The sequence below is a fragment of the Oenanthe melanoleuca genome, chromosome 2 (genome assembly GCF_029582105.1).
Source record: "Oenanthe melanoleuca isolate GR-GAL-2019-014 chromosome 2, OMel1.0, whole genome shotgun sequence".
Taxonomy (NCBI): Eukaryota; Metazoa; Chordata; class Aves; order Passeriformes; family Muscicapidae; genus Oenanthe; species Oenanthe melanoleuca.
Window position 1 is genome coordinate 106,979,880 of NC_079335.1, and position 60,734 is coordinate 107,040,613.

At 37.1% G+C, this 60,734-nt stretch overlaps 3 protein-coding genes across 3 annotated transcripts; all 3 read right to left on the reverse strand.

Moving 5' to 3' along the window:
• Nucleotides 1–1,290: 1,290 nt before the first annotated feature.
• Nucleotides 1,291–10,053, reverse strand: LOC130248820 (collagen alpha-6(VI) chain-like). Its single transcript, XM_056482841.1, has 6 exons — nt 9,520–10,053; nt 7,554–7,644; nt 4,512–5,183; nt 3,629–3,719; nt 3,148–3,419; nt 1,291–1,481 (listed from the first exon to the last, which is right to left on the reverse strand). Exons 1-6 carry the CDS (start codon nt 10,051–10,053, stop codon nt 1,309–1,311), a joined length of 1,833 nt encoding a protein of 610 aa, XP_056338816.1. The 3' UTR covers nt 1,291–1,308.
• Nucleotides 10,054–10,644: 591 nt separating this feature from the next.
• LOC130248821 (collagen alpha-4(VI) chain-like) lies at nt 10,645–16,514 on the reverse strand. Its single transcript, XM_056482842.1, has 7 exons — nt 16,456–16,514; nt 15,964–16,014; nt 14,415–14,450; nt 14,225–14,287; nt 13,837–13,899; nt 11,613–11,648; nt 10,645–10,719 (listed from the first exon to the last, which is right to left on the reverse strand). The coding sequence occupies exons 2-7, from the start codon at nt 16,009–16,011 to the stop codon at nt 10,645–10,647; spliced, it is 321 nt and encodes a 106-aa protein (XP_056338817.1). The 5' UTR covers nt 16,012–16,014; nt 16,456–16,514.
• A 3,095-nt stretch (nt 16,515–19,609) lies between these two features.
• On the reverse strand, nt 19,610–28,105 carry LOC130248822 (collagen alpha-4(VI) chain-like). Its single transcript, XM_056482843.1, has 8 exons — nt 28,076–28,105; nt 27,113–27,157; nt 26,837–26,890; nt 26,552–26,614; nt 25,349–25,414; nt 24,227–24,280; nt 23,499–23,534; nt 19,610–19,696 (listed from the first exon to the last, which is right to left on the reverse strand). The coding sequence occupies exons 1-8, from the start codon at nt 28,103–28,105 to the stop codon at nt 19,610–19,612; spliced, it is 435 nt and encodes a 144-aa protein (XP_056338818.1).
• Nucleotides 28,106–60,734: the final 32,629 nt, after the last annotated feature.

A 60,734-nucleotide genomic window follows, 5' to 3' on the forward strand; every position in this document is an offset into this window, starting at 1 on the left:
TCTTCTACAAGTGGACAAGAACTTCTTTCCATAGAGTCAGTAGTATAACCAGCCCTTCCATTCTGCTAGGAAGGCCTCAATGTTGTGCATGTGATTCCTCTGAATAAGAGCAAAGCCTATATTTTCAAAGGGAAATTTTGAATTTTATTTAAGGAAACCTGGCACATATTGTTTTATATCCAGTGGCATCCATCTTCACATATGGAATATATGTCATTATTTCACTTTATTTCTTCAGTAAGAAACATTTTCTGCATAATTTTTATAGCTTTTCTTCCAGTTTAATATTTTCCTTTTTTTTTTTTTTTCAAGGGAGCATATAGAAAAATGTTGCTATACCTATTCTTGTATCTTGTAAGTGAATCCAGAGAAGAACAAAAGGCCAGGTAAGTACAACCATCTCTGCAGAATGGCCTATGGTGACAAAGTTAAATGCACTGTGACTGCTACAGCCATAAAATGGGGAACAACAGAACTTGGGTAAGTCATCAAAGTATGAAAGTTCAGCTAAATCCTACCTTTCTGCAGGGCACTGCATTTACTATCTTCAATGAGATGTCCTCAGGATTTTTTCTTTCACTCAAGAGCAATCATGAAAATCTAATGTTCTAAAATAAAAGCACTTGTTTAATATCTGGCAACAAGGAAAGGGGACCAATACTTATTTACCAATGGGAAGCCACACCATAAGAATAAACTTCCACTTGTTTCAAGAACTAACAGCAGAAGTAAAACATTTGGGAATGATTGATTTTATTCATGTGATGGATTATACAAAAAAAAAAAAAAAAAAAAGAAGAAACCAAGAATTCTGCTATGGCAACAAATATTTTAAATCCTTTAAGTGAATTAAGTTCTAGGAATTCTGTTATTTAAGATCTAAATGCTTTATGACATTTTCTATAAGCAGGATAAATGTAAGCAAACACATAAAAAACATTTTTATGTCATTGTCTTGCATCTGATATTATTTTATGTATTTCACTGCTTTGTTTTATGCAGTATATTCAGAAAGTACACATTTTGGTATTTATGGGAGAAAGTCAAGTTTCAATACTTTTATGCCTCTTAAACAATGCACTGTTGGCTAACAAGAGCTTCTCAATACTCAACATGTTAGATCAATGGAGAAATAACCTAAATTTTATTTTCACAATTACATTACCAGATAATAACTTTATAATCAAGTACTTCTTTCAGCTGAAATATGGGAGTCGAGTAGGTATGTAAAGCTTCCTCTTTGAATGCTTTTTCCACAGCAATCTGATAGTCTAACTGAAGAGTTAAAGTCATTTAAGCATCTCTGCACTAGGAGGACTCTATACACAAGAATCCACATTCTTCTTGTGTTTCAAATCTGTTTTTATTGCCTCCACAGCCCCCATACCAGAACTGACCACACATTTTCTGCTCTTTGTCGTAGTACCACTTCAAAATGTAATTCTGACATTCTCCACTATCTTGAACAAGGTCACATACATCTGGAAGAGGGAAATAAGAGACAGATTTAATGAAAGAAAAATCCACCCTTATCAGCATTGTTAATTCAGGGAAAAATAATATTCAGTGCAAGCTGTCAGACAAAAAGAGTAGCCAGTGTTCAAGGTTTTACACAGATTCACTAAGTATTCATCTATAAATACACAGTGCCAGTGTGAAAACCCTCTTTTTATGATTGCTTTACCCAGAAAGAATGTCTGAAACAACTAGATTTTCGTTGCCATAAACAGGACTGCTAAAATTTCTTCAGTTTTCTAGCATGAAATTTTTATTAAAATTATTGGAAAATAACTATACCTGGTCCATAGGGACTAGAAGAAAAAACTTTTTAATAATTGCCCTCTTCTTCATTCCAACTTCTTATACTGGTATCCATCAATAAAATTTCATAAATTAATATACACAGGTTGTTAAACTATCCATGCTAGTCTCTTAGCCAAATCCAAGACCATTACAGATTTAAATTGCAGAAATTAGCAAAGTAGGTGAGAGAAGCATACTTAGTAGCAATCTGGTACTCAGTAAGAACAGATCTAATCATCTTTCACCAATGTAAATTAAGAGTTACTCAAAAGAAGACAGAAAGGCAGCTCCAGACTTTGGTGTCAGTACAATATTAAAGAGGAGGAACTCAGAAATAAAGAAGTATAATGATACAACTTAAAGTTGTAAAATTACATAACCTCCTGCTAATCAACTGAAAAGCAAAAATCTCAAGCAAGAGATAAGCACAAAGCACATCTCTCAAAAGGCAAGTTCTGGAACTGGGCTATGTGTTTTCAGAATTGTTGGGTCACTAATTACAGCACAGGATTGCAGAAGGCAGTTCATACATCTCTCATAAGTGGCGCAGGTAATTTCTCACTTAAGTGCAGTGACCATAACTACTTCCTCAAAGGAAATATTTTATTTTATTTATAAAGTATAAACAGTAATATATCTCCCTGTTACTGGTTCTCTCTCATCCTGAATGAGGCTACCAGACATTTCCAGAACCATTCTTGAGAGGAGAGGGGTGAAAAACAAAGGGATAACAGCTATAGAAATGAGCTACCACACCCAAAACTATGCAGACACCTTTTCATTTATTTTCACATTAATTCTCTCCAATTGCAGTTTATACAATAAAAACACTCAGTAGCATTACAAGAACATTGGTGACAATCTCACAATCAGCTTCCCATATCTATATCTAATGGCAAATTGGCAATGAAAATGTATCATTAGGAAGCACTTAAAAACATGAAGAGTATATCTTTTGATGCCCCTGCTGATGGTTCCTGTTCTTCCTGTTCTTCTACAGGAACAGACTGTAGCAGATATATTTAGTTCTTCCATGTTGAGCTAAATTAGCAGCAGGAGTAACTCACTAATTACAGTTCAACTTGGGGATTTTAAAATGATCAAATATTTTAGTAACTTTATATGATATTATTACCAAAAGTTATAAATCAAAAGTGAAGTTATAATGACACCTGTAGATTAGTCTTCACTATATAGGTTTGGACTGAATACTAACATGGTGACTAAAAGCTTTGGAGAAATGCAATTGGAAATTCTTCATCTGGTAAAAAAAATCAATAGAGCCTTTCACAGTTTAGTCTTTTTTACTGAATTAAAAAAGATTTTCATATTCTAGAATCATACCATAATCATTACAGGCACCTCTAGTTTCTGCTGTTGTCTCTAAGTTTTTCTTGTTCTTCTCCTGAGCTTTTCCACACTCTTGAGGCTTTTTCGTTTTAGCATTTTCCTCTGTGAAATACTCATTCTCCTCATAATAATCTCTCATTTCTGGCATTGTGTATACAGGTTCCCTGGTGTTCTCTTTCATACTCTTCATGACTCTACTTCCATTTTTTTCCATGCCTTCTAAAACTTGACGGGAGCTCCTTTCAGCCATTTCAGGAAAAGGTATCCTTCCAAGAAGAGGGGGGGAAAAATATTTAAGTACCAATATGAGCTTAGAAAATGCATCTGGTTCATCCCTTCTAAAAAACATGAAAAAAAATCTTCTGATCCCAATCCCATTAATGTTATAACTACTTTGAGTGTAGCAACTAACCCAAAGGGATAAAACTTACATTCAGAGATATGCACTCAGAAAGTTAAATAGGCAATTTCCAACCTTTCAGTCATGGATTCTTCCTGTATGTCTCCCCGGTCTAAGTTTTCACACTCTTCTTGAAGTTCAGGTGAAGGATAACTGTTCATTTCTTCTGTGAGAAAGCACAGGTATCAGGGATGAGTTTTAAAGTCCTCAAAACCCCAGTTAATAAAAAACACTACATGGCTGTTTTTGTGAACTGGAGTTTGCATCTTTCAATAAGTAACACACTATGTCCAGAGTGACTGACACTATGCCCAGAAAAATGAAAATTATTATAGAGATTAGATAGATGAGAATGACTCTTGAACCAATCTTTTATACTTTTGTCTTGCTCTTTAATACACTATCAATCCTTCTATAGACACTTTGGCATACCCAAGCATAAGCTTCTGATGAGGATTTTAAATAAGTTGCAGTTTCCTTTTTGATAGTCTCTTGTTTCTGTATCAAAGCATCTATGACCTGCTAGACCTCTCTGCTTTGCAGAGAGGTTAAGATCAAAAGTGAAAAATATTTATCTTGTACCTGCTCCAAAGCCTGAATAGGCATAAATAGCTCAGTAGATCTGGACTTGTCAATGGTCTGAGGAGAAATGTGGGCCTAAATCAGGAATATGAGGGCGTTCTCTTAGCTGAAGAATGGTCTGTTTTTAGTGAAAGTGGAGTACACTAAACCACACATTAAATAAAAACTTAAGGTAAAAAGACTACTTTAGAATACAATGCTGTTCTGTCATTACTGGCACATTTATTGATGTCCAGCATCTGAGCTAAACTAAAGATTAGCAGCAAAGTTATGACCAGGAACTGAATGATAGCACATTTATACTGACTACCTTTTTCTACACAACATTTTGTCTTTCTATCCATAACTGAAGCAAGTGCAGCTGGGTGACACTTACGTTGCAGAAGATTTAGGAATGCTCGGCTAAACCTCTGAGCATACACCATCTCTGGTGCGGAAACCCTGCCCAGAGTCAGCGAGTGCTGGTCTGTGGGGGAGCTGGACAGCTCCATCAGCTCACTGTCACTCACATCACTGCCAAGTGCAAGAGTGAACAAGGTGAATCCTTGGCACTTGGCTCCGAGTGAAATCTCTCTCAGCCTTTCTCTGTCCCACGAGCTTGTTTTGCTTCCGACTATTGTAAATATGACCCTGTGTTTTCTTTGTCTGGGAGCTTTAAAGAACACATTTTCAACTGTCCACTGCAGAGCAGAAGCAATGGCTGATGGCCCTTCCAGCTGGTGAACAGACTCTTGGATGTGTTTCTTCATCAAATCTTTATTGCTGTATGTAACTAGGTCAAACTCCAAGGCCACTGGTGTCTGGTTTCTGTCAGGCAGGAAGCCCCTGGGAGCCTGCTGCACCAGTGCCACTCTGATGCCTCCATATGATTCATTTGGCTGTGAAGAAATGACAAACTGATCCAACATGTTGCTCACAAAGTCTTTGGCTCTCTGAAACTCTTCACTGCTAATGCTGCGAGAGCTCTCCATGATGTAAGTTATATCCATATCCATCTGAACCAGGGGAGAAAAAGGCACCTCACAGTTGGTTCTTGGGTTGCATTTATCTAGAGAGGAAGAGCCAATAGGCAGTGAACTATTTAACAATTCAACAAAAGCAATGATTTATAAAAATTTCACACAGTCCTGTAGATCTCCTTAGGTTTGTATGGCCAGGTTTTGGCAGTGGGGGGCACTACAGGGATGGCTTCTGGAAAAAACTGATGGAAGCTTCCTCTGTGTCCAGCAGAGCCAATACCAGCTAGCTCCAAGAGAGACATGTCACTGGCCAAGCCATTTAGAAACAGTGGACATGCCTCTGTGATAACATATTTAAGAAGAAGAAGAAAAAAAAGTTATCGTGCAGATTTAGCTGTGGTCAGAGAAAAGGAGAGTGAAAATATGTGAGGGAAGCCACTATGCAGACACTAAGTTTAATGGAGAAGGAAGAGAGGAGGTGCTCCAAGTACTGGAGCAGAGATTCCCCTGCAGCCCATGGTGAGGATCATGGAGAGGCAGCTATGCCCCTGCAGCCCTCAGAGATCCATGGTGATCCTTGGTCATCCTTGGATATCCACTTGCAGCTTGTGGATGAGCCCCATGCTAGAGCAGGGGGCTGTGAACCTGTGGGAGGCCCATGCTGGAGTAGGCTCCTGGCAGGGACCTGCAGACCCATGGAGAGAGGAGCCCAGGCTGGAGCAGGTTTTCTGGTAATACTTGTGACCCTGTGCATGAAGAACTGCACCCCAGGGAAGAGCGACCCAGGCTGCAGCAGTTTGGAGAGGACTTCTGCCCATGGGATGAACTTAAATTGCACCAGTTTGCAGAGAACTGTTAGTCATGGGATGGACTCCTGTTGGAGAAGTTCATGAAGAGCTATCTCCCATGGGAGGGACCCCATGCTCTTCCTGAGCAGTGGCAGAAACAATGTGTGATAAAGTGACCATAACCCCCATTCCCCATCTCCGTATGCTGCTGGTAGGGAGACAGTAGAGCTGAGAAGGAAGGAGTGGTGGGGGGAAGGTAGCTTTAAGATCTAATTTTACTTTTTGTTATCCTGCTCTGATTTGGTTACCAATAAATCAAATTAATATTTCTAATTTGAGTTTGTTTTGTCCATGGCAGTATTTGATGAGTGATCTCTCTCTGTCCTTACCTTAACTCATCAACCCTTCATTGTATTTCCTATCCCCTGTCCAGCTGTGGAGGGGAGTGATAGAGAGGCTTTGATGGGTGTCTGGCACCCAGACAGAGTCAACCTACTACAAAATCTTTACCTAAACTTTGATCTAAAAAAACCAACCAACCAACCAGCCAACCAAAAAAAACCAACCAACCAACCAGCCAAAAAAAAAAAACCAAACAAAAAAACCCAAACAAACAAAAAAAACCCCCAAACAAAACAAAACAAAACAAAACAAAACAAAACAAAACAAAAACAAACAAACAAAAAAAAAAAAAAAGAAAAAGAAAAAGAAGAAGAAAAAAACTAATCCATTTGGAAGCTGTGGCAGGATGTCTACCCCCTGCCTCTCTACCACAGATTGTTGGTACTGAAGAAGATTTTAAGATATCCTGGGAAATTATTCATGCATGAGAGCAGAAAAAACATTCATAAGATAAAATTCCATAGACAACAGTCCCCTGGAGAAAATTTCTTCTGTTGAAATCTAAACATTGGAAAGGACACAGAATCAAACTCTATTTTTTCATCTCAGATCACAGTTAAACATTCTGACATATTATCATTTAGTTGCTTCTCCCACTCTTAAAACATAGAACTTACAGCAAATGAGCCTGGTTTCCCAAAATCATATTGCTATTTTCAGTGCTTTTCTGTTAAAAAGGAAATGCTAAACACAATAATTCATTTCACATGGCTGAGACAGAAAATAATTAAACAGCTTTTGTGATTTTGAGATTCTAATTCTTACCATCCACTGAAGAGGAAGTTAAAATTGTAACTTCTCAGCAGTGGTATTCTCTAACCACAAAATGATCTGTCACAGAGGACAAGAAGGCCCAGTAGCAGAAGGGTTGGAATGTCAGAGACAGAAAAAGGAGTAAAGTTTCCACTGTAAAGGAGTGAAGTTTCTGCTGGAGATGATAAGAAAGAGCCATAGCACTGTCTTGTAGCCATCCTGGAATGGGAACACTCAGACATCCCTATGGGCTGCAGAGCTGGCCTGGGTTGCTCCATGCAACCAACCATACAGTTCTTAACACATCTCTGCAAACTCCTTCTACCACCATTTATGGCAGTAGGATTCTGACCAGTGCATTTTTCATTAATATTTTTCTTTTATATTTAAGTACAGATGTGTTTAAGGTGTACCATAAAATTCTCCACCACTACACAGCAAAAAAAGAGCTATAGAATTTGTTATTGAATGGTAGATAGACCAATATACAAAGACACAATTTGTAAAATGTCTTACCAAAGCAAAGTGTACAATCTGTAATGCCCTCCAAATTTTCATCTTGCTGTCTTTCCCAAACAAATAATTGAAATCTTCTTGTGTCATCAATCTGTGTTTTAAAGCAGACACAAAAGCAAAATTAAGAAGACAGGCAAAATATATTAAGACTTTTGCTTGTTTTTTTCTCTTTCTGCCAGGAAAGGATTATCACTTTTTTCTTTTCTTAATAGGGTGATATTTTTCCACAGAGAAACGGGCAGGATATCTCAGCTTTTTCTTGGACAAAGAGTGAAGATAATTTCTTGGAGAGAAAATTCTAACATTAGAAAGTTTTAGCATGAGAGCAACCTATGTGTTTCCTGAGATCATCTGAAGAAAGATAATCTTACACAGTGGAAGACTGACCACAGAAAAGCTTGAGGAACTCTGGAAGATACTCCAACATGCTACAATTTCACTGACCACCACCCAACCCCATCCGATGTGATCCAACGGAAAAGCGTTTCCTTATGGACTAGGATAAATAAAAATGGCTCTAAAATATCACAGTATTACAGGAAACAAACATCTATGAATATGCTATAATGGTAAGCAAAGAAATAATTACTTGTGTGCATTAAACTTTGGCTTTGTGTGTTATACACCACATAATTAATTTTTGATTAACATCTGTAAAGCACATTACAGATAGAACTCTTCAAAGGAATTGGCAATGACTGTGTGTGGTCTCTAAACTGAAGCTCCTAAAGCAAAGTAAAGCCAGTAAATATCTGTTGCTACAGACTTGTAGGATCATAAAGATTACACTGTTTCTCAACTGCAAGGGCAGAAAATCATCTGAAAGGAAAAGAGAAGTTGTTTTTACTTGGAAGTGGTTGGTGAGGTTAGCTGCCTTGCCATTGTTTAAACTTAGAGCAGTGCTGGGCAGTGAATTTTTTGCCTTTCCCCCTGATAAGCAGTTCTTTTAAACTTTTCTACTCTGAAGACTGATTTATGTGAAGTTATTAGATATCATGCATTAAGAGTTGCAATCTGCTTATACTAAGTAAAGAAAATACTGATTCTTGCTCCTGTTGATCCTGTGGAAAAACCCAGGCAATAAACCATAAGTTTCCTTCACATATGTCAGCAGAAATTTTTTATTCTGCTACATTATGATTCAGCCAGAAAAATACATTCATCAACTTATAAATATGAGGCTGCATGAGAATAAACATAGTAAAAATAATAAAGGGCTGACTTAGATGTTGCTAGATCAGAACTCAGACTCCAAGTTTTGCACTTTTTATCATGTATGAGTAAACATTTTTCCTTTTAAAAGGCCAATAATGAGGAAACAGCAAAGAAAATAATTTTATTTTGAAAAACTTAAAACTGAGCACAGATGATATCAAAACAAATTGAAAAGACAGAACATGCAATCTATATAATGAAACCTTAAATAGATATAGAATTGCTTTCCTTTTGTACCTTGTAAAATGGACTGTTTATTTTTGTTTACTATCTTTTTAGATGAAGTCATATTTTAAACCAAAATTTCATAATTATCTCCTGTACAAATGGCAATAAAGATATCAAAAGGGGCTTTGTTAATCTAATTTTCTTAAAAAAAAACTAATGTGCTCAAAGCTTCTACTAATTTTTCTAAAAACTAGGGCCAGAATTTGTTAGTCAAATAGTTATTATATGTCACAACTTCAGAAGTATAATGGCATAGGCAAATGAGTGAAATTACACATTATGGAAATTCTCTGATTTGCCCTAAAAGCACAAATAATTAATAATTCATGTTCAGAAAAAGGTCAGACGGTGATCACTATGGTCAAGTGAACCACTGTTACTTTGTTAAAACAGTAACCTTTAATGTACTAAGGGATTGGACAGTTCCTGTAGAATTTAGGGTTGAAAACAGGCTTCACTCAAATCCTAGCAGACACTCATCAAGTGGGTGACAGGCTCAGTTTTCAGTAGGCTGCCTACTTACAGAGAAGGCACGTCTGACATTTGGCACTTCACTGAAGGCAATGACCACTGGGGTGATATCCAAGGCACTCAACTCAAGCACAGCTGTGCTGATGGCAACATCATCCTGTGACGGACCATTAGCCAAAAACAGAGCAACTTTTCTCGTGAGGATGCCCTGACGAACACGTTTGAAGACATTTCTTGCAACAAATCTCATGGCTGCCCCAATATTTCGTTTTCCACTGGATCTCTCTAGCGGGATGCTCTGGACTGCTTGTAGCAGCAAGTTGTTTTTTTGGAATTCTGAGAATCGGATGAGGTAGTGCATGTTGGTGTTGAAAGAAACAACAGAGACACGAGCGCCTGTTGGGCAATTGCTTTCACTGATCTTAATGGTCTTCAGCAACACCATAACAATGTTCCTCATTCTTTCAAATGCAGCTGGTGTAACATCATCAGACATATCCAAGGCAAAAACAACTTCAGTTGGATAAGCTGGACATGTGTCTGTATATCGAAGCAGAAAAGTTATGTGAGAACCTTTCCACAACATATTGCTAGTTTCTTTTTCAAGTCTATAAAAGAATGGATGTGCAGAGATCAAATGGGCTTACCTGATGAGCATGCTGGAAAGAAGAGAGGGAGAGCAATTGAATTATTTTGGACTCATATGCATTAAAATAGTGACATACTCACTAGCTTTCAGTGAAGAGCCTAGCTCAAAGTTCAGACAACTGGCAGAGCCTGCCAGTGCAAGACCACATTCCTCTTTTACAATCAAATACTCAAAACAGTACAATTTTACTGGATAAGAATTTTAAAAATTGTCCTACTGAGCACATATACCTGACAATGAAAACACCTAATGTGGGGGACAGCTGATAGACAAATACTGTCTTTTCTCAGAGAACTCCCCAAAGGGTGCTAGCACAATGCCAAAGATTAATTTAATCTTTAATGAGTAAGTGATATTTGTTAAAATTTTTGTAATAAATAGATAGGGAAAATGAGCAAAAAATATAATTCTGCTTCATACACCTGCTGAAACCCCCTCACAATTAACAACTGCCAGTCAAACTGAACCCAGATACAAACTACCAGTTATAGGGTTTCCAATGAAGGCTGTTCCATTTAGGAAGGGTTACTAGGCAAAATCAGAGGTAAAAGATGTTCCCCACTTACGGCAGTTTTTTCGGGTAAAATTCACAAGTTCACAAGGCTGTAGGTTCAAATAAAAAAAGGAATTAATGACAAATCCCAGATCACCCCAGACCAAGAATCTTACTATTGGTTTGAGCTGAAGGTTGTATCCCAGCTGCTAAAATAACTTTCATTACAGTAAATCCAGAATCACACAGTCCAGTTCCTTTTTATAACAGATAGTGCAGGGACTCTCTTCCCTTGCTGCAGAAACTAGTCACATTGTTTTAGACATGTTCTGTTGACATTTAATGATGTTCTGAAGCATTAAAACAGTCATTCCATTCTTTATGAATGAGTGCCATCCATTCTTTATTTTGTGTAATAAACTGATCTAAGATGTCACTAGTCAATGGCACTTCCATAAACAATGGGCATTCCAATAGTGACTCACGTAGGAAAAGAGAGGTCCATGAAGGAGGAGAGGATTCCCTCTGGATACAGAACACTCCTGCAATAGGACTGCCCACAGATAGTCATCCATGCAAGGATTAATGAAGCCTTTACTCAGAAGTGTTCATTTTACATGGGATTAGGATTCTGAAGAAATCCTGCACTTCTATTCACAGTGAAAACAACTATAGCTGAAGAAATGCCTCCCTTTACAAGAGGGGAAGAAGTAATCCCAACATGAGTTGGTGTGTAAACTGATATGAGTGAAGAAGCAGATAAATGAATATTAATTGTCCAACAGTTTGTAAAAGTTTGGACATGGTGTTAATCCACATGCATAAATGTTTCTCATTTGTTGCTTGCTTGCAGAATGGAAGAACCCACTGCACACTCTGACACTCACATGGAAAAGATACTATTTTATGACAGCTAATTGTGCTCATTGCTGTCAGTGATTACCAACAGAAACTAAACCAGATAATTCCATGCAGTATAGTTAGCTGTAAGGTGATTACTTACTTCCATTAAAATGGTGCCCATTGGCCCCTTGGCACCCTGAAACAAATTAAACACAGGTACAAACAATCAGACCCTGATAAGGTATTTCTATGTATTACTCTGTAGCCCAAATAAAGTGCAGGCAAACAGGGTTTCCCAGCAATCATTTATGAATTTGTGAGGAGACAGAAGTTCCCAGCATAGATTCCTGTGGACCTGTTGTAATACTTGTCAGATTTATTTCTCAGTCCATTATCCTCAATAGTTTTTAAATGTTCAATATTTGTTGCCCTTGAGGAACAATATAATTCAGAATTGGGCTCCTTTATAAACAGCAGTTTCTGTGCTGTGGTTCTGTTGTTTGCACTTCACATACTTTCCAACATCTGGTGTGTGACAAGCTTTCCCTCTCATCTTGCACAGTACAATCCCCACAGTTCTATCTTGAAAGATCCTGCAGACCATACATGCATCATGACACCTTTGCCTACTCTGCAACTTTCTCCTTGGGAGCTGTGGAAGAATGACAGCACTCCCAGCATCCTTTTTTTCAAAATAAAAGTATTGTTTAATCTTCATAACAGGAATGAAATACAGGGAAAAGAACTAATTTTCAAGGGAGCTTGAGTATTCACCACATGTGCATTTCAGATGTGTAAGAAGACTACTGAAAATCTTTCCTTACTCCCAGGGAGCTGCAGTGAGATAGACCAGGAAAATTTGAACTCCACATCCTACTTCGTTTCCTCACCTTTTCTCTACCATAACACTACAGCTTACCAAAATTATATATGTCCTTTCATCTCCAAAATACAGCCCTGTTATTTTAGTTCTTTCCCCTTTCAATTAATCTTCCATTCCTCCATCTGCCTGAGCTACCTTCCTCACCTCCTCTGCTGTCTTGCTGCTAGCACCATCACTGCCATTCCATGCTTTTTCTTATTATGTTTCCCAGTGGGTCCGTGTTCTTCTTTGGTACTGTTCAGCAAAAGTTAATTGTGAATTGCCTGGGTCCTAAAGAATGCTACTTGCAGCAGTAGTGGTGACTGAGCTGTGCAGACTTGACACATATGGATAATCAAATCACCAAGGATGGCTAAAACAACCCTGTTTTGGCTGGCCCTCTCTACTGCCTGTACCTCTTCCTGCATTCTTATCTGTTCCATTTCTGACAGGGTTCCCACTTTTTTATTTCACTGATGCACTGCTACAGCAATTATCCCACTAAGCTCATACATCCCAAGCTCTACTGTCATTTGAAGAGGAGATCTTGAAATATCTCTGAAGACTTCTTGGACCATGGACTGGCAAGGCCTACAGCTCTGGCTCATCAACTCACAAGATCTATCTGTAAATTTTGTGAATGGCCAAGCAGCAGAGAGGGCAATACGCTCCATCTAGCACTCTTAACCATTCTTGTGTCCAGCATCATAGAATAAATTGGGACAGGTACATTAATTAGCCAACACAGTGTAATGACAAGAGGAAAAAATGTTTTCCAAGTTGCACACATCCTGTGAGCTGTGTTATACAGGTAAAGATAATGTTACCAATGATGTTCCACATTTAAACTGAAAGGGTAAGCTTAAGAAAGTTTAACAAGAAAATAATTAACAGTAGGGATTGTTTCTGGTCACCATGGAGCTGATTTTCAGAATTGCCACAGGATAGACACATACAGGGATTTTCCTAACCACCTGAAGGGTTAGTCCTAAATCCTATTGATATCCACAATCCTTTTACCTGCTGAGCTAGATACAAAACATTTTGTTGTATAAAACACAGAACACAGACACTGGAAAAGTACATTAAAACATCTGCTTGTATTATGGATTAACAGGTTATAGTCAAATTAAGCTCCAAATAAGTTCCTATTACTGCAAGTTTGATTTCAAATGGCTTTTCTTTTTAAATTAAAAAAAAATACATTGACTTTCAGCAGATCTATCCAGTGCTATATTTCAGTACTCTATGTTATTTAAATTACGTATGCACACAGTCTACAGACAATACCAAATACTGAGGAAGAAATTCTGACCACCATTGTATTGTTGCTGTTCCATTTCCAGCAGCAGGTGCTCCTGTGCACACACATCAACAGGCAAGATATGACTCTGTGCCAGACTGATTAAGGATAGTTTACAATGTGAAACACTATTAGATATTCCATTAATCTAATAGTAATTTTAAGAGCAATTTAAGGGTATTTTTTTAAAAAATAAACATTTCATTTAAAAAAAATTACCATGGGTCCTGATGGCCCTTGGTCACCTGGATCTCCCGAGGAACCTGGTATGCCAGAATTACCCTAAAATAGAAATAGAAGTTTTATTCTTTATAATTGCATGCACTGGTACCAAATTTCATTAGGGAAAAAAAAACAAAAAAATTTTTGTAATGATACTTTGAGTTGTATCCTGCATTTTCATAAGGACAGTCTACCACTCCTAAGAGTTATTAGCAACTAACACTTCTGAAGATTTAGACCTGCACTTCCTCAAGACTTCTTGCCCAAATTATGGCTCTAAAAGATCAGAGTTGTAACCAATTTTAAACTTTTGATAAGAAACCCTTTGGGTGTAAAGGTTTTATTTTTAGACCTCTCACAGAGTTAGCATATTTATCATTCTTACTCTTCTACCCCTAATTCCTTTGGGTCCTTCAGCTCCTGGAATGCCCGGATCTCCTTCTTCTCCCTGAAAAGAAATGAAATCCAGAATTTATTGGAAAGGAGAAGACAGACAGAAACACAGGTAACCTCTTCCAAATAGGAATAACGTAAAACAAGACAAAAAGAAAGCAAACATGCCAATTTAGTCATACCTCTGGACCAGGATATCCTATGAATCCAGATTCTCCCTATGAAAAGAAAGGACAAAGACTTTATAAGAATCTAGAACTTTGTGATCTGCTTAGTGTTTGATGCCTTTAAACAAAAAACAATTTCTAAATTATTCTCAGCTTTACAACTCGTCTGATCAATAGTGGCTGCTACTCTGGTCTCAAATTACACCATTTTAAATTAATACCTTGCTCATCTAAAGAAAGAGCATTTTAAAAATTTCCATCAGTTTCTAAATTTTCAAGAACATTCCATATCTCAAGTAAGTGTTTTATCAAAACTTATTCATGCCTCTTAATAACATGGAGAGGAATTCCCATGTAGCATGTAAATTCAGATTCAGAACTCAGTGTTTGAATGTAGCTTAAAATTTTATACCACTCAGACTAAACAATATTTTCTTGGCTTACTAGAAGTCAATTCATCAACTGCTTTCAGTTACTTCAGTTTCTAGTGTGTTCTTTGTTCACCCATGAGAAATATGGAAACTCTCACAAAAAACAATCAGAAGTGAAGTGTATCTTCCCTGAACATTGGAATTCACACTTCTTGTATATGTCCTTGTCCTCTTGCATATAACATATGCATAACCTATGAAACCCTGCCATAAAAAAAAAAATTGTTAGCGCTAAGAAAGTAAGAAAAAAGATTGGAAAATAAGAAGTATCAAGAGCCATTTTACTAAAAAGTAATTTAAGAAAAAGGAGTTCATCTAGTTGGAGAGGCTCCTAGAAAGCCTCCAATATATTTTCTGCAGCTTTCTGCAGCACACCACAGAAAGAGAGAGTAAAACAGATGGGCCTACCAGTAAGATTCACTGGACTCTTTCTGTTTCACAAGCAACAAGAAAGGACTAGTGTTGCAAAATTGCACAAACTCTTTGAAAGGCGAACTGCAGCTGTTTCCAACATCCTGGCCACTTTCATCATGGACTGATCCACTGGTGCCATGATTTTGACCTCATATTTCATATTATTTTAACTGAATTCTTGTACAATTTAAGAGAAGAAGGCATTTCATTGCTTTCTTTTTTTCAGCACTGTGAAGGGAATGATAAGAATTTCTTAGCAATGCAGAGGTTAATCCTCAGATCTTACTGCTGCCTGTAGGAGCACAAGGAAAAATACTTCACATGAAAACAGTGAGGATGTTTGGAGAGTATAACCCCCACCTTGGTAGTTGAGGAATCCCTCCTCTGAAACAAGAAAAATTAAAAGAGCCCATAGTGAGTGGCCCACCAATACTTGCCAATAACAATGTTCAGTCAGGCAAGCTGAAGAGGGAAGAAACCACTGTGTACTGGAAGTACAATCCTTCACATATATATACACACATCAGGGAAAGAGATAGAGTGAGTGGTCCTCAAAAGACTATCCTATGGAAGAATGTCTCACAAACACTATGATAATCCTGAGCCTCTCACTGAACCTTAGAAGTACACTTTGCACGTCTTACATTTGTTTTTAATCAAATATGGATGGTCATGTCTGATAACACAGTAGAATGGAGACTCTGACTTGAAGCACATACCTTTGCTCCTTTGCTTCCTTCAGGACCATAGGCATCTCTGCCATCCATGCCCTGTTAGGTTAAATATACTATGAGTTAGCTTTTATTAGAGGATTAGATTTATACCAAATTTCATTTTGGAATAAAGATGTCGCATTACAATGAGGTGCCCAAGCTGTTAAGACTGATTAAGTTGGACAAGCTATCAAAATACAATCTAAAAACACTAGCAAATGATGACAAAAAAGTGTAGAGGGAAAACAAGGATAGAGGTCATAGTTCCTTTCCACTGTGTGCCCTACCTTTATCACATTTTCTCTCTTCTAGAGAATTTGAGGGGAAAGATATTCTCTCTAGCCCACAAGAAATCTGGTGTCCATAAGGAAACTGAGAACCAAAGGTGAAATAATTTTAATTGTATCAAATAGAGAAAATAGAAGAGAATGAACATTACTGATTCAGATGGATTGGTATTAAAATACAGGGGTTCTGAATTAGGACAGAAAGACTCACTGGGATGCCTCTCTGTCCAGGTGGTCCAGCTAAGCCCTTCTCTCCAGGGTCACCAGGTTCACCCTATTGTAATTGAAGCACAAAAGCCATTAGTTTGCCTCATTGAGGAGAATTCTTCTTTCTGAAATGCAAACCTGTCTGTTAACTGAAATTTGCCTATACATTTTATAGATTATTTGATGCTGGATAAAAGCATTCCATTACAGACCATGTTTCATGGACTGCTCCTGGTGGTAGAACTGGAAAGGACTTGACAAATCAGAATATGCTGAGCATTCATGCAGCTAAACCCCAAAGGTGTTGTTCAATGAAACTCCCACTGAAATAAAGAATTACAAGTGAAAAAAAAAAGGGGGGGGGGGTTGGAAAAAATTATATTAATGGTAGCAGAACATATTCTGGAATTTTACTGGCCTGAGGCACCTGTTGATAGCAAATTATATTTCTCATGCAGGCTGTCTGTGCTCTTAGCCCTCTTGCAGGATTTATTTTCTTCAGTTCTGTTTTTGTTTTCACTTTCTAACTGAACATTCTTCTAACAAAGACCCTAACATTAAACAGCACAAACCCAGACTGACAGAATGGAATGTATGATGAAAATTCCTACATATCTTCCCAATCATTGTTACTGTTTTAATATATGTTTTCACACAGTGATTCTTTTCATGGCAGCCCTTTGACCTTCCAATACCTCTCTGTCACTAAAGGTTACAACCCTTCAAAGAGATGGAAAGGCTTAGATGACTGGTATTATTTGTGATACAACAGTGCCTAAATTGAGTTATTTTTATTAAATAAAATCTCACATATCAACACACATAAATGAAAGGGAAGTAAGGATAACATTTATTATAAGTAAGCGAACTCTAATATGAACAACCTTAGCCTAAGCCTTTCTGTTTGACTTCATGTTTATTCAGTTCTTCTCAACAAGTGCATTCCTCCAAAATAGACATCATAATAGTCAAGGTTCCTTGGATTGGTTTGGAATCTTTAGAAAAACAAGGTTTAAATAAGCAGCTATGCTTCTTTGAACTGAGAAGGTCAGATTGGACATTTGGAAAAAGTTCTTCACGTAAGGGTGAAGTCACTGATCCGGTGTTGGTCACTGGAATAGGCTCCCCAGAAAAGTGGCCATGGCACAGAGCCTGTCAAACTTCAAGCAGGATCTGAGTGATGGTCTTTTTGGTTTAGTTTTAGGTAGTACTGCAAGAAGCAGGGAGTTGGACCTGATGATCCTCATGGATCCCTTTCAAGATGAGATATTCTATGATTAACTGGTATTTTCAATGGATTGGACAGACTCTAAGAATCAAGGGTCAGCACTGCCTTATTTCTGCACCATTTTGTGAGAAGCCAGCTCCCATTCAGAACGATTACCACGAGAGCAGTTACAACAGTGGTCATGACAACACTAAAAACTTCTTAGTGTAGTTCTGATATGTGCAAGATTACCCATAGCACATCACTTGTCTTGCCATGCAAGCAAAAAGTATCTTAAAAACTTATCATTCTGCAAGTGCTTCACAACATGGAACTAGCCCTTTGTTAATCCATGCTTCTTTGGTCAGAGTCTTGAATGACTGAGACACAGTTAAATTGCTGCAATTACATACTTTGAAAATCTTTACCTTTGCTCCTCTTGCACCTAGTTTTCCAACAGAGCCAGGTGAACCAGGTGTTCCCAGACTGCCCTGTAAAAGAAGTATCAGTTAAAAGGTGTACAATGAAAAAAGCAAGGGCTCACTGCACTCAAGGATTCATTGTCACTTAAAATTACTACAGAATCAGTAAAAATATTGGGCTTTTGAGGACAAGTAAGTGTTACTGGTCAAACTATCATTCTACTTATTTCCTGTCATCTGTATAACTCCCATAAAATTCTCAAAATGTAATCAAGTCTCACATAAATATTATTTTCTAGCTACACAGATACCTAGTGAATACATGCACATGTGCACAAAAATATTAATGTATAATTGCTTATGTAAGCATAAGCATCATTACTTGACTGAAATAGATGACCAAGGCTGACAGCATAGAACATTCCAGTCCTGAGTTACAATGGTGTAATTCCAGAGCAAGGATCCCCAAAATCAACAGCATCACTAAAGCGAGAAGTTCAGCAGATAGTGCTCAATAGTTACAGCCTCATCACACACTAGCACTTGCTATTCACACACCTAAATTTATTTTCGAGGTTGTTATTTTATCATATGAGACTGCAAATCAGTTTTCTGAAGTATTATCCCAAAAAGCCCTCAATTTCCACTTTTTAAAGCTTTTTTTTAATAAGAACAACATCAACACTGAGAATGAAAAGCCCTAGTGGGTTCAGCTGGATTTATTATTTAATGCTAACCAGAGGGCCTGGCATGCCTTGTGGTCCTGGAGGTCCTCTGATCCCTTGTGGTCCTCTTGGGCCCTGATTTAAAGAAACCATTGAAACAAAAAGGTCAGCTCAATGTTGACAGCTTTTCAATGACAATCATGTTGCTGCAATGACCAGAATCCCAGTGCTGTTTCACAAGCCTAATTTTACAGGTGAAACTTCTGCTGTTCAGTTATACAGATTTGCCTGTGTGAAGCACCTGAGATGGTCACTGCCTGCCAGCCTGATTCAGACCCCCACTAAGGCATCTAAAATACCAACAGAGCCATAAGCAGCCTACTATAAACTAGGTATGTTACCTTCATCTTAAAATGTAAAGTTAAAATATCTTTAGAGTATCTAAGAGCATCTTTAAACTAGAAGCTACTGTAAGAAGTCTCCAATGATAATTCTCTTCAAAATTACTTCACCCAGCAATTTTTTCTGAACACAAAGCTTTACTCATTAGTTTTGTCAATGCAGTAGATTTTATGTACTTATTGCTAGCAATTTAAGATTAATTCATTTTGAAGATATCAGCTTGATAATATCATGTAGGTTGGAGGTGTGTTGGCTAAATTACTTATTTTTGCTACTCACGTTCCTCTTTTAATTTCACTAGAAGCTGCACCCATGTAACTTTTTATTCCTCAGGGTTACAGAAAAGATTTTCCAAGGGGAAGTCTTACTCATAATATTCATTAGTTGAAGTTAACAAAGCTTTCCAAAATACAAACAAAACATCAAGGCTGACAATCTGTTTTCTCTGTAACTAACATAAAATCAACTCAGAAGATCTATTATTACCTGTGGGCCTGGAAGACCAGTTTCTCCTGAGTAACCTGTTTCTCCTAGATCTCCTTGCTCACCCTGCCAGGACAAACCCCAAGAAAACAACAACAAACACAGACAAATTAGTATCTCTTATTTGTACATCAAAAGATATTAATTTTATATCTCTACAGAGTATCAGCTGATAGAATGCTTTTCAATGCACTCAAACAATTTTCAAACATCTTCAAATTTCTGTTGAAGAAAACTCAAATAAAAAGCAAAAGAATAGCTTTTCTTTGGTTTTCTAGGGGGTGTGATGAATATAAAAGCTGCAGCAGAAAAGGTCAGTTTTATTCTGCTGAATACTTTTTACACCATGTCTCAGCAATATTTGTGCATTGTCCTTGTCCACTGCTAAGACCAAAAGTCAAAGCCAGGCCACAAGGGCAGATCCTCTTTCCCCTCTTCCATGGGTAGTGGTTCTGAGGAGGAATAACGACTTCACAATCACACTAGAATTAGACCCTTTTCTATTCCTCATCTTTCACTCTGGTTATTCAGTAAGGCAAATCAAATCTGCCTTGATGATGGAAAAATCTCCATCTCCATAAAGCTGCTATCTGAGGATGAGTCAGACTAGCTGATGACCATAAGAAATACTCACTGTCTTCTGGATTGAGTAAAATGGTGACAATTAACATCAAGATATTACATGCCTTGCAGACCCCCTTTCACTGGAGAATCATAAACATATGTCTGAAGATTCTTGGGAAACAGATGGTTCTGGAAAGAATCTTCTCAGGAAAAATGAATTTAAAAGGCTGAACTTTCATTCTGCACCATATGAATGAAACAAAAGATAACAACAGGAAAAAAAAAGCCAAAAGCAAAAAAGAATGTTAATTTATAGCCAGAGTAAGAACACTGTAAAATGGAACATCAGTAAGTATATGATATTACCAGATGTAAAAAAATCTAGTAGAAATATATTTCCACAAAAATATTTCTGACTATAATGAAAATGGATACATTTCTTAGGCTCACTCTACTAAAATCCAAAACCAATTTAAAGTTTTCAGCTACTTAAATTTACTTTGCCTCAAAACCCAGAAAAGTGGTTGTCCTTTATTCTCCCCTGCTTTTTCCTCTCTTTCTTGCCTTCCTTTATCTCCTCTCTCTCTTCACTGTTTTGCTTTATTTCCTGCTCACAGATTGCAGTGTTGTTCTTGTCTGTATAAACAGCTCTCTGATACCATACCACACCTTCTATTCCTTCTGCCTTGACTAGCTCTGGCTGTTAAGAATGGCTAGCTGTGCTTCTTATGTTGTTTTAACTATTTGAAAAAATTAGTCTCCCAAGGATGGATGCCACTGTCGTACTGCAGGGTTTAGTGCTCCATATTGCTTCTCCAGGGGATGTAGAAGACAAAAGTGTGCAATTCTCTTTGCAATTCACTTTTTACACCTTTTCAATGAATGATATCTACATTACCTACATTTGATCATTGATTGGTACCTACCCTTCAATGCTTACTGACCCAGACATATGGTTTTTTATATGTTTTTAAAAGTCGATGCTGATCACCCAGTACTTGAAAGAAAACAGTTTGAAAGTTCTCTGTTGCTGTGAGTTTCATTCATTTCTCTTGTTCCCTGCCATTTTAGGAAAGGGTGGCCTCATCACTGGCTATGGGGGCTTCTGTGGAGATCAAGAGGGTTGTCTCAACTAATCTCAACTCATTTCTCAACTCAATTTCAACTAATTGTTCGATTAGTTGAAAAGGTTCAACTAACTCTGTACTCTGTGAATTTACTAAACAAGTTGAACATTCTTATTTTCTAATTTTCTAAGAGTTCTTGTGCTTATTAGTACAACCAAGATATAATACAGATCCATTTCCACTGACTTCAGTTTTGGTCCTGTTACCACCACAGTTTACTTGGATTATTTCTTTTTCTTGGTACCTGAGAGAATAATGCAAACATCCATGAGATCTCAGTTGCAATCCAACAGGAAAAAGAAAAAAAAGCGAAGTTTCCTAATTACCTAAGGAATGGATTTCTGAATGATCAAGCAAGGGTTGGAATAATTAAGAGGCAGAGTTGATGAATATTCTTCAATATTTTTAACCTAAAATGTCTTCATAAACCCTATAAAGAATTTCTGAGATAGAAATAGGTAACAACTGCAAAATGCTCTTATTCTTTCAAGTTATGCTGATCCTCTCAATAGCCAAAGCATGGTGCTTTCTCCCTGCTGGCAGATAGTACCAAAATCATCCAGTATATTCCTATCTGCAATGCCTCAGTGAATATTTTGGATTCTCAAAGTGAAATTCAAACTGGGGCTTTCAGAAACCAGGTGGGGACAGGGGTTTTGGCACACTCCATACAAGTGTATTGCAAAAACCTGGGACTGTCATTTAGGGAACTTGCAGGACTCTCACTTCTGATTGACATTTCCCAGTGAAATTCTAATTTGAATCATTCTAAATGTAAAAAAATCTGTGTTACCTGCCTGCCACACAGAGGAAAAAAGTAATAAAGGTATAGCAAAACCTGTCAACAGAAGAGGGACAGGAAGCCCAGAAATCAGACAAATCAAACACTGAGCTGCTGAAGAAATATTACTGCCATAAAAGACAGTCTTTTTCCTTCACTGAAATTAATGTTCTATATTGCATCACTATGGTTATTCTTGCCATTAGTTATTAACATTTTACACTTGGCCTACTCAAAATGCTGGTTGGCACTTCTATTCAGAAGCTACATCTACCCATTCCCCAGACCCTGATACACAGCAGTACTTCAAGATATATTCCACCCTGTTGGTACTGACAATGTTGTACACAAAATGGTAATGTTTCCTTGGGTTTATATGCACTAAGATAAAGTGGGAAATGCTGTATCATGGCATATACAATCTTACCTGTGTTACCAGCCTGGCAGAGAGATTGGGTCAAATGTGAACCATTTGTGCTAAAACAAGGTTTTCTAGAATGATCATGTAACTTATACTTGAGAATAGAATAGAATTTAATAGAATGGAATTTAATTTTTATCAAAAAACAAGCCCACAAACCCACCTTTGAAAATAGCTGCTTTTAGATTTGCATTGATAACTGTATTTTGTAATTCACATCCTGGGACAAACAAGTTTTCTTTTCTAAGAATATTATCTGAATCATCATTTAAGAGAATTGCAGTGATGTCTTGGCTAAGTATATCTCAGGAAAGTTTTCTTTCATTGTGACTCTATGGGGTATAAGTCTAGGAAAACCAGGGCTACCACCTAACTGAGAGTGAGATTTTGTCATCTCTTAACAACATGAGATTTTTCTACCAGCTGATCTTCCTGGAATGATCAGTCAACACTCAGTGGGTTTGACCTATTCTGTACATCTTATATTCTTCTAGATATTGACTTTGGAAATTATTTCCAAAATCTTGACTATGTTATATGTTTGAGCCAATTGTCAGAACTGCATTTTACACTGTTTATTTTGAGCAAAGCATCATGTAGACCTTGCCCTGATTTTATCTGTGCCACATGTGTGTATCACACATATCTGTATGCATGCAGCAAAGGAGGAATAAACTGTCAGACTTGCAGTCTGACTACTCATTCCTGTCAACTTTAGTGACAGTTTTTTCTCTAGCTACGTTCCCATACTTGCCCTAATAGTAAAAGTATCCTTTCATTTTGATGAAAACTCTCTTCCTATCTAAATCCTTCAAGTCAGGAGGGTCCCTACTACATTCACTAGGCTGTCTTGGCTTTTGATTGTTAAACACTTGTGTCTTGGCTCACAATGAAATTTTTCCCTTAAGAGGAGCAAACACTCAGGCTGGACATGTAGCTGCATATAAATGGGTAGCAGCAGTGTCAGCCACTCACCTTTACACCTGGAGGGCCTCTTCGACCTGCTGCACCCTAGGAAGGAGTGGCATGAGAGATTACATCCAGAATACTGAGCAATATGTGAAACAGCAGTTCATCATAAAACACATTATACATACCATCAAACCAAATACACCTTAAAGGAAGCTGAGATTGCTTTCACAGAAAGATTTAAGGTAAAAAACGAGAAAAAGGTGGATATGGGACAGAAATTCTTACACAAGTAAGCCTTTCCAAAAATAAAAATTATTTTAGATCCTTAATGAGTGCAGAGAGAAGACATTTCAACAACATTCTGGAAAACATCTTCCCAGTCAGCTGCCCTTTGGCTAAAATAAAGAGAACAAAAGACATAGAAAACTTGTAGTCATGGGCAGAAGGAAGGGATAGATTCATCTAAGGTGGAATTGTGAAGCATTTAAGGTTCATCGAAAAAGAAATTGAGTTTAAGGTTTATGATTTCACATGAATCAGACTTGGAATTAACAGGAATGTAAATTCCTGATTGTAAAGAAAAGAAAACACATTGCAATGTATATAAACTACTAAATTTGAAGCCAAATATTTTGTCTTTGAAAAGTTTAGAAGATTTTTCTTCCCTCTCTTTTCAGGAGTTTGAAGAGTGGGATAAAAGGAAGAAGACTTTTTTTTTTTTTTTTTTTTAATGGGCACCCCATTTTATCTTTTAGCAGTTATTTCCACCTCATATTGATTGTCATTCTTACATCCAGGCCAGCATCACCCTGCTGTCCTTGGAGTCCTCGTGGACCTGGGTCTCCCTGCAAAACAAAGTAATGACAAAGCTCTTTAAACACACTTCCCTTTTCCTTGTACATGCACATCCTTCTTTATACATTCCTTCTTATTTTCTTCTTCTCAGTATTTTCATTGCAATCAGTTGTGTCATTGATTCTTGCTTTCTACAAATCATTAATACTCAAAACTTATAAACCAGACAGATCACATCTGCTTTGGATTTCCAATTACTAACATCCAATACTAAGTCAAGGTTTATGTGAAATCATTTTTGTTGACTTCTGCCTTTCAGTTGGACTAATTAAGATGACATTTGCTACCAAAGAGTCATCAAAACCCAATTATTATTCAAAAAGTAACTTTCAGAGTTTTTCTACTGTCTTCAGCACATGCTACATAAACATACATGTATGCATACAATCCTATGTATTCAGAGAGAAAGACTTCTAAATCAGTGGATTTTTCTCACATGTTTGCCATCCTCTTAAGCTTTTATTCACCATCATTTTCATGCTACTGTCCAACTACCTCTCAGCTTTGCATACTCTTTCCAAGCAAATTGTAGTAGTAATGCAAGCCGTGCTTCTTTCCTTGCAGTTTTGCTAAAATGCCTGTTAAAACTCAAACATCACTATATAAGCATAAAGCCCAACTCTTATATTCTATTTACCAATAAAAATAGAGTTCACCCACCACCCTGAGGCAATAGCAGTTCCATAACAAAATGAGTACAGCCTGTTGATACCCTGTGAGTTTTTCCCAGCATGATTTTTAACAGTATCCTTACAACCCACTACTAGAAGCCTCTCAGGTTGCTGATACAAATTTGTGGTAGAATAATGTATTTATACTAAATCCATATTTTTCCTTAGCTCTCTATTAAGAAAATATTCCCATTGTGTTTGTAAACATTTTTTTAACTTTTTTTTTTCTTTTTTTACTGTATCAAGCACTTCCTAAAGCTTTCAGCATTGCAGACAAACACTAAAGGCAAAATGCAAACAAACAAAAACCTTCTTGGTCACTGGACAGCCAATAGGAGTTAGCAATTATGCAAATCTTCTGTCCACAAAATAGAACAATTTGCTTACCTGTGGTGCTAGGTTTCCTTTTTCACCCTTAGGACCAGTGACATTATTGTCAGCCCCAGGATCTCCCTGAAAAAGATCAATGGAAAGCTCAGCATTTTCAGTGACACACTTTACTTTGACTACAGAGGCAGGATACAGAAATAGAATTAATTAGATTTGTAATTGCAGACAGCAAGAAATAAAAAGGCTATTTTAAATGAAGATGCTTGTAAGAACACTATGTAGGAAGTTCTGCAAAGTCCATGAAGTTCTTTTCCACAGAGATTAAAACCAAAATTACTAATGGGCAACAAATTAAACTGAAAATGTGAAGCTGTTCTGGTTGATTTGATACAGTTAATTAAGATCATAACTCATGAGTTTCAGATGAGGGGTTACACTAGAATGGAGTTCCATTTTGCCACTTAATGCTAGATCAGGTGAAATCCTGATCTTTCAAAGAGGCAAATTACCATGACACCTGAGCACTTTTTTTTCAATATAAACTTTAAAGACAGGAATCAGCAAAATATATGACCATTAGGAACAAAGTCTTTCAGATATATGTGAAAAGACAAAGTTGTGTCTTTTCAAGACAAGAATTGTGGTGTCTGCACTGGAATTTTAGCCTCAGGGAGCGCATTCACATAGGTCTCTGGAGCAAGGAAAAAATGTGAACATGAAGAAGTAACTTTCCTTTGCATCATTATAAATTGCTAACCAAGAGTCAGTGCATAGGGTTTCAAGTGATCCAGAATTCCTTTGTAGGGTGGGAACCAACAGGGAAGACTGACCTAATCCACCTGGTCTTTCCACCAGACTATCTGGTCTAGTGTGAGGTGTCCCTGCCCACAGCAGAGAGTGTGGAAATTACTAGCTGATCTTTAAGGTCCCTGTCAGCACAAGGCACTCTATGATTCTATAGATCAGTAGATAAGTAGCTCCAAAATGAGTTATGTTTCCTATGGTGAAAACAAACAATCAAGTAAACAAACAATCATAAACATGCAGGAAATCTGAGGCTTAAACACCCGCTTCCAAGCAACACATCCAAACACATCAGCCCATCTACGTCTAAAGAGTTCAAGACTCCTAGAATATGCCATTCTTCTTGCAGAGTACTGCATTTTCTAGGACTGTGAAAAACTCTTCAAATTACATATACTTCAGACATCTCCATCACAAAATCAGTGAAATATAAATAAAATAAAGGAATGAACTTACATGATCTCCTCTTAGACCAGATTCTCCTCGTTCACCTGGTTCTCCTCTGGGGCCTTTTCTGCCCTAAATCCATAAAAAGAGCACAAACAATTCTGGTACAAGAATAAATAGTATCTGTGGCAGCAGAGGGCCAGATCTGTTGAAGTCAGTGGAGCTACACTGATCTAGGAGTGGGAGCATATTAGAGAACAGGCAGCTACTAGAAACAACTCACAGCATTACAGACAGCATTACACTTTAGAAAGTTTCCATTAAATCTAAACATTACTGTAGGGGGTACTTCACCCATTTTCCTCTGCTGCCTTTCTCTCCAGAAGGTCCAGGAAATCCACGTTCTCCCTAGAGTTAGAAAAGGGAGAGAAAGAAGAAACTTGTTCTTTCTGCTAAATCATGTTTTCAAGTTTTTTTTGGCAGAATCCAGCTTCAATCAGATACACAGTTCTAAACATCCAACAACAGAACTTCTGTTCAGCATTAAAGCCCTTCAAGGCACAAAATCTGTACCTTTCAACCCTGAGGTTGGTGTCTTTAATAGCACTGCACATTTAAAGTAATGTTTACCTGTTCTCCATCAGTGCCATCAAATCCACTCTCACCATGCTCACCCTGTAGCAATAAGGAAAAAAAAAGGCCAATTAGCATTAGTCCACTTGTCTCTTTGAGCAAAGAAAGAAGTGTTTGCCCTGCATTTGGAAACTTGAATAAGATCTGTGGTTTTAATGGTTAGCAAGAATAATTAAGAATAATAACTATAAATTTGGATTACTAAATCATATTTTTAAGTAATTAACAATGTCTAAAATGATTAACTGTTAAGGACACTTAATAAGAAAATCAGCTATTTAAATTATAGATTTCCATCAGGATTTAAATTCTGCTTTTCCTTCTTTTAGCTTTCAAATCTTTTCCCAGCTGCAAGATCTTCAAAATCCAAATATATTCCAAAATAAACTACTAGTATTAGATCTATCATGCTGATAACCTTGTAATTCTGATTTCAACCATCATATCTGTTTGTACTGTGCTTTTTTGCTTTTGTACATATTTTTATAACATGAACAATGGATTGAAAAGCCAGAAAGAATAACCAAGATTAAAAAATAATTACAGAAGACTGATCTTAGACTTTAGGATTTTCAAAGAAACTTCATAAGTCTTCCAGCAAGAGTACATAAATACCAGTGCTACATAAATATCAGTCACCTTTCCTTTCAAATTCACCTTGTTTTTCTCTTCTCTTTTTTCTGCAAAAATGATACAGCACATTGCAAACATTTATGAAAGTCATTTTCCCACAAAATACCCATCTCAAACTTAAGGAGTTTGCAGTGTTAACTTCTGTGAGGCATCTAAATAAGGTTATAACTGTGTCTCACTCTGAGAGAGACCACAGATACAATTGCTAAATTAACTTTACAAAACCACCTAGTTAAAATTCCTGAAGAAGAACTTCTTTCATTTAAAACAGTTCTGAATCTACTACAAGAAAAAACAGCTGGTTGTACATTTTGATTAGATTAATACGTTACGAACAAGAATTCCTTGAATAAGCATTCCAGCAACATTCTCTGCACTAAGTAATCATGACTTTTATTAAAGTATTATTTTTTCCATCAGTCATTTCCTACCTCAGAAAACCTGAGCCAAACTTCATACTATTAAACATTCAGTATTTCCTTTTATTCAAATAGCTACAATGAAATGCCTTGCAGACTCCAATAACTTCAATAAGCTGCTTCAGCCTTACTAAGCTGGCACAATTGAACCACATGTCTAATGTGCTGAAAGTTTTGTATTTTTATTTAAAATAAAATTTGTGGATATAATGACACAACATAATGAAGATATTCACGTATTCACTGGATTTCAGTAGGGTCCATGCAACTGGTAAATCCTACAGCACTACTTAGCTTTGACAAATCAAAGCCACTAGCAGAAAATGGAAAAGGTGAGAGAAACGTGAGAAGATTAAAAACTAAGTACAGAGCACTACTTTAAATAGAGGTGAGGTTTCAGAAACACTCTCTGAACTTCCTCACAGCTGCTCAGTTATGGAAGCAAACATCTGAATCTTTCAGGCTCACAAGACTTTTTTAGAAGTGGTTTTATATCAAAGCATTCAATACAAGTTAATTTCATTTTAATCACTGTAGCTTGGAAACTATTACCATTATAGATCATTGTCCTCCAGGCTTCACATTTTATTATCCAATTAATGACCATATCTCCTTGATGAACAGGTATGTTTGAAAGGTTAAACAAGCAGACTTTGAATATTAGCAGATGAGATGACAAGCACAGCTTGAAGAGAAGTTTGGATATTGAAAACACGTCAATAATGATCTAGTAAAAATGCTGTCCAAACCCCCATTAAATATTAGTCACAACCTTCTTTTCCCTCTGCTCCTTTTTCTCAACAATTAAAATGAGATTCAGCTGGCAGAATTACCACCTTAACAGATTATTAAACTAATCAATAAATAACTCATTTTTCTGTCAGACTAAATCAGTTATGACTGCAATCATACAAAAATACAATTATGACTGCTGATTTTGATTAATGTGAAAGGTGTCTTAAATCCATCGTTACAGAACCATAGGAAAAGTACAATGAATGCTGTGAACTTTTTACACTGTTTTCCTTCCTTGTTGATAATTTCATTTTACAGGGTAACATGAACTTAAAAGGAAGAATAACACTGTTCTCAAAGAAAATGGATCACACACTAAAACACATACCTGACTTCCTCTATAGCCTCTGGCACCCTGAAATTGAAAATAAACATAGATGAAATTTGGTTATGGTAATTTTGTTGAGCTTAAAAATCAGGGCACAATAGTTTGATGTGCAGAGGTATGCCAGGCTCAGTATTGGAAGTCCCTACTGTTAAACCCTCTACTGCCACATATTTACTCCTTTCCTCTGGGAAGACAGTACAGACTTCATTTTCATTCCCATTCCATAAAGCTTTATAGCTTTAACTAATGCCTCTCTGGAGTTGGTGGTGAAAAAGTCACCATGAAGCTGCTTAATCAGCAAAATCCTGAGCTATTCAACCATGCTTGAGTTACACAAAATACCTCTCAAAATGAGACAGTAAACACTGTCTCCAAGCTGGATCTTGTCATTCATCCATGCTCCAGGAAGACAGCACAGGGATTTGTTCCCAGATAACATGTTTGTAGGAAACAAAATTAGGAAATCTTTCAAAGTTACATACTTGCCTTATGGCCTCTGACACCTGGACATCCCCTGTCTCCTTGAGTCCCACTGAAACCAGCTGGGCCTCTCTCCCCCTAAGAGACAAAAGAAAATGTTCAATTTCATCCATGCAATGATGATTACTGTTTAATTCATCACATAAGACTAAAGCAAGAGAAAACTGTATCACCATTCGTTGCACTAAGGACACAAATGCAAGTCACCTGGAAATCTTCATGTGGCCCATAAGAGAACTTCAGTTACTAACTTGAGTTGCAACTGGTTCTTTGCTCTCAATATCATGCCATGTTTATAGTGCATTACCAATCTCCCACTGGAATGTCAGTACTTGAAGGTGGGCTTTTTTTAACTGAATAACTAACCCACTTTTGGTGAGTTGCTTTTTTAACTGAGTAGCTATCTATGGCGAGGTGCAGAGGCACAGGGGAACAGATTTACCTGTTCCTTTAACACATTTTGGGTTAACATTGATAGCTACTCAGTGAATAAGTGCAGACAGGTTCAGGCACCAATTAACATCACAGCAGGAAGATAAATGTTTACTTACAATCCCACCTTCCTCACCAGGATGTCCAGGAGATCCTCTGTAACCTATGCTTCCCTGAAAAATGAGAATTCAAATGTAACATTGTTCTCCAAGCACACTGGGCTCATCTCTATCAGATTATTCTGCACACAGAGATAGAAAACATTCCCTGAAAATTAGATCTGGTTATGCTCAGGAGGGCAGGATCCCTGCATTTACACAGACACTCTGTACAGTCCTATGTATTTGACGTGGCTGGGAGAAAAAAACCCAAACACAAACCCAAGAACAGAGCAATGGTTAATATGAAATTTCAGTTGTTATTTCAGGAAATTCTCTGATGGCTTAACAAAGCTCATTGGGATAGCTGGTCAAATTAAACATCTTTCTAGTGATTTGGAAAAGGAAGCATTACACAGTAATGAAGTTCTAAGGTGAAATGAAAAATATAAGCAGTTGGAAACTTGTTAGAATGAAGTTATTGCAATGCCTTGCAAACACATAGGAACATTTCAACTTTGTATTGGAAGTCATGCAAATATCATATCCTTAGGGCAAAATTTGAGCAGAGAAACTGAACAAAGGAGATTTCTAGTTGAAAAACAACTATGTTTACATTCTGAACACTGTCCAAACACCTTAATCGAGCCTTTTAGTAAAACAGAAAGGTATAAGAAAAGCACCAAGAGTAATGGAAAAAAAAAAGTAAATTGGTTTATGGAAAAGTATTAGAAGACTATTCTTCTGTTAAGAGATAACCAAAACTTCATTTAACTGCAATCACATAACTGAAGAATGTGAACTGCAGATATCATTTATCTCCCACTTTACTGGAATAAGAAGAAATAATTGAATGATTAGTAGTCAAATGGAGACTACATATATTAAAACTTCAATAACTAATACTACTAGTATGCTGTAGAAGTAATGATATCTGTAATATTCAGAAAAGCTTAAAACAAACAATTAAAAATCTTAAAAGAAGCAATCCTTTGCATCTAAACAGACTTAGAGAAGAGGACATTTGGAATAACCAGTGACAAAATGATAAGGCACACACTTAGTGAAAAATTACTGTTTTCTACTCTCTATTTGTCATTTGGAAGTTTCTCAATCAAGAGAAGCCTCTTGATTAATCAGACCTGATTTTTTAAAAATTCATCTCCATTTTCTGATGAATTGGTGTAGTAGTAGTTTTATCTGTACAAATAATTTTTATTACAAAAATACTTTAGCACAGGAGCATGCAACAGAGAAAGGATCACATTTCATGTTTCTCCTTCATCTGTCCTAATATTAAATGTTATGGGGACATGCATACATGCTCTGAAATACTACAAAAAAACAGAAACACTTTGAAAAATGAAGCAGTTCTTATCTAATGTCTGTCTTAGATCTCCTACCTTCCTTCCAGGATTTCCCCGGACACCATGATCACCATTTTCTCCTAGACACTTACAAATAACATTACAACATTTTCTTTCTGCAACGGTATCCTGAAAAATTATAAGAAACATTTCATTTACATATACTAATCATAAGACAAAGACTGATTTCCACCCCCCTTTTGTTTATATCAGAAGGACTTACAAGGTTTCTCTGCAAGATGTTTGCAATATCTGCAAACCCAACACTCAGAGGCTCGTTGTATCCAAATCCTCTGCCAAACTCTATTTCCCAAAATTCAGTCAAGTTCTGTGTATTGTCCAGACCAACCAATAGAAGTGCATCAAGACCTTCAACAAAAGCACAGATATAAATTAGTGAATACCTGAAACATACAATTTAGCCAACAATATAAACTTGAATAACAGCAATTCCCTGAAAGGCTTACATTTCATGGCTTCAACACAGAATGTTAAAAGAAATCACTGCTACTCAGTACCTAAACACAAGTTCAAACCCCCTTTTTCCTAGAGAGGTCAGAGTTGTATCCAACCTCTAGTGCTGCTCTCATCAGAGAGAGGAGTCCATCCTGAATTGCTCCAGAAGCTAGAACCTCTGCACCCCTAGGCATGTCCCTGACATCATCTGCTGTATAATGACAATCCATCACCTACACTGCTTCACATGGAGCAGCAAACACTCTCTCAGGGACTCCTGAGCAAGGCCACATGAGCATGGAGAGGCAGTGTTAAGTGGGAAAGTTGCAATGGGGGAGCTGTACATCAGGCCTGTGGTAGTAGGAAGCTGGAGCATGAATGTGGTACTGTAATACCTTTAAAGCGAAGTGAGTCTGCTGCTTTCTTCAGGTCTTCCAGTGAATCATCCAGTCCATCTGAAAATACTAATAGAACCTGTCAGGAAAGAAAGCAATCACAAGTCAATTGCAAGGGAACTGAAAGTTCAGTCTTTGTATGAGTTACACTTCACATTGAGAAATGGCTATGAGATGGTCAAATTGCACTACACTGTGGTAGATCTGAAACGTGCTGGAAAATGGTAGTGAGGAACAATGACAACAGGACACAAAAGCCTCTCTATCCTAATAGCACTTCCATTTGAGGGATTTTTCTTGCTGAATATACCATGGCTATTATATTGTATTGTATTGTATTGTATTGTATTATATTGTATTGTATTGTATTGTATTGTATTGTATTGTATTGTATTGTATTGTATTGTATTGTATTATATTATATTATATTATATTATATTATATTATATTATATTATATTATATTATATTATATTATATTATATTATATTATATTATATTATATTATATTATATTATATTATATTATATTATATTATATTATATTATATTATATCTGTCATCTTAGCATGTGAGGTGGGAGGTAGGATAAATTCTTTTTTAACTTACCCACTGAATAACTTTCTCTGATGTCTGAAGGGTTCCCTTATATGTGAATGTGGAGAAAAATTTAAAGCAAACAATTTTTCCCATTTCTGCAAGAGCAGCTCCCATTGGCTGTCAACTGAGTCACACCAGGAAGCGCATCCTCTCTGGGTCAAGTCCTCCCCCCATGCAGATATTTATATCTTTTTTCCTTTTCCTGACAGGCAGGTCATCACCCTGCTCTGTTCTCTGCCCTATGTTTCCTTCTTAAGACACTAGGTTTAGCTCACCTCATGATACTAATAATTTGTATTGGCTACATTTCCATCTTTTCAGGCCAAAGAGCAATAGTCAAGTCTCTTCCAGCATGGAGGAAGGCACAATTTCTTACAGTTGCCTCTCAAGCTACCAGTCTCTTCCCATTTTTGTCCTCCAATTCCCTCTTCAAACCAACAGAAGATCATGTTCCACTCACTGAGTGGATTCGTTTGCCCAGAAAGAAGCTGCACAAGTAAATTGTGTCCTATCCCCGATGGTAATGACTTCAAATCCTCCTAAACTCATCACAGATTATTAAAGACAATACTGTAGGCCTGGGTCTGTTTTTTCTATGATCTTTCCATTTTAAAAACATGGGGAACAGGGAATGTGGGGTGTTACTGTGGGCATTGTATGTAAACATATGTAATGATATGTTAGTAAGTTTAAAAAGCATTTGTTTATATAAAGCTCTTTCTGGAACACATCCATTGTTGAAAATGCTGCAATTAGGTCCAACTTTTTTGTTGCTAAGCAAACAAATAACAAAGAAAAGAAGAAATTCAACCAACAGAGAATCATGGTCCCTGTTGAGTTTTATAACTAATAGTCTTTACAGAACAAGCATGTTATTTCTCAGAATCCTAGGAAGATTAAATTGTGATTTCATGTGCATTCTAAAGTCTTGTACTTTCAATTTGTACATAAACAGTGTCAGAGAAGAATATTAATCCACTGGTAAAGTGCTGAAATATACAGCATTATAATAATAATAATAAGCCTAAGCAGAAAGAAGCCTTGTTTGACGCTGGTTTCCAGAACTGCCAGTTAGGAGGTTAAAAGCACTGCTTTTACTTTTATGACAAATAAGTTCTTTCTCTGAGACTCAAAACAACAAAATCTTGGTGGTCATGTTCCCTGTTTAGACATTTAAAGAAATCTTTGGGAAAAACCCCATTAAATATGCACCAAATGACAACTTAAATTGGTAAGTCATAAACACCTATGCAAATCCTGTAAAAAATAGAATGCCAGCTTTCATCTGAAAGCAGAGGAATTCTTAATATGGTTTCCTCACTCCATGTCAGATTAAAATTGGTGTTTCAGAAAATCAAAAATAAAGTTGGAAGAGGAAACCCCCTATGTATTTGGCAAGAACTAAGCAGTCCTTCCTTAGGAGGAAGATCTTCATGCATGGAGGAAGCACTTAGGAAGTGCTAATATTCAAACAGCTACCATAGGACATGCTCAGTGATTGACAAAGTCAGTGCCTTAACAAGGATAAATTGTCTAGGCATTGACCCTGAAACACTCCAATGACATCTGAATTTCTTGAACCCAAGTTGAAAGAATTCCCACTCATTTCAGAAGAGATTAGATGAAGTTTTGTGCTTCTCCTTTCACCTCACTTCAAGATGGATGAATTAACTGCAGCATCTAGGCAGATTTTCCTGATCATCAGTTGTCTGTAAATAGAACCCAGCTTTGTTATTTGAAATTATTTGACAAGATAATGACATGGGTAAACTTTTGTAAACAAATTTCTCAGATGACCTTTTTCTGAGACTTCTGCTTCGAGCTGTCACTATTTTGGACAAAGATACAGAATCAGGAATAAGAAAATAGTTTCCTTTTAGGAATAAGAGTTCCTGAAAGAAAACCACTTTCCACTGCCCAAAGTACAATCATTCCATGGTAGATAAAAGAAGGTTGTCTGTATAAATATTCACCACCACATGTATTAAGTGAAATGTTCTGGGCACCATCTCACTACAGGAGTGCCTAGGGAATTGGAAGATATATCAAGTTACATCAGGTCAAATAAAAAATAAAAGGTTCTATATAAACTTAAGAAAACATGAGGGTGACTGAGCACTGGCACGGGTTGCCTGGAAATGTTGAGGAGTCTTCATTCTTGGAGATACACAAAATCCATCAGGACATGGCCCTGGACAGCCCACTCTAGTTGATCCTCTTTAAGCACAAGGATGGAAAAAGGTGACTTCCAGGGATTCCTTCTAATGTCCACCATTCTGTGATTCTGCATATCAGCATCATCTATTCCTGAACTATTTTTTGTCTTCCTGGAGTACCCAGCATCAGAGTATATAACAAAATGCCTGATTTTTCCAAGATATATGTTCATACCATTAAGTTACCTTAACTTTAGCAGAGGTCACATTAAAGAAGTTCTCCTCAAGTGCCTTCAAAAAGTCTGCATTAGTGTAGGTGTCCACAGTGGTTTGTGCATCTAAGAACTTCTGGATGATCTCTTCATTATAGTCTTCAAAACCAGAGTCAAAGATTAATTGTTTGTTCTGTGCCAATACTTGGAACTTGAACCCAATGTTGACTGGAGCATTACAGCTGGTATTTGGCAATGATTTCATCTGGAGTAGAAGTCTGGGGAGGAATGCTTTCAGTCTCTGTTTCACAAGCATTGTGGGTGCTGGCTGCATGCTCCTTGAAATATCAATTGCTATAGAAAGATCAATGTTGCATTCTGAAAAAAAAAAATATAGGAAACAGGGAACTATAAACATATAGTCTTTGTGATCTTGTTTTCTGTTAGAATCATGGAACAAAATTCAACATGGTAGATTTAAAGCCAGAAATAAGAATCAATGAGACAGGTTTTCCATAAACATAAAACACCATCAGCACACTGGTTTCAGTGTAGCCAAGTGAACTTGCAAATACCTACCTATGGAATTGCTTGCATTGCTCCTTATAATAACAACCAATAGTGTGACGTGGTTAATTCCTTGTCCTGCCCCAATTATCTTGCCCGTATTAAAACCTCAGCTAAATCAAATGTTTTTTCTTCTCTACCTTGATTATTCATTTCTCATATTGAATTTTATTCTGTGATCCTAGATGAATTATTGTTCATTGTTGTAGCTCTGCAAGGAAGCCAGAGGCATGCAATTTTAGCTGTAAAACAACACTCTAATTTTATTCTCTCTTCATTCATTGACTCTGAAACACTTAGCAATCACAAGATTGCTTTCTGTGTTTGCTAGTTTGGGCTTGTTTCTATTATTTCACATAAATGAAGTTATTTCCCTCTCTCGTGAAAGAGATAAAAGTGTTCAGTTCTTTAACCAAATACTTCTAGAAATAATTACATGTCAGAGGGACCATCATTATGTTTCAATATTTTCACTTGTGGTACAAACTGCCCCCTAGAGGATATGATCTGCCAGAAAGCAGTGCGAAAATCTTTGAATGTAAAAGGTCACACTGAATGAGAGCTAAAAAAATCTGACTTTCAGACCTCAGGGGAACATCAAAAATCTATGCCTCTTATCTTTTTAGCTCACAACAAAACAATCAGTTAAATATGTCTGTACATGCATACACGTCTACACACACGTGAACACAAAATCTAATGGATATTTCCTCCAGTAAGCACAGCACACAGAATATGTGTTCACAATGAAATTCTTCTAAGACCTGGGTCTTTTTAGTTACATAATTTGGAGGCAGTGTGGAGGGTAAGCAATTTTGCCCTGACAATTGGTCATCCACAGCTCTCAGCTCTTAAAATGTTCTCTGCCAAATCCTCAGTGTACCAGCAAGAATAACAAAACAGCAGTAAATAGTTCATATTTAGTGCTACTATGCTATGCATGAGAATGTGAAAACACCTACTGGTAGGTATTCTATAACTTGTTGATAATATCTATTTATTTGCAGGAGTAAACACCTCTGTGTTGCCAAACTCTTTTTCTCACCACCTTTTCTCCTACAAGCATCCTCATTGTTAAACTGCCCTATTTTACTGCTGCAAAGGTACCTTTTTTTTTTTCTCTCCTGTCAACATGCTGTCCCTGAAATGCAATTATTTAAATTGAAAAGTCTGTCAGCTTAAGAGAAGGTGATTGTAGAAAAGGGAATGAGTACATTTATTACAGGAAAGAAGGTCAGTGAATATGTTAAAACAGATGATAGGACAAGATAAAACAGTATTCACAGAAAGTTGATCTTTGTTATATGAGACAAATTTATGCAGACTTTAGTAATAAATACATGCATCATTGAGATTAAACCCAATATGCTTTCCTTAACTTCTCTCTCTCTAAACAAGTGTGCCTGTATATATATTAAGTTTACTGCTGTATCTCCCATTAAATCTCCCTGTTCCCTGCCATGAAACACCAGGAGGTGCTACTGTGTCAGCCACAGTCATGCTGCTCTATGGCAGTGCATTCCACTTCCACAGCATTCCTCTCTCTCTGCTTGCAACAGCCAGGGAATGCTTTTTCATCTGGGAGTCTGCTCAGCTCTTGATGGAAAAAAGAGTGGGTGGGAGTGCAGAGCTCATACTGAATCAGGCCCAGCTGTTCTCTCTGCAAACCACCTGAGCAGATATAACTCATAAGGAGTTGCTTCTGTCTTTAGGAAGAAAGGTTCAGCTCTTCATTTTTGCCCCAAATACCCTGGCAAACACCAGCCAGTTTTGGGGTGTTCAAGATCTCACTAGCCTAGGATGCATGAGAGGCTCCAGCTGTTGCTACAAAATGCCTTAAACAAGCAGTGTGGTCATCCCAGTGTTCTTTTCTCAGTAAGTTTCTTATCACAAAGGGAATGAAACCTGGAGAACTGGGTTGGATCAATTTTATGGCATAACAAGGAGAACAAAGCCTACATCCAACACGTGTAAAATATCACCTCTATGTGAACACAACACACAGGAAGACAAGAATGAACCTTAAAGGACAGTCACAGTCCCTCAAAGGATGAGCAAAGAGAGAAGAAATGCTCCAGAACTGTCTCTTCTTGCCATACCAACTCAATTCCATGCACTCACACCAGAGTCAGAAGAGAGCAGCTTTTTTATTTGGCCTGCACTCTATTTTTCTTTTTACAATTTAACAAACACATCTACAGTATTACCAATGTACATAGCTGGCATAAATATGTAATGTTAAAGACCAATTATATGTTCTGTACTTCAGTCTTCCCACATGATAAGGCAACTGGTAATGCAGCACCAAGTCAGAATAAACTCAGACCCAAAACCAGCATGTGACATTTGACAGAAGTTTTTACATTAACTAAAGGCACTACTGAACTTTGGGGTTGGCAGCCTCTCAGGCTGTGTGGCATCCAAGTCACTGCTGCCATCTCAAAGATGTAGTAGGAGATACTACTTTCTGTTGGTTATCTAGGAAAACTCTTGGGTAGCACCTCAGAATTATAATGAATTTGCTGTTCACATCTTGCCAATATCTCCCACAGATCCAAAGATGGATTTTCTCACACTGCCTCTGCACAGTGCCTCTGTGAGACTTCAGTTTTGTTGACAGACAGTGGCTGCTGACTATCCCACTGAAGCAGTATGGCCACCTGGAGATGGCAAAGCTATATTTCTAGGAGGTTCTTTTTAAAATATTACTGAAATGTCTGTTTCCCTCTTTTTATTAAGATACCTGCTAGGGGTATCTGCTCTGGCTCCTTTCAGACACTGAGGAACCATGGATATGAAGGCTTAACATGAAGCACTGTCTTACTTCAGAAGCTATTTACCATAGCAAGGAATGTAGTGGTTCTTGACTGAAGCAAAGTACAAGTTGTGAGTTGCAAACATAGGCAGTATTTTTTGCTAAAACAATTGCATTGCTGTGCAGCTAGCTCAGGTACTTTTATCAGGGACTGCAGAAAGCCATGTGGATATTTGTCATTACACACCCAACAAAAGGCTTATTCCTTACCCTGACCAGGGAGATGTTTGCATTGACAGACCTGACTGACATTATTTTTTATGGTCTTTGGTGCATCAGGATTTTCCACTGCAAACTCTCCCTCTATCATCAGCTATTAAAAACAGCTCTCAAGGGGGATTTTATCATCCCTATGTCAGCTTCAAAGACATAGATCCCATTGTTCCTCAAAGCCATTGCTGCATCCTCTACCCTGTCAGCAGAGTACTCATTAAAAAAGGTTCTGGACAAGCCTCTTTTTGGCTACCAGCACTTGCTATGAAGTGATTCTGTAGTACTGGAGGCTCTGCCTTGTTTTGGTGCCCCCCCTTCTTTGTAATGTAATTTTTGTATCTTCTATAAGGAATCATTCTTGTTATAAAAAGTGTTCAACAAGAATTCAGTGTATGTCACATCGCTGTGCTGAATCACACTAACACAGATTTTGTCTTGCCTTTGATCATTGTGCATGATCTTGAAGTTCCTTGACCTATACTCCAGGATCCATCTATCAGGAAAAATATGTCGGTCATGGAAGCTTTCCTGCTGACTGAAGAAACATGTTGTAAATTTCCTCTTTCCCTAAAGGTTGTGTAATCTGATAGAAAAGTAATTTTGAATCCTAATTGCTTTTCAGAATCCAAGATCTATTGGGCTTTTGCAGAAAAACCCTTCCATCTATTCCGCTAAATTGTCATCACCCTCTAGTTCCTTCTTTTCCCCTGTTTATCTAGTTCCTTCTTTTCCCCTGTTTATCATACAGAGGGTCAGATGATACATCCTTCTGGAACACCATTCATAGGAGAAGGAGAGATGCTGAAATCCACAATAGTTTTCGTTCATAGTCCACTCAGAATAAATCTGTAATAAACACATATGAAACACTTCTGTATGTGAAACACAACCATTGGAATGTGTTGGCCTGCTCTCAAGAGAGCAAAGGAAAAGTTAGTCATGTACTTTGAGCTCCATTCTGCATGCATACATTACTGATTACTATTTACTTTCTGAAGGAAAAAGAAATTAGTTCACACCAACTTAGAGAGTACTAAGCACATTTCTTCATAGTAGGTATTAAATTCATGTGTTTCCACAAATTCCAGAAGCACAGAACACTAGCAGAGCGTGGATGGAACAGTTATATTTTCCTCAAATTCAATGGTCATGCAGAAAATATCCTGCAACTAGGCAGAACACTTCTCAAACAGATCTTCCAGAAGACCTGACTACCAAAATGGAACTGCTAAATACTGTGACTTACTTTGCATTCGGCAGTCTTACAACTGTAAGAGCTTTATGTTACTTTTGCAAATATGAAACCTCAGCATGCATGAACAAACCCAGAATTTCATGAGCTATTGCATTAATTTTTGCATTTTTGAGGGAAACTCTCATATTGTAGTTATGTTTCATAAAAACAGACCACATTATCCTTAATTATAATTCATAGTTAGAAAAAATTTTCATCAGTTCTTCATCTCTCTCTGACATTGGGTATAAATGTAAAAAAAGCAATTTTGCTACCAACTTGAAGAGTCATTTCATTAGTGTATTACCAGACTCCTCTGCCTCTGTAGAGAAGGTGAAAACGTAGAAAAGAAGAAGTAGTTTCCAGGCATCCATTTTGAAAACCTTCCTAGGGGGAAAAAAAATCAAAGCCAAAGATATAAGAAATACAGAGTATAATTCCCTAAAAAAGATGCTTTTAATTGTGGAGGAATAGGGTAAGTGCATTTTATTAACAACATGCAGGCTTTCTAGTTGTATGCAATTTAAAGTAGCACTTTAAATTCATAATTTTTCCCCTTAGTTTTTAACATAAAGGCTTTGAACACAGAGCTGTAAGAGTTTGACACTGATGTACACAGCATATAACCAAAATGAACTATTCAAAGCTTTGCTCTCACAGTCATGCTTTGTTCTGATTCACACAGCTATATTTACCATGATCTAAAATTCAACTAAAGATTAATGGGAGTTATGCCTTTAAGATTCCCTTTTAGCCTTGAAATTTCCCACCCCCACACCCATTTAAATGAAAGCTTGGTGGTGTTATCTATGTATGATACACGTGGATTAGAACAAGCATACATTTACAAATTAAATACACCAGCGGGCCAGTAATAAAGACACTTATGGAAATATAGTATAAAAATTTCCCAAAAGCCAAAACTCAGTGCTATGGATAATGGGAATGAAAATCTCTCAGAAAGTCCAAAATTAAGGCATGTTGAGCTTAAACACACTAAACAAATGAGAACAAAACAGTTTTTAATAACTTCCTATTCTAGGACACAAGCACACTTGATTCTGCCTTTAACAACTCATTACACTGTTTATTCTGTATCTTGGATCTGCAAAGACAACTTAGTAGAAAGGCTACAGCTGGTATAACATTATAGCACAGGGTTCAGTCCAGATTCTTAGGGTAACAGGATGTATTATTACCCCAGGTCTTGTAAATAACAAAAGGCAATGAATAGAAATTATCTTATTGAATCTATATTCTAACCTCAGGCAAGAGCAAAACTTCATTTCCAAGTATTGCCACACCAAGCTGCACTGAAGCTCTTGAAGAGTTCTTCAGAACCTTTGGGGGAAAAAAGCAACACATTTCCTGTATTTCAAGACATTTATCAGGTACAGATACTTTCCAATTTATTAGAACTGCAGTAACACAGAAATTCCAGATACAATTGAGGTCCCCATGCAACCAAAGAGGTTCTAGGTATTATGCAGTCCTCAACAAGAACAAAAAGTAATACTGGAGTCGGTGCATTGAGGAAACCTCCTTCATGCCCCTACATATCACAATATTCTTTAATAAGCATTCTAACATAAAGGAAACTGTTTAAACAATTAAATTTTGTCTTGGATTTAATTTTTCTGCATATATTCCTGAGAGTTAACAAATGTCGTAAGAGTTCCCCTTGATCACTTTGACAGAGATTTAACCCTATTATCTATTTTCACTTCTACACTTCATCATATGAGTCTCTTTTTTACACGTTAATAAGCTCAAACTTTATACTGAGAGACAATTAAATATTTTAATGGTTCCCCTCAAAATAATAATGATTACTAATTTTCATTACTGTGTTACACAGTTCCTGCTTTGATAGCACAGTTATTATCCCAGAGCAGCATTAACATCTTGAACTCTCTTGTTTGAATCAATTGCACACAGATCTATAGACCCAGCTAGACATGTACATATTCAAGGACAGTTAAGTGCTGACAGTATTTCCAAAGCCTCCAATTAGTGTTTTACTCTAGAAATTTCCATGACGATGAGTATGTGAAAAATTCAAGAACACCAGCAGCAGCAAGCTTCCAAGGTATGTGTGGCTGCTCACACTCAGGTGAGTAAAATACAGTTGCTGTTTTAGCAGGGGCTAGACTTTCCTCAATTTTATAAATATTCAAATTTCACACCAAAATCTAGCTCTTACAATATACAAAATAATCTGAGACTGTTTAGCTATGCAACTATTTCCATGCCTCCTAACAGCTGTGGTCTCTGTTTGCCTCCTTTGGCTCCCCTCAACCCCACGACTCAAGAATGTTCCCTAAGAATGTTCCCTGTTCTTCAGGTCAGATACCCTAGATCTGAAAAATCTCTCCCACTCTTCCTAAACAGCGAGTGTGGATGGGAACCTATTTACCACTTGCTTTGGTTTTCCTTTAATTAGTCCCTACTGACATCAGGCAGCTTCTTTAAACACACAGAAACATTGCAATTTAGAAACATGTGCAGACTAATTTTTCTACTTATACTATTTATTTTGCCTTATCTTCACATACAAAATTCCAATCATGCACTACAAGCTGCATAGATAGAAGTGCTTTAGTTCTTTTATGTGTATTCTTCAGTATTTACTAATGCAAAATGAGAAGTAATTTAATGGAAAATTCACATCATACTGCTCATATATACTATAGATCAAAGCCTAAATAAACTCACTCAGAAACATGCAGTGCTACAGAGCATTACACTAGCAATATCTTAATTCTAAAATGTAAAATGGTATGTACAAAATCTTAACATAAAGTACTTATATATGCATATCTGCAGTGGCTTATATAAATATATATATCTAAGCACAATTATGCCAGATGCTAAGGCAGCAATTCTCCAAAATCTAAGACATCTTTCCACTTTAATTCTATTTTAGGAGACAAGAGTTGAAAATTATTGAAAATCCTTAGAAAACAGTATAAAATAATACGTATTTTAAAGCTCATTTTACTGTCAGCATTTTTACTTATTTGTTCCAGAGACACACCAATATGTTTATAAATCTCAAAGGAAGAAAAAGATCAACAGTATTCCTGAATCTTTAAGTGCTTTGCAAAGATTACTTGCCAATATATTTTGTTTTTTCTTTTTAACCAACAAAAGTCCCAATCTTATCTTCAGGAGCTTCAATGTTTTAGGCAGGTGAAAAAGTCATTCTGTAGATTTTTGCTGCCAGAACAAAATGCACTCTCAAACTATAATATGCTTCTTAAGCACACTGTCAAAAGCATGGAGATCTTGAAACAACACCTCTTTTTCACCTATGTTTTATAAGCATCTTGCACACAGGATCTCCATGCACACCTGACTGGGGACATTTTCCCTCTTGTGTTGGTATATACTAAGAGAAGGAACACAATATTTCTTGTCTCAACTTAAAATCCCATCTCTACCAATGCAAATAAATGCAATCATGCAATTTTCTCCTACCTACTGAAGTACTCCAGTTAGATTACTTCAACTTCTGCATGCTGACTTCATTCCTTCTGAAGTCTTTGATATAAGATCAAGTCCTGGAATACAGTGGAGAGAAGGCTTCAACTTACATGCCCCACTTAGTTATTCCTTTCCTCCACCATCCCCTTTTCACTCACTAAAACAAATTTAAAGCCTAGTTTTCAACTGTGGAATTTCCTGATTTCACCAAACAGTAAAACAGGAGGAATCCAACCCACCCTTCCATCCCACCACTCTCCTCATATACCCACATATTGAACTTTATACACTGAGAAATCATAGTACCAGAAGAAAGATAAATGTTGCTTTAAAAATAAAGCAAAATACTTTCTAGGTGTCAGCTCTTTAAAAGAGAAATTTTTTTTTTGTTATCTCCTCTCTACAGGCACATATTTTTTCCTACAAGTATATTATCTTCTTGTTAGCACTGAAATGTCTCAGGAAGAAAATTGTTCCTTAACTCATTGAAGGTTTCCCTGAGAAAAAGGAGTTTCTTAATGATTCCAGGTATAATCACGGGGCCAGGCACTAATTCAAGCAAGGAGACCCTGAGTGACTTACCTGACTTAAGAAGTCAGTGTGAACAGCATGAGGTTCAAGATGTTTCAGGGGGTGTTTTTGTTTAGAAGGGCATGCAGACACAGCTGGAAAGGACGTGGCCACCAGGATAGGAACACCCCCACAGACAGACGTAAGTACAGACAAGCACACAACCAGCCCATGAGGAGTCTACATCCAGTCTTACAAGGAAAAACTGACTGACACTAAAAATCTGTTTCATCTACCATTACAATCAGTGTCTGCCCCTCTCTGAGCAAATGGGATGGATGTTTACTTGCTGATTTCATTTGAAAGGATGAAGAGACATAATGGTTTTTCATTTCAGTATTTGGTGCAACTTTTCTAAGCCTATTGCCTATTTTTCCATTTCTGAGTAAAGTTAAGTAATTAGCACATTATGATCCTGCTAGTAAACATTCCTTATCATTCATACTTCTTCCTTCTGGTTTAAACAGAAAAAAATTGCAATAAGTACACATTAATAAAATTTTATAAATAGACCCTTGTATCCTGGCAGCCTCAAACAGTTCTTAACCTACCACAAAATTAAAAATAAAATTACAGTTTCTCTCTTCAGTCCAGAAGATCCCTCAAAAACAAATCTTCTGTCAGAGAGCCTAACTATTTATGACATCTCCATATATGAAGTAGCCATACTCTTATAGTGTCCCCTGAAGTCAAATATGTTGAATGTATCAAGTACCTATGAATATTCCCTTAGGATCAGGACAATTCCCTCAGAAGTCCTGAGCATCCTCTCTCTATTTTACAGAACTTGCCTTAGCTCAGCATGAGCAACCTGCAACTCCCATAATGAAGAGACAAACAGAGCTGTCCTTGCTGCCTGACAGTTGTCAGAAGTAAAAATTCTGTAAGACTCAGATAACAAATTTTCTGACCCTGCTATGTTTCCTGCCCCAACTCCCAATACTTTGCTTTAAGGAAATCTTCACTGAAAAGTCTGAGTTTTTTTCCTCATAAAGTTATTTTTTTAACACAGAATAAAATATAACAAATGGCTGCAAACCTCATTAGATGAAAACAAAAACGAATCAGAATACTTACAACATCTTCCTAAGGCCACAGTTAGCCATTCTGAGAGCCTGATAAGCTTTAACTTCTTTGCACACTCTGTAATTGGCTGTTTACTAATCACACCCTTATTTAAACTGCTCTACTTCATTGAAATTAATTAAAGCTTGCCTCTAAGTGTATGAATTCAACTAGAATATCCCAAGTTTTCATTAAAATATGAACATAGCTATGCACAATACTGTGGCTTTAGACTTTACTCATGTTTTACTTTCCTCAAGAAAGAAGTCAAGCTGAAAGTTACATTTCACCTTTCATCCCAGATGGGGAAAAGAATTTTAAAACCAAATCCAGTAAAGGGAGCTGTGAAACTTAAGAGTCTTTAAACCTTGTTGAATGAGTTCTTACCTAGCAATGACTCATTTTGACCCAGAATTAGTTCACTTTCAAACTCCTAAACATTCCATTCTTCGGCCTCAATAAAAGAGCAGCAGAAGGGAACCTCATACAACAATTTGGGACTGTAATCAATAACCTGTGTATGTGTATTTCATAGCAAGGTGAATGTATCACCTACTAAGGGATTTGTCAAAGGGGGTAAAGGAGGCCAAAAGAGCTCCTTTGTATGGAGGAGTAGTTTTCTCACATCAGAAAGTTCTTATGGAACTAGAGATGCACTTGTTATTGTTCCTCTCTCTCTTTTCTAACTGTTCTGGCCTTAGACTTACTTTGCTGTAGTATCATGTCAGTATCAAAGTATCATGGCAGATCTGGCCACAGATCAAGTTTGTTTACATACTGAAAAGAGTATAAAAGCTATCAATAAAAAGTATTAAAGCAGGAAACCAAAACCATTTCACAGACCTTGTAAAATGGGCCAGCTAAACCTGGAGGATGATACAAGTAATTTTTCATATCCTCACCAGTCCCTTTGGCTGGAAAGTAGCCAAATGTCAACAGTATAAAGGCTAAACCTTACCCACATGTGCTTCACTGACTCATTTAGTAAAGGATATTAAGTGAACTAAACACAAACATTTCATTCATGAAAGCAGCTTCTCAAAGCCAAAAGTTCTTAAGAAAACCAGCAGATGTGACTCTCCTACTTCCAGGAATATTGAGTGGGAAAGCATCCTATCTACAGGAATAAGTACTCAAACTCATCTGGAACAAATTAATTTTATAAGGAGTCTTGTTTTAGAATAAAAATACTGTAAGTCACCTCATGTTGAACTACCACAAAGTGGGGAATTTAAAATTGAAGACAACAGTTTGTATGCAGCGTTACACAATTTTTAAACCATCAATTATTCACTAACATATGCTGGATGTACCTTTGAGATGGGAATCTAAAAATATGAGCTTACTGGAGCTGGCAAGATGCAGATTCTTGCTTTATAAAAACTTAATGTTAGAAAAATCTTACCTTGCAGTAGTCAATAGAAGTAAAACTTCTGCCAACACACTTACTTAAAAAAACCCCACCTAATTATCCTCTCATTTCAAGTGCTGAAAATCATGCATTTTTACCATAATCTAGCACTTTCGATGACAGGAAAATATGAAGCTAGGAAGAATCAAGACTTTTGCTTGTGAATATCTTCACAAGACTACAGTATCACCCATAATTAGTTCAAGGCTTATGTTGTCTTGTCAAATGAAACATCTTTGTAAAATGAACAAAGCAAAGAGACATACACATTTTTGAAGCATCCTGATACTATTACTAGGTGCATATTTTACTTTGAATTATTTGGAATAAATTTTGTTTATCCAAAGGCTCTTTTCTTATCCATTGACATGAAGGAGATTTGTTTGACTGAATTATACTGTATTCGGATTTGAATGTGTAGAAGAATTATGTAAATGATTGTATGCAAGCAAATTAGAGCTGAGTAACTTTGTGGCAATCATCTTTACAAATGCAGCTGTCGTGAAACAAATGAAAATTAAACAGTATGTTTTATATGTTGCCACATCGTGAGAAGAATCCATAATAAATTCTGGAAAGTAAGTGTGGAAATCTGACACTTTCTCAGGTGTCTGTGTGCTTATATACAGGTAACTTAGAAAATGTGTTTGTGACACTTGCCATGCACGGAAATCACAATGCACCAGATGAAATGTAAGTTCATCCATATGCAAACATTCACTAATAATTCTCAGAAATGCCATCTCACTATAGCAGATCTTGAAAAACAGTTTTGTGAGAAGCTAATAAACTTTAAAATGTAGCTACATGCAGAACCAAAATAAACCAAAAAATCCCATTTTCCCCTGAAGCTAAATTAATTTGAATATAATTTGGCACCTCTCAAGAGTTGCATTTTTTTCAAAAATCATTGTTCTCTGTTTGTTTGGGTTTTTTTAATGCTATAATAGTAAGCTTTTAAATGCTGAAAGGAGCTACATCACACTTGAAAAATGAGGGTTTGTCATTTATTAGTCAGTACTACATAGGACTAATTTGGCAGATGAAAGAATATTACTTGAATCTCCAGCCTATTGTTGAAGGTGTTGTGTTCTCTTCCTTCAAAGCCTTATCCCCGATGTTACAGTCCAGCAAGAATTGTGCACATAAATTCTTTCACCATATTTTTGATATTGACAATGCCCACTGAAATTCACTCAATGCACACTGAATAACCTATGTTGAAAATGTATTCTGAGACAGTATACAACTAATAATAGTAATGGAATTTGGCCTCTACAGCATCATCTACAAAAAGAACCCTCTGTTTCCCTAGGACCACACAAAGAAAACAAGTATAGCATCAATGTTTTTTCCCTGAGCGCTACTAACATTTCCTGGACAATGGACAGTTCAAGACTACCATATGCCTCTAATTATTTACTGATTAGAATTCTTGCATGAGCCATTATGCTTCTGCATTCTAATTTTGCTTTGGAAGGTTGTAGGTTCAGTTCAGATGAAAAAGGGCTTTTAAACAAATGCTTTTACTTCGTCTGGTGTCAGGAAAGCTAAAAAGAAGTGGAATCTTGAACACTGTTCTGAAGAACATAGTAGCATATGATAATTTAACTGCAGTTCAGTGCCTTTTTTAAAACATGCTAATTACTTCCAAACACTGTAACCAGAGCTCCGGGATCCTCTGAAAATTGAGAAGTGCATTGAAACACCACCCAGAGACACTGACCTCAAAAGACAGTAAAGTTCCCTTCAATGAAAGGGAGATGGCAACCACTATGTTACCAAATTTATCTGGAGTCATTGTAGGTAAGAAAAATGCTTCTTCATGCTACAGAAATGTTTGAGATGTTTCAAACTTAAATGGGAAAAAAAATACGGAAAGCTCAATTGCCCACATCAGTGACACTGCATTTTCTGTTCCTTTTATAAAAGGGAGTCTCAGCCATCTTTTTTTCTTTATGGAAGCAGTTTTGATCCAGAGAGTAGAGCAACTTGACCTCAGGGATGCCCCCATACAAGATGAATCATTATCTTTGTAATTGTTCGCTTCCACTTGTAGACCCTCACAGTTATTGTGCAAGGGCAACTGGAAAGGGGGTACAGAAGGCAAGACACCAGAAAAATATGGGATTTGTCCACATTCAGGTTCCTCAGCTGGTCTTAAACCTGATCTTCTCTTAAGGGCCATTTAAGTGGGCATTTTCCCAGTCTCTACCTTTGGACTCTGGAATTGAGTGACATGACTGGAGCACTTGCTGGTGAAGACCAAAGCAAAAAAAGTTTTTGAGTATCTCAGTTTTGTATGTGTCAGTCGAAGACAGGTCCCCTGTTTCCCACTGATCAGACAGGGTGCAGTTTCTTTCTCTTCCTTTTCTGTTCTAAGTACCTGAAGAAAAACTGCTATTTTTCATTTCCCTAGCCAGGTTCAGTTCCAGATGAGTCTTGGCTTGCCTGATTCCTTCCATGCACCCTAACTTTTTCTCTTAGTATTTCATTTTATTTTCAATTAGCTTTAACCTTCAGCTGCATCATCCATCTTCATTGTCGTCGTTGCTGTTGTTTCCCTAGTATCACACAGTCTCAAAACCCACACAATTTTTGTTCTGTTTTATAACAATCAGGTGTCTCAGGAAAGACAGGAGGCAACTTTGCTTTTTTTTTTTCCATTTATTTCCTATTCAACATATCCCTTGGGATACAGATCAGCAAAGACCCATGGACTTCAATTGCACAGTTTACAGTAGGTAAGGATCTGGTGTACAGATGGGGCTTTCATTCCAACCTCTCCAGTAATGTCTTTCCTTAGAAGGAAAAGGAAAAGCTCACAGGCAATGACCAGATATTTTAAGAGTGACTCTACGGGTCACACTGCTTCAAGATATGAGAGAGATCTTTTGCTTTATTTCCAGTTACAGATTTAGTAGGGAAATCCATCCCTTCTGGACACAGTAACTGGGAAAGGTGTAAAAGCTAAAAGAAGGATGAGCTAATAATCCCACGGTAAGCAAGGCTAAGGCTGGAACAGAGATCACATGAGTAATGATTCCTGCAAATCTATCCCTGCTCCAGTTACAAGGAGCTCTACACAGTATGGACTACATCACCCCAATTAATGGGGCAACTGCGCCGTTTGGGGTATTTTTAGGGATGTAGTGACTTTAATTCCATTTTGTTGAACCTTTTACTTAAAAAGTGATTTCAGGCATCAAATACTGTAATGTTTTGCTACTCCCTCCTGCATTTGGGGACAGGGAGCCCACTGCTCAGAATACAAGATGAACACTGCTGAATGTTTGCCTGATCCAGCATTGAAACTAAACTTATTTGCTTAACACCTGAAAAAGTTTCTGGATCATCCTGATCCTGTAGCACATTCACATGATGGCAGTACACAGGTAGTGAACTTAATCCCGCACAGATAAAAAATTCTCACTTCCTAGGAAGGTGAAAATTCTTCATAAAAACACATTTTAAAACCCTGACTTTTTAAGCTTCTTACAAATATCTCAGGCTCAGTTTACAACGCTGCAGTGACATCTCATGGCTCCATAATAGTTCCAGCAGCAAACACATGCTGTCAAAGAACACAGACAACACTGACGAACACAAATATCTACATGTACAAAACTGGGTAGCTGACATTGCTATGGGATGATCTAACCCCATTAGTTGGTAACACCAGACTCATTTATCCTCCCAAATAAACCTAATACAAAATGCTGCCTGTTACAGGATACTTATGTCTGTTTGTACACAGGCTTGCATCCCACGACAAGGTTGCCAGTTTTAAATAAAAGGATGGAATGGATGTGAAGAATAAAATTACAAGAAACTAGGCAGGGGTGAGTGAAGCTAAAGAGCAGGGTCAGAGGAGCAGCAGTAGTTGCTGGAAAAATTGATTCCTACCCTTCCTAACACAGACAAGCTACCATGCGAAGAGGTCAATGTCTTAGGAAGTCACCTACTTCAAGTAAAAAAAAAAAAACCAAAAAAACAAAAACAAAAACAAAAATAAAAAAAAAAAAAAAAAAAAAAAGAAAAAAAAAAAAAAAAAAAGAAAAAAAAATACAGTCTTATCATTTAAGAAGCCTGGAGCCACCACATGAATATCATTACAGGGAGATGCATTGCATACTTGCATCACCAGCAAGAGGTGAATTAATTCCACATATTAATAAAGTTGAAATTTTCTTACAAAGAAAAACTATTAAAATGCTCAGTCAAAACTGAGGGCTAAACCCATTCCAGTCTCACCAATCATCTGTACAACTTTTCAAAGTTTATTGCAAGATCAATCTTTATTCCCTAATAAACTCAAAACACAACACCATTTTCCAGGTCAAAAGAAAACTACTATATAATTTATTCTCTCATGTTGAATAGCAAAGCTTTTAACTAGGTCTCTTGGGAGCCTGGTTTTGGGTGATTTTTTTTTGTTGTTGTTGTTCTTGTTGTTTTTTTCTTGCATTGCTGAGAATATTCAGGTAAACTGGGGAGATGCAATGGAAAGCAATAGGCAGGCTTACCTCATTGTAGCTGAGGGTGGTTTTTGAGCACAAAACAGTTTTTGTGCGATTATTTTTAAAGGGATCAGACTCAGGCTTCTGGTGAAAACTCCACTGTCCCAGTAGGCCACCCTTGCATCATTAATTTTTTACTCCAGTGGCTTAAATCTTCATCATGTCTTCAGGGCCTTGATCTGAATACATGCTAATTACTTGATCTAGACAGTGTGCACTGTCTAGAACACACAGTGAGCTCTAAATTGGCTCTATTTCGATTTCATTGATTTTGTGACTTGCAGATATTGAAAAGTCTGAGTATTTCAAAACAGGAAAAGCAAAAAGTAAAACCTCTAAAGCTTTAATACACAGAAGAAATAATAGAAATTTTAAGGCTATAGATCTCTACATTTCTGGTTTTTGACACAGGTCAAACCTTCATGTGGCAATTTTGGTATTTAGTGAAAATTACTTGGATTTCAACCAGAAGACACATGAAGAAAATCCGCAAAGACTCACCCACCTTCTACGGAAATATGTTTTCCTCCTCTGGCAATCACCAGTTTTCATACAAAAGAAAGGAAATTAGAACATCTGGCAAAGTGAACTCTGCTATGTTCCTAAGAATGGAGGGTTCATTGAGCTCTATTATGAACTGGAATACTTCCCACTTGGCTGGTACATAAAGATGAGATGAGATCAGGTTAATAACATGCACACAATTGCACACCTTTACTACTTTTCTTGATTTCCTTTTATTACTTCATAATACATATCACTCTCATCTAAACGTTGGTTTTGTTTGGGTTTTACTTCTGCTCTTGTTTGGTTTTGAAGATTTTGATCTATTGAAGAGCCTAACTTCATTGCAGGGTGTCATATGAGACACAGAAAGAAGCAGCAATGTTTGTGTTTGACTGGACAACACAGACCCTTCAAGCCCATGTGTTCCTTTTTTTCTCTCATCAAATACCCATGTCTCCATTGAAGTAAAGTAACAGTGATTTCAGAGATCAGCAATAACTCCGCAGATTCATCCAAGCACAAAGCAGGGTAAAAAGGATAAATGAAAAGTATGGAAAAACATCCAAGCATAAAGTGACTAGTCAGACTAGTGCTGAATATGACTATAAAAGATGACTGAGTAAAGATACAGTGGATGTTTACAAAGCCATAAGCAACTTGGAGACTATGGCTCTTCAACATAAGGACAGGATATCAACTGAAGATAGATGATGGCAGATTCCCAGCAAGCAAAATGGAGGCTCAAGTATTGGGTGCTTAACTGTGGAATGTTTTGCAGCAGGGTGTTGGGATTGCTAAGACATCAGATAAGTACAAAGAGCCAATGAATTGAAAGTAAATAAATCTGAGGGCATTAAAAATCCACCTTTTAGCTCTAGAAGTCTCTGATCCTAGAGCACTACTACATTTCTGCTGTGTCCTTTTAATCTTCTCTCACACAGACTTCCAGCGAGGATGGAAAAATTACTTGAAAAATTTTGATGAACCAAGGATCTGAAAAATTTACCACCATACAGAACCCAAGAATTCCTCTTGGGACTTAAGTTAAAGATCATTGCAAAGAGCCTGACATTAAGCTCTAACAACAGTATATGTATATGCACACATCACTTGTAAAACACAGCAGAAAGACAATTTCCTGCGAGATACACTGGGGATTTTTGCTCAAAACAGTTATAACATCCAGGCTGCTCCACTTCCAGTTCTAAACTTCTTCTTTGTTTCTAGGCAGCAAAACAGTAAAAGAAATGTTCATCCACCAATACTGTTGGAGGTCCCAGTTCTGTGTTCCAGACCATGTTTACTGCCAAATTCCTTGCCTGCAGTACTTAAAAAATAAACAAAGCACCAGAATTGTCTTATTTCTAAGGGACATTTTCATATCATCATGCTGATCACTTGTCTGAGGCAGACACAATTTTGTTGAAAATCAAATACCTTATTGCCTTTTAACTTTAAAACATTCAATATGTAAGTAAGAACATAATAAAAATGAGACAGTCACAAGCAAAGCCATGTGGACAGGTTATAGGAGATGACATCCAGATTGGAAGTGACATTTCCAGGTCATGGTTTTCTGTCCTTAATTCCTTCTGATTTTACTTGGCCATTTTATTTTGGTAGCTCAGAGCAGACAGGCTGCAACAATGCAGATTATAAAACCCACTACATACTAGACCTTATTCAGTGTTGTTTAATCACAAAGTTAAATACTGCATAATGGTCCCACAGGACTAAAGGGAGACTGATTACTTGCAGAAGGAAAAAATAATAGTTGGGTTTTCATTTGATAAACAGACTAGATTTTTTTGCATGCTATTTTTTTATTAATAGCTGGAGATTTATGGTTAGGTTAAAGGGTTTAAATGTAATCTACCTATAATTTCTCTTTCATACATATCAGTGTCCTCAGGACTTCCATGCCATTATTTTTTTCTGCTGCATTCCTATGCAATATAAAAGGCATTATTTTAGGACTCATCATAGAATTTGCCTGCTGCCTGCCTACTTACTGCTTACAACAATGTGTCTGGCGTCCTTCAAAAACACAAACTCAAACAAATCATTTAATTTGATGACTGATGAAATCATGTCATTTGACTTAAAAATAGAAAAAAATCTGTAGCAAAAAGCAGCCTGACTGAGCATAAGTGTATTCATGCACACAGGGAAAGACTGGGGATAGCTGAAGATGTACACTTGGTATCTACTCCAAATGCTACCAGATTAGTTCTCTGCATCAATTCACAAGGAAAAACTTCCTCAAAAAAGTGACAATTACCAAGATGGATCGAAACCATCTTGGAGCAATTGTATTCCATCCTCCCATTACAATTATTCTGAGCAGCTTTTCCTTATTTCCCCATTCCTTCATACACATTTGTTCTTTTCACCTAGATTTTATAGCTTAAGGTTTTTGCCTAGATTTTGTACCACAAAGCTATCTCCAAAATTCAGTCAGATGTCATTAGTACAGTAAAGAATTTCATTAATGAAGGAAAAGGCTCTTCAAGCATCCAATATCTTGCTCACTCTGGAAGACAGTTACAAAGAGTATGGTTATTTGAGTAAATCCTGCAAGAATGTACTTTGATGGAGAAGGGTTATTTTAATTACAGCTACATTTTAGTTTTTAGTTAGAGTAAGCACATCAAGCAAAATAATCAGAATGTTTACAGACCAACTTCATTAGCAGTACTGGCAGTAGGATAAACTACCCAGTCTTGTATCAAGCCCTCTTACTTATAATTCACAGAAACAATTACTGTGATCCTAAAGATTTCCCAAAAAAATCAGCCTCCCCACAGTCCTTTGAGATGACCTTTTTAATCAAGTCCAACTGAGGTGAATGTTCTTCAAACGTTCACCATTGTAAGGCATTTCCATACTTAGACAAAAGTTGAAATTTAACACATTTTGTCATATCTATATTTATTAGAACTGTTAAACTTGCTAAGAAATCAGAGAGAGCAATCAAAATCTGAGTACAATGTGAGATTTGGGGGGGTGGGAGGGGCGTGAAGAATGTGGTCTGGAGAGACCAATCACACACCTGAAAGACACAGTCTCAGTTAAGTGTATGATATGCAAACAAAATTACAGTTTGGTAAGGTCAAGTGCAAGCTCAATGAATAGTTGCCCCATGTACTTTACCCTCTAAAAGACAATATGCACAAAGCAGTTTTACCTTCTCACTGAGCTCACTATTTAGTATTGCTCTCACATAGTACTTGGGCACAGCACAGCTGATACGCACCAAGCTCAGAAACTTAATTTTGCTGGCAAAATGGCAAAAATATGTTCTTATATGAACCTCCTTCCAATAGGAGGAGACAACGATCTTAATACTCAAAACTTCATTACAGCAGTGGCTACAGGAACATGAAGGACAAACCACAGCAGGCATCAGTGGTTTCTGACCTATGTCCCCTTGATCACCAACAAGGATCTTCAACAAGGGATTTCTCTTCCAGATTCAGCAATACTCAGGCAGCTGTGGATTCATAAACTGCACTGCAGGGTACACTGTCTGCAAATAGGAGAGGGTAACCCTAGAAAGGGAACTTGAAATCCATGTACCCTCTCTATAAATCTTGTTACCCTACAACAGGTTTTCAGCTGTGCATTACATATGTAATATCGAGCAGTAACTAATCCAGTCCACCTGACTGCCTTAGCAGTTGCCTGAGTTGCCTGTTAACAAATCTGAGGAGGAAAAAACCTTATTTGTAACAATCTCTTATTTCTCTTCAAGTTGATCTCTTTATGAGTGTAAATACTTACATATACTGGGTATAAATAACAGGGTTTTGGTAGTGGTGGTTATGTTGCAGAAGCAGCCTCAGTGAAAAGAGGTATAGGGCTGCCCTGTGTCAAACTCAGCTGACCCAGACAAAGTTTGTCACACCTCTCTGAAACATATTTTAAGAAAGGGCAGAAAAAGCTAAGACCCGTGTATGGTACCAACAGAGCAACAGGGTCACAGTAGGAGGCACTCCATACTGGAGCAGGTACAACCCCAAAGCAACTACCCCAGGCTGGAGCAGACACATTCCCGACAGGACTTCATTCAATGGAGGACCCTCACCAAAGCACAGCAAACAAGTAAACACAGAGAGTAGCAGAAGAACAGAAAAACAAGGAGCAGCAAAGAGAAACTTGCATAGTGACCCCTAACTCCTATACCATACATCACCCCCTCTTAACTTGCACCAGTAACAAGAGGAGTGGGAGGTGTCTGGAGTGAAGCTAAGCCGAGAAAAGGGGGAGGAAAAGTGTTTTCATTAAGTGTTTAAATGTTTGCTATCTTTGTTTCCCAATGCCCAAATCACTAACTAAATGTTTATGTTAATGGGCAATGAATTAATTTAATCCCCAGCTGGAGTCTGTTTTGTCAACAGTAACTGGTGAATGATTTCCCTGTCTTTATCTTGACTCATTAGCTTTTTCACTCCTGTTCTTCTGTTTTCTTTGTTCCTCCCCAAGCCCTGTCCCGTTCTGGAGGTAGAAGTGTGAGAGCTTGGCTGCCAGCTGAAGCCAACCCATCACGATGAGGAATGTGTCTAGAGTTTTAAATTTTTAATTACCTGGGAGTACAAATTTGACAGCATAACAAGCTGCTTCAGTAAAGGACTTGATTAAATTCAAGTTTCTTGCAAATAACATTATTCATGATAATTAAAATGCTTTAATCGGAAATGAAAATTTAAATAGCACCAAAGAATGACTTTTTTAAAAGGCCCATCTTGCCCAATACCTAGAGTCTGAATTTTAATTTTTCTTCAAAAAGGAAATAAAGTATCAGCCAATACTAATCATTTTGGAGCTGTTTCTGGTAAAAAAAATTGATATTCTATAAAGAAAAAAGCTTTCTTTACAGAAATGTTTTTCAACAGATGATGAGACACATTTCAGCATCTATTTTATAACTTTTCTGTCCTTGAAATTGAGAGAATTAACCAGGGCTATGTTAAATATTTTGATATATTGCTATCAAGATATATTTCTCTCTTTTCTTCCCTCTTTCTATAATAAGGATTACAGTCCCTTTCACTATGACTGTTGCAAAACAGATGCCACAAATTACAGCCCAGAAAGGTGAGATCCAGTGTTTTAAAAGTGTAAGGAGAAAGTTGTATTACTTTTTGCAATAAACTAACTAAGAAATTTTGGAGGAGTACAATAATCTCTGCTGAAAGTCTTTTACTTACGAAAAAAAAATAAATTTACAGAATCTATAGTAACATGACTTGATATTTCATGCTGCTATTTCTCTAGTGTTTAGGGGACAGGGAGACCCAAAATTTCTGACCAATCTGAATACTGGATGTTTGACTGTAAAAAACAAATCTAATTCTCTGTGAGTCACGAAAACTTCAAAACAAAAATTAACTCGAGCAATTTTAACCACACTCATAGGTAAATCAGAGCCAAACTAAAAATGTATTTTTTTCAATTTCTGTTCCTTTAATCATGCAAAAAATTCTAGCTTCAATCTAATCATAGATGGACACCTAGTGGTATAATATAATTGATTCCTTTATTCAAATAGTTTCATAAATCGAAAGCCTTGTAAATAGAAGGGATTTCTAGCATATGAAAAATTAAAATATCATATACAAACTTAAAGGCTTTATTTTCACCTATGCTTTCCCTGCCTTCTTATTTTCATTAAAGTACCATCTGCAGCAATCAGAGGTCCAGATTTATATTCAGAAGACTTCAATCAAGGAAAATTTAATTTTGTAGCAAAAAGACTTTAATATAATCAATAGGTAGGGGCTCAGTTCTGAAAGTACAATACTTAGATAGCCTATGCAACAATAAATTTGTGGTATTTTGCATAAAAATAAACCAAGATCAGTTAGTCCGTTTAAGAAAACATTTTATGCACTGGAGAATATAAGCAGATTTGCACTGGAACACCCCAGCAAACCTGGCCCAAAAATACAGATATAAGGAGTTGCTCCTATCTAGCTGAAAAATATGAGCACCATTTCGCTAAATTATTGCAGAATCCATTTAACAGTTGTGTATACACGTTCAGCAAGTTATTGAAACAACTTGATTGCATTGATACTCAAAGATGTTCTGAACAAACAGCAGCTATTCTTTAGTGAGCTATTTTACCTTCCTTAGCTTCTTGTCACTCTGCTCCATGCTTCTAAGTCCTAGAACTCCCCAAGTCTTTAAAATATTAATCATCATGTCTAAACTAAATTAACCTGATGTTTACTGTATTGAATCAAACTGGAAAACACAAACCTACAATCTTTTAATGTAGGATGATGAGATTATTCAACATACTTCAATGACTAAAATAATACAAATGACATGAAGAGGGAGGGGTCCAATAGAGTGATTGATTTTATTTTATAGTAGTGACAACTGCCATGTTCTTTTGGTACTTGGAACTAAAAGAGGAAGAGAATTACTTATAGCCTGACTAGACATGAAACAGCACAGTCCATGGGAGCAATGAGAGAACATGATCCTGGCTAAGAAACAGTGTCAAAATATGAACAGCATCTCATGTAGAAGGTTTGGAACGTGACTTGTGAAAGGAGAGTACTTGGGAAAGAATATTTCTTATGTCACACATAGGAGAGTAGAAATCTGGAAGGCAGTTCCATAGAAAGACAGTAAAAGTTTCCCACACAGTCCTTTTCTTTAACAAGTAGAGGAAAAAGTAACTATTCATAAAATATATGGGATGCTGATTCTTAAAATAGTGAAGGGGGAGGCCCCTATGGAACCCTATCCGACTTATATTTCTGAACGAGGCGGCCATTTGTTGCAAAAATTTACAAATTACCTAAAAATGGCAAAAAAATAAAAACGAGAAGAACCAGTGATGTATTAGAATATGCAAACTGGGAGACAATAAACCCTCTTGCATTTCAGCTAGTCCTCAGAGATCAGAGAGGCTGCATGCAGCTAAGCTGAATTTTTGATTATAACCAATTTGGCCCTGTAAGTCCAATCATGTTCAATAGGAACTTTCACAATCACAAATTCATGACTGGAGAAGTTTATTGGAGCAGCAGAAATAAGGATTTGGAATAGCCATTGATAAATGCACTTATTGCATTAGTGATAAATATATCAAGGCTAGCTGATTAATTAAGCTAAATTAACAATTCAAGCCAAAGTAACAAATTCAGCTTTTCACTAAGCTTAACTTCACTGTTAATTAGCTTGGTTTCACCAGAGTATGCCCTGACAGAGTCAGAATCACAAATCTTACCAAAAGAAGGCCTACCTGTTTTGGGGAGGAGAGAGGAGCAAGCCCAACAACTTGTTTGTGAAGTGGGGTCATATTTTCATCCTTTACATGGAGGATTCCAAATGTCAGCATTATATTTTTGGGTAAATGGGGGCGGGACTGTAGTCAAATATAATTGTTCAAATGTTGCTGCCCCCTTTCTCATTTTCATATTGATGGGTGTATTTTTTCACATGCAAAGGAAGGATTAATCACGGGTTTTTTGACCTTTGGTCAAGTTGAGTTATAGACCTTACAGATGAATCAAAGGCAGAATAGAGCCTTGACACTTCAGTATTGCTTCCTCTCCAAAAAAATCAAAGCACCAGTAAAGGCTGTCTGAGCTTTGCCCAGTAGCCTGCTTCAGTCAGCATATTAAAACCATACATCACTTTCTCCTCCAAGGACCAGATTCACACTTCTAACGAGGCCTTTTGCACGTGGGTGAGGGGGATTCACATCTCAGGGTCAACATCCCTGTACAGAGGTGTCAGTGCTCTTCTGTGCTTTGCTGAGACAGCATTGGGCTGGGAGGCCTCTACTTCACCCCTCACAATGACTTAAGCCTTGCTCTAGCCAGGTACAAGACAAGCGTCTCAGATCACATTGGCTCAACCAGCCTCAACAATTCTTTGCAGCAAGCCTGGCAATTTTCCACAGCCAGTGATATGAATAGTCTGGTTTGTGAAAGCCTGCTACAGAACGTTGTGCAAGGATCTCTCCTGTGTGTGTAGTAAGCAGCCCGTGAAACTAAATGCTATTAAATCACAGGGGAAAAAAAAAACATATTAGGTACATAATGACAGATGCTAAACCATCAATCCTTTCTCAGAAAAGCTGAGTCATCCTGGAGAGAACTTCAGTCAATGCTAAGCAGTGGTTAAAAGTGCAAATGGAGTGTTAGGAATCATTTTGAAACAGAAGAAAACAACATGCAAGGATACAAAATTAATAAGACGATTCTAATACTGTACACCATTCTGGTTACTTCTTGTCAAAGGAAACATTGTGAGATTGAAAAGTGATTAAATCTGTGACGAAAGAAATTATGGTAGAAAGAGATAGTAAAGAGCACAAATTTATGGGCAAAATAAAAGATGTGAGAGATAGGATCATAATTTTTTATAAGCGAAGAGAAAGGGTGAAGAAATTCATGGAGAAACAGCGTGGCAGTTAGTTTACTGTTTTGGTTTTTGTGGTTTTTTTCTTTTTTAATGGAATGTTATACAACAAATTTAAATATTCCCTCAAAACATTTTGAATGTCAAAAACAAATTATGCTAAAGCGACAATTAGACTAATTAACTGAAAATAAGCCCAGCAAGTAGTATCAGAGGCAGTAATATGAGTTCAACCCACAACCTACAGGCAGCTGAGACAAAACACTACTTTGACTTTATCCTATTCCTGTACTCTTTCAACAGCCATCAAATACACTCCAGTCAGAGGAATAAAGGAGCAGAGTAACTCCTGTTCTGACTCTGTATTGCACCAACAGAGTGAAAGTAACTGTGGAGGAATTCACAGACCAGATTATATCGAAGGTTTGTATCTTTGGGGTTTTCAGTGCCTGGGGGAAGGGGGTGGGGGAAGCACTA

What these genes read in the sequence shown, in the direction of transcription:
- LOC130248820 (XM_056482841.1), bottom strand. Translation starts at nt 10,053, where the DNA reads ATGTTGTGGAAAGGTTCTCACATAACTTTTCTGCTTCGATATACAGAC. An exon ending in GAAGAATCCATGACTGAAAG is followed by an intron (nt 3,420 to 3,628) that starts GTTGGAAATTGC and finishes TCTTCTTGGAAG; the next exon opens with GATACCTTTTCCTGAAATGG. An exon ending in AGGTGCCTGTAATGATTATG is followed by an intron (nt 1,482 to 3,147) that starts GTATGATTCTAG and finishes TCCCTCTTCCAG; the next exon opens with ATGTATGTGACCTTGTTCAA.
- LOC130248821 (XM_056482842.1), bottom strand. Translation starts at nt 16,011, where the DNA reads ATGGATGGCAGAGATGCCTATGGTCCTGAAGGAAGCAAAGGAGCAAAG. An exon ending in AAGGAATTAGGGGTAGAAGA is followed by an intron (nt 13,900 to 14,224) that starts GTAAGAATGATA and finishes TTTCTATTTTAG; the next exon opens with GGTAATTCTGGCATACCAGG. An exon ending in TGGGCACCATTTTAATGGAA is followed by an intron (nt 10,720 to 11,612) that starts GTAAGTAATCAC and finishes TTGAACCTACAG; the next exon opens with CCTTGTGAACTTGTGAATTT.
- LOC130248822 (XM_056482843.1), bottom strand. Translation starts at nt 28,105, where the DNA reads ATGCTTATTCAAGGAATTCTTGTTCGTAAC. An exon ending in AAGGAAACCTAGCACCACAG is followed by an intron (nt 24,281 to 25,348) that starts GTAAGCAAATTG and finishes TTTGTTTTGCAG; the next exon opens with GGAGACCCAGGTCCACGAGG. An exon ending in GAGGCCCTCCAGGTGTAAAG is followed by an intron (nt 19,697 to 23,498) that starts GTGAGTGGCTGA and finishes TTGTCCTGGCAG; the next exon opens with GGTGAGCAAGGAGATCTAGG.